The following is a 72,089-nucleotide window of genomic DNA, read 5'->3' as shown; positions in this document are numbered from 1 at the left end:
AGTTATGATTGTTCAGCTGCTCGAACGGTACTGCACACGGATGAGCCATAGTGACCCTGAATCGAAGCTGTCCAGGGCTTTGTAAATTAATACAAGCACCTTGAACCTGTCTCAGTAGCAGATGGGCAGCAAGTGCCCCTTTGGGCATGCTGCTGCCATGGAAGCCCAACAGTGTCATAGACCATCCCAACTGGCTGCAGTTTTGAACTCTCCATGGGGGCTTGGCTATGGATTCTCCTTAGGGGTATGGCAAGGGAGGCTGTCATGATGAACTCCCACACTTCAAAATGTACCACTGTAAGCAGATTATTCCGCTTCCCATTCATTTATGGAAGGAAGAGGCTCGGAATGAGAAATATACAAACTGGTAAAGTATCTTCAGTATGGAAAATATATTGTGCCTCTGTGTGTGTGTATACGCACACACACACACCTTATACACGTTAAAAATACAGAACTGGCAATTTCAGATTTCAGACAAGAAATGAATACAAAAACCACGCCATTTCATCCACCGTTCCTTCAACTGGCTGTACTGATTCCTTACCCCCCTGTAATGTTAATACAGCCTTCTGGATATTCCAATTGTTTGATACAGTGGGAATAGCAATGAAAGCTCAATGTGGGAATCTGAAATGCAGCATTTCAAAATGACTACCACATGCAGAGTAGCAGTTGTAATATTTCTATTTCCTCTGCCATTAGTCAAGAAACAGTAAAACTCCTGCTGGCATTCTTATCAGAGCTGTGGACAAACTAAAGGAAAGATCAAGACCACCTTTGGTAAAAACAAGATGAACAACTCTGTATTTTAAAGGAGATGTGCAATCCTGGCTTGTGTTTGTCTGGCAAAGAATCACAGGGAAAAAGAAAGGCAGGAAGTGTCTGGTGCTGAAGCCTTAATTTTGTTTCTTGGACCATGCAGTGCACAGTATTATTCTTTCTAGCATAAAAATATATCATCTTTATCATTATTTTATTGCATTTCTAGCCCACATTTCCTCTAAGAAGCTCAAGGTAACAAACAAATTTCTTTCTCCGCCCCCTCCATTTTCCTCACAACAACCCTGTGAGGCAGCGTAGGCTGATAGTGACTGGCCCAAGGTCACCCGGTGCACCTCATGATTGAGGATTTGAACCCCCATCACATACCCTCCTACATTCCTCAGATGAAAATAGGGACATTTCTCACTCCCCCCAACTGACCCTCCTCAATCCCCCATTTTTGCCCCCTCCTGGTGCATTTTCACCACCACTGCACCAATGGGACACAACACCCTCCGCTGTCCTGAGAAAACCCCTTCATCCCATTTTTATTTCATTTTATTCTTTGGTAGATTTAATACACACACACACACACACGTAAAAAGGAGCAAGATTAGATGCAAACACACAAAGCCTTGCACTCAAGACTCCTTGCACTCTGCTCCGCTCCCCTTCCTTCTGGCCCCAGGTGGCCCTGCCCTCGGCCTGCCCCTCAGCACCAGCACATCACACAAGGCTGGGCCTCAGTGGCGGCAGTCATGGAGAGGCCATGGAGAGGCAACTGCCGCCACCATTGCTCAGGACAACCGCCAGCTCCTCCTCCTCCTCTTCCCTGAGCTCAGCAGTGGCAACACTGGTGGGGAAAATAGGGACATTCTACAGTCAAATCAGAAGCGGGGTGGCTTTTGTAATTTCAGGACTGTCCTGGAAAATAGGAACACTTGGAGGTCATACCCTTCAACATTTCTCTGGTGAAAAGAGGGATGTCCCATTCCAGAATGATAATGGTACTATTTATACCCCACACATCTTATGTAGTTGCTGTAGCCACTCTGGACAACTCCCAACATATATAAAAACATAATAAAACACTAAACTTTTTTTTAAAAAAATACTTCCTTATACAGGGCTGCCTTCAGATGGCTCAGGGGTTGGATAACTGACTACACCCTCCAACACTCCTCCAATGAAAATAGGGACATACTAAGGAAAAGTGGGACATTGGGGGATCAAGACATGAAGTACCCTGTCCTCTATAGCCACCTGCAACCCCTCAGATGGTGTGGGTGCATCAGAAGGAAACCCCCTCTTGATTATGTTATTGTATGGTGGGGAACATGAGGCTATAAACTGTCATTTGGGTAAAATTAAAGGTAAAAGTAAGGACGTGGGTGGCGCTGTGGTCTAAACCACTGAGCCTTGGGCTTGCCGATCAAAAGGTTGGGGGTTCGAATCCCCGTGAAGGGGTGAGTTCCCATTGTCTGGTCCCAGCTCCTGCCCATCTAGCAGTTCGAAAGCACAGCAAGTGCAAGTAAATAAATAGGTACCGCTCTGGTGGGAAGGTAAACGGCATTTTCGTGTGCTGCTCTGGTTCGCCAGAAGCAGCTTAGTCATGTTGACCACATGACCCGGAAGCTGCATGCGGACAAACGACGGCTCCCTCAGCCTATAGAGCGAGATGAGCACGCAACCCCAGAGTCGTCGGCAACTGGACCTAATGGTCAGGGGTACCTTTACCTTTAAAGGTAAAGGACCCCTGGATGGTTAAGTCCAGTCAATGTGATGTGGGGTGGCTATGTGACTATGTGAGTATGGGGCTCATCTCGCTTTCAGGCCAAGGGAGCCGGTGTTTGTCCACAGTTAGTTTTTCAGGTCATGTGGCCAGCATGATTTAGCCACTAATGGTGCACGGAGTACTGTGACAAGTGCCAGAGCGCACGGAAACACTGTTTACCTTTCCGTCGCAGCGGTACCTATTTATCAACTTGCACTGGCGTGCTCTCGAACTGCTAGGTTGGCAGGAGCTGGGACAGAGCAATGGGAGCTCCCCCCGCCGCAGGGATTTGAACCGCTGACCTTCCAATCAGCAAGCCCAAGAGGTATCTCTATTCCAAACTGTGAAGGGCTTTAAAACCTCAAAAGCATAATTTTGAACTGAATGCAGAAATTTACTCAGAGCCAGTGCAGCTGGAAAAGCACAAGATCAATGTGGTCATAACCTACAAATGTTGGGTGAAGCAGTTTGGCAAAAGAATTTTGCCGCCTCCTCCTCTTCCCTTACGCCACCTAAATCTGTTCCAATGCTTCCCTAAACCTTCCAGAGCAGATTCTATTGGGCAAATGGAAATCCTTGCGCTAACACAATTACAGCTATATTTTGGACTAACTGCGGTTTCCAAACTATTTTCAGAGCCTGCCCCATGTATATTGCATATGGATGGATGGACCTGAGTTTTTAAAAGTACGTCCCAGTTCTAAGCATTTACTGACAGGGGTTACTAGGCCTGTCATCCTTGTCTGATGAATATCTTCCACACAGATACAGACGGTCACGAGGTGTAACAGGTTGAAATGCACTTGGTTATTATTCATTATAAACACAGTGGACTCTCAGGGTAAGGGTGCCCAATTTGTCATGAATTTTATGCCAGCAATATCACATTTTCAAGTCATTAACCAACAGCTCTAATTAACATGTGATGTTAGTCCTGGGATCTCCCACCATCACTCATTCTCTCTGCAACATTGATTACCAATCTGTCTCCTGCAAGAAAGAGAGCAATATCCTGTTGGTTGGTTGCTGCTCTCTTGGCCTATTAAACTGCAGTGCCAGGTGAATAAACAAGGCAGCCTGTTTTCCCCCTTCCTTTGCTTGGCCAGAAGCCTCAGTTTGTTCACACTGAAGGAGGAGGCATATCCTTCTGCCGTGTGTAAAGTTTGCTGTTTTGGAAAGGGCTTGTCCTCCTGGGCAAGTATGGGGAGGGGGGCGTCTTGGGCTTGGCTGCTGAGCTCCATAGAGCTGCCACTCGCATCCAAGTAGAATATGTTTCCAATGCATGAATGCAACCAGCATGCCTTCCATTTCTATACACTCTTAATCTCCCTCCATGCATCACCTCCATTTTTATTGCTTCCTTAATTACCAAGTCATGACCTCATGCTTTGTAACCTTTTCTTTCTGTCCCTTTATGGCCCTAAATGATTTGCACATATCATCTTTAATTGACACCTTGGTGTGACATCACTAAATGGCGACAATTTATAGTGTTTAGTAGTGTGAAGTGCAGAGGAAAATGACTATGGTCATTTGAACTTGGGTTGTTGTATTTAAATTCCTTTAAATTCCCTGCTTACTGTATGTTGGGAGGAATTTGGATATATTTTTGTACCAGTGAATGGTGTGTGTGTGTGTGTGTGTGATGGCACAAAAGCAGCTGGTTGATAATGTAACAAACACATGTGCCACAAACAGGTGACAAATGAAGTTTCAAAGAGAATGTGGCAATAATTGCTCAAATGTTAAATTGTAGTTTTATTATGAATGCTACAAATTTCAGGACTGTTTTCACATAGATATCACTAACCAATCATTTCGACTGCATACTTCTGCATCATTGTTTCTCTATATAAGTAGGCAAGATCTATAGAGGAATTAGAAAAATAATTAATTCATGCACACAGGTCCATCACACATTTTAAAAATCTTGGACCATGGTATCTGCACCTTGCTCTAGAGTTCAACTAAATCCATTGAGACTGATGATTTGTTGCAGAATGAGTGCTCACACCTTCCTTTGTGGGTGCCCTTTGCACCACGCACAGCACCTCGGCCCACGTGGGTCTCACCAGCTGGCTGGGCTGGCCTGCCTCCCTGTGCTAGTCATTGGAGGTTGCCGCCAAACCTCAGTTAGCCAATCAGCACTGCAGGGAGGTGGAGCCAGTTGTTTTGTTGCAGCTCTAATCTGCAACATGTTTTTGACAAAATAATTGTGTGGTAGTGGTAGATTTATTCTGCTATAGTTTGTTCTGTGGTGCTTCCCATATGCTACCACATTATGGTTGTCTGGATAGGCTATAGCACAACAAAAGTGGAGCAAAAATAAACCAGGGCATTTGTGTTACTAAAAAATACCGAATTTCAGCAGGAAGTTTCAGGATGTGGACTGATTAGAAATGAAGCAATGTGACTACCCCAAAACTTTTTGCAACTGTATTGAAAGCATGATCGTGTATGGCTGCCCAAGAGCCTCATGAACACAAAACATCACAAATGAATAATAAAAAGGATGTCTAGAGGGCCCCTGATGGTATTTCTAAAAGAACTGGAACTAATCTGCAGCGCTCACAAAGCATATTTACTCATATATCTTTTATCTTTGCACCACCATTCTTATCTGGTTTCAAGCCATTGTACTGGTTGGAGTTAAAACAAGAGCTTGAAAAGAAGGTGCTCTGGAATGAATAGTAACTAGCAGCATGAATGGGGGAAAGTGAGGGAAAATGTTAATGCTTGCTCAGGATACCAATTCATTTGCAAGGTTTGCTTGAAAGAGAACTATTCACAGTGGATGCTTAATCAAGAATCCACCTTGACAATACAGATCTCACAAAGCTTTTAAACAGCTTTCAGTTTTAACTCAGGTGGATGTTATTGATCCATATGACATCTACAACTACAATAGCACCTAAGACCATAAGTGTCCCTACCAACTCATTTGCTTTGAGTAGCAGGCTGCCAATAATGAGATTGATCTTATATACACCTGCAGCCTCTGAATCCAGTTGTTTATTTAAGTTAGATGCAAGTCACCAGAACAAAAAACACTCAGGAGAATAAGGACAGGTAGCTAGAGCTGCCCTACTAAAACGGCTGGTTTTGTAGCCTTCAAAGTGTTTGCTTACATAAGGATCCATGTGTATAACCATACTAAAATCATATATAACCAGACATCTGATCAGAACGAAAGCTCACTACAATTCTGCCTCAGAAGAGGATTTCAACGGACGGGTCAGCCTCGGGGCATATAACATGATAAACTTTGCAACTGAAGGCCCAGCAGTGGTCTGGCCCATTCAACAAATTAGGGTGTCACCAGAAAAAGAAAATAAAAGAGGACTCGAATCTATATAAAATACATTCCTAATGGGAATGTATACATACACATTTAGAAATAATTACTCTTTTTTTAAAAAAAAACAAACTAACAAACCATAGTGAGGAAGTCTGGGGTCAGGTGACTTGTAGGTCTGCTCAATCTGCTGTCTAGGCAGTCACTGTGTAACTTCAAGGGCCCTGCTCTGTTTTTACTTGGGCAGCATAGAAGGAAATATCCTGTGTAAACTGGGGCCCATGCAACATGGAACATGGCAGCAACAGAAAGCATTTTACCCATTCCCACATGACTCATATAGTGGTGACCAGTGGGAAGAAGTTCCAGCCCAGCAAGCAGAGGATATTAAAAGGAAAACCTCAAGGGAAAACCACTGGTAGCAGGAAATGACCCCCCCCTCTCTTTCTTAAAAGTATTTCTCTTCGGCAGCTTGTTGCTATTAATTTCCTGTATGATCTTCATTGATTGCAAGACAGACACTCACTACAAAGAGTCATTTTTATGACACATGAAAAAGGGAACCCTGAAGGGATGCTGTTTCCAGCCATGTTATTTCCACATGAGGCTCTAAAATGATACTTGCTGATATTCCTCTACTTTGTTCTCACCACACAAAATAGGAAGAGAAATACACCGTGACTTTTACAATGTGAACTGGTTGACTAGGAAGGATTCAAAGTAGTGGCAACTAGCATGGATTGCTTTGAAAGAAGATTTAAAAAATCCATGAAGGAAACGGTTACCAATGGCTATCAGCCATGAGGGTTTTGCTCTTCCACCCCTGTCCGTTGCTCAGGTTGGCCACTGTGAAAAGAGGATGTGGGACCAAGTGCACCATTGGCGCATAGCTGCCAAGTCTCCCGTATTCCCCAGGAAATCCCCGTTTTTCCAGCTGTTCCTAGCTGAAAAAACGGATTTTTTTGTTTTCTCCCGGTTTATTCTGGTGCGGCGGCCATTTTGGAACTGGGCAAAGCAGCATCAAAAGTCACTTCTGAGCATGCTCTGCCCAGTTCCAAAATGGCGGCAGCGCTACTTCCGGTCTGCTACTTCCGCCCGGTCCCTTATTTCTCCGACAGCAACTTGGCAGGTATGTATTGGTGTGAGCTGGCAGGCTTTTTCTTTCCATTCTCTGTAGGGCATGTGTATGCAGAAAAAGTCTTCTTATACGAATTGCAATAAAACTCTTTATCAACTAATTCACAACATGAAGAACCAAAAATCTGTGAAGCACTGTGAAGCACCCAGGAGATGTGCCTCCTTCTTCAAGGTGGGTCTTCACCTTGGAGGAACAATGGACTGCTGCAGTGCTAGCTCAGAAAGTTGGGAAACTCAAACACCGAGAAGGCCAGTAGCTTAGCGGAAAAGCGTATTTGCTTGTAGAAGCTCTCTAGTTTAGTTTATGGCATCTCCTGGTAAGACCAGGGGCAAATCTACACTCATGGTTTTTAGCATTAAGGAAGGGCAAAGGAATGGTTTTGATAACATATGGACACATGACATCCTACTTTTATGTTCATAATGCATTTTACCTTTACCTTATTACTTTGTCTTTTTTATCACTTAATTTTTAATTGTTTTATGCTACTATAACAGTGAAACACTGCTCATATGTCCCTATGTAGCATTTTACCTTTTTATTTACTGCTTTCAAACTCCACCCCCCTCCAATGGTATTTGAGGGGCAGATAATAAAGGACACAGATGGAGGGAGGAAGAATTAAAATGGGACACCAGAGGGCGGAGCAGAGCAGTCAGTGACCAGCAGCAGGAAAAGAAACAGCATTTTGGATAATGGTGTGGTTGGGTATTATTTATATTAGATGGGAAAAAACAAAGTAAAAAAACATTTAAATTAACAAGTACACCTTGTGACATTTTAGAACGACGTATCTAATAACATTCTAATAGGGGGAAATAACGTTAAACAGGTCAGTGTAGATCCAGCCCAGGAAAACCCCTTGCCTGAAATCCTTAGGATAGCCATTGCAAGTCATTGTAAAGAAGAATCAACGATCTGATTCGGTTAAAGGCTCTGAAATAGCCGTGTGGGCAGTTCTATCTATTTACACACAGCAAGTCTGAAGGTTTGATATACATGTTTTATGTTTTATTATCTTATGCTAGTCTACTGTAAATGAGAGAATCGAGGATGTCTACCCTTTCCTCCTGCAGTTGCCCTTTTGCCTACCTAGCATGTTTTATTTAGGTGTGGAGGTGCTTTTACCTTATCTATGACCGTAATAAAGATTGGATCGGATATCTATTTACTAATCATGATTTGCAATCTCACTGCCATTAAGTTCTTAATCCACTCCTGCTACCCCTTCTCTCAATTTGGGCAATTCCTTTTCTCCATTTAGAAGCTCTACTTGTAGGCCTCATACGCTAAATGTGAAATACATTTTCCTTTTGACATTGTAACCTTCATCATGAATGTACTAAGAAATGTATTTCAAGTTTTCTCTTATTTCCCCTTTTTTTCACTCAACCTCATCTTCACTCAAGTACAAAAGCATTTACTTATACAATGCACTAGAAACTTTCCTTTGTCTGGTAAATGATTTTTTAAAAAACAAACAAGAAAACAACTGAACCCCTGCAACTTATAGTGTATCTTTTTCTCTTTTGTATGACTCATGTCAACTGACTCATTTTTTAGCTTCTTCTCCTAGTTTGCTGCGGGGGGGGGGGGAGTTTCCTCTGCAAGTTTGCATGTGGTTTCTTAAAACCGTGGTGGGTTACCAATTTAATAAAGTTAATATATATTTATCATATCATAGCTGTCAAGTTTTCCCTTTTCTCGCGAGGAAGCCTATTCAGCATAAGGGAATTTCCCTTTTAAAAAGGGAGAACTTGACAGCTATGTTATCATATATCTCCAAAATCTCCTGGCTATCAGAGGAAGCACAGGTAAAATAAAGGGGGTTGTTTTATACTAAATCTGATCATTGGTCTATATAGCTCAGCATAGCTCTTTGCTTAAAACAGTGCTTGATGTTTTCAGCCACAAGTCCTTCCCAGTCCTGCCTGGACATGTTGTGTATTTTTCCATGAAAAACATGCACGTTACCAATGAGCTTATGACCTCCCCTTACCTTCAGTTCAAGGCGAAGAAATCTCATTTAGCCCCAAGTTGAGGATAAACCCACCCTGAGCCAATTGCAGGGGCATGTGGAGAGGGGAAAGTCCAGTTGTGCAAACAGAATGGGCTTCCATTGATGGGACTCAGTAGCTGAATTAATGCAACCCATATCATTTGACTAAGAACACATCTACTGTTAGTCGCATGCAAATCACAAGTTTCTTCCACACGACTGTTTTATCTTGAACTTTTCTTCTTCTTTTTTGTTCACTTTTTATTTTGCTGGAATCCACTGCAGAAGCACAGGGACACAGGTGGCGCTGTGGGTTAAACCACAGAGCCTAGGGCTTGCCGATCAGAAGGTTGGCTGTTCGAATCCCCGCGACAGGGTGAGCTCCCGTTGCTCGGTTCCAGCTCCTGCCAACCTAGCCGTTCAAAAGCATGTCAAAGTGCAAGTAGATAAATAGATACCGCTCTGGTGGGAAGGTAAACGGTGTTTCCGTGCACTGCTCTGGTTCACCAGAAGCGGCTTAGTCATGCTGGCCACATGACCCGGAAGCTGTATGCCGGCTCCCTCGGCCAGTAAAGTGAGATGAGCACCACAACCCCACAGTCGTTCACAACTGGACCTAATGGTCAGGGGTCCCTTTACCTTTACTCCGGAAGCACACATAATACTAAGCCAAACCATGTCTTAACTGCAAATGTGTGGGCTCCTGCACCAAAGATGACAGCCAAGGCCCTCCTCCTCTGCCAGGGAGGGTTCCCAAGGGCCAGGGTCTCAGTCCACAGAGTGTAAACCCTTTTACTAAAAAACTTAGTCAAGAGAGCAGGATATAAGGCTCAGTGTAATCTTAACATCCTAGATTCAAAACATTGTTTTAAAAAGCCAGTCAAAGCAGTCAGAGACCTGAGTTCTTTCTGGCATCTGGCCTCCTAAACCACAGCTGCTGGCAGTAAAGAAGCATTGCCAATTGCCTACTCATGAGTAGACTAATGACTCTGCACTCCAAGGCCACATACTTTGTCATTGCTCTTTGGCCTGGAATCAAAGCTCTTTGGGCTCTAGCTCTTGCAAGGACTGGGGCTTGTCTCCACCTCCTCTGAGAGTTCCAGAGGTTCTTCATTAGGTATCAATCCAGAGAGTCCCACAAATCAGCAATGGGTTCAGGGGGCCTCAAGCTCCTTTACCTGTAGGGTGTCTGGTTTGTCCTCTGAGCTGGCAGGCACCAGATCAGGGAGCTTGACATGACAGTACCTAAGCCATGGCTCATAATTTACCTCCTCCAAAACACAACAGTAAACAAAGAACAAAGCATGGTTATAGCTTGTCTGGCATGAGACCAACCATGAATCTAGGTATGGATGTAACAGGAAGCCAAACCAAGGCTTACCTCACAGCAGCCAGGACTAGAAGATGAGCAAAGTGGTCCAGGAAGCTTGTTTGTACTATCCCATCTTAGAAACTTTTAGGTTTTCCCCACACATGCACTTCATTTGTTGTTGCAAAACTCCAAGGGTTGAAAGTCTGAACCTTCTGCTATTTAATTATTCAAATATAATATCTATTGAAATTGAGCATTTTCAGTCTATTAATTCAGCTTACATCTTCTTGAGCAGATGCATAGCTAAAGAGTTCCATCAGAAATTCATTTCAAGGAGACTGTTATATAACATACACAACTTCTGACTAACGCTCATCAGTGGTTTTGAGGAAGCCAAAGCAGTGCAGTACTTTCTATGTAACCTTTAAAGATACCATTTAGAACCAAACTTACAGAGCACTTATCTAAGTGTCTCATTGTATGAGGTTTTTTTTTAGGTCTATCAATTGTAATGTAATTTAATTATGTTTCATAATTTGACCAGACAGTCAGCAGTACTTCAGACAGCTCAGGGATAATCACAATAGCATCCAGCTATCTTTTAAAAAATGCATTCAATTTATGACTTTTAAAAATTATACTAAGCCATTATTTATGCTTTTCACATTTTTCCTTTTCATAAAAAAGACAGCCATTACAATGACTGAGGATTATTCATGCTAACCACATTAGGAGATGGTCACTACTACCCCCCCCCCAAAATACATTGAAAATAATTGCTTTAATCAAGGATTTCTTATTATAAAATTAGTGCAAACTACAGAACTGGCATGTTCACAAAATTTGAATTTTGCACAGGGTTCAGATCAACAGGTAAAATGGATGATTGATTATGATACCTAGGGTGTCCAGATTACTTCACATATCTTAATCTCAGACCTCTTAGAACCATATAAGTTAGACCTTGCAAATGGAATGGCACATCATCAGGGTTGGGTGTCAACCAAGCCGCCTCCATGGGAATTGCCCCCATTGAACCCTGGTGTGCTGCAAGTCAAGAATCCAGGGTCTCAATGGACAGCTGAGGTGAGAGATTCCAGCCAGGCATTTAGGGAGTGCCTTAGTCAATCCTCCTCTCAGGTTTAGGGGTATGGGGGCTAACTTTACAACACTGATGCTGCCCATGCCCAGAGTGCTCTCCAATGCCTAACACAACTAAGCCTCATTTCACTGAGGGAAAGGCAACCACATCCCTTGCAGTGGGGGTTAGGAAGGGGGGAAGTCCTTTCTGGCCTGTCAACCAAGGACCCCAGTAGCTCAGTGCAGTTCTAACCCATGAGTGGGTGGATAGGAAGCTTGCAGGGTAGAATGGCCCCAAACCTTCAAGGGCATTGCCTTAGCCCCTCCTTCTTCACACAAGTCCCCACAGCACAGGATGATTGCCATCCCACAAGAGATCACAAGAGGACAATGGGGAGGTGCAAGTCCACCTTCCCACCACCTTCTGGGTCACGCTCCGCCAGGCAAAATAATCACTTCGTGCACAAATCATGCCTAGAACAAGCTCTCTCTCTCTCTCTCTCTCTCTCTCTCTCTCTCTCTCTCTCTCACACACACACACACACACACACACACACACACACACACACACCAGCATTCAATGAAAATGTGTTGCCTTGAAGTGTGTTCCTTCCCAACCAGGAACACACTTCAAGGCAACAAAGACTCTCCAGAAGGAAAAGTGAGCAGCATGTGTGTGGGGTTCCTCTGGAGAAGAGTGGATAAAGGAAATGAAAGGAAACAAATCATCATAATATTTCAATTTTATGTCTCTGTGAATTTCTCCCCAAACCACTCTACAATGTTGCATTAATTTATCAGCAAGTGCTGTTTTCCAAACTCTATCAAATAGACTTTGCCTAGTCAATTGACACTTTCCCATGAAAAAGCAATCTCTAAGCCAGCTGCTTTTGAACTTCTAGAAATATTTAGGTTCTCAAGCTTGCAGATACAATACAGTGTTTCTGAAAATTTTTACACATCACTTGGGAAGACAGGCAAACTAATGTCAGTGTACTGGAAGAAGCAAAGATCACCAGTGCTGAAGCAATGATTCTTCAACATCAACTTTGTTGGACTGGTCATGTTGTTGGGATGCCTGATTATCGTCTTCCAAAGCAACCACTCTATTCCCAACTCAAGAATGAAAAGTGAAATATTGGTGGACAACAAAGGAGGTTTAAAGACACTCTCAAGGCAGATCTTTAAAAAATGTAACATAAGCACTGATAACTGGGAAACACTGTCCTGTGAGAGCTCCAACTGGAGAACAGCCTTTAACAAAGATGTCATGGACTTTGAAAAAGCACAAACTCAGGGCAAAAAGGAGAAACGAGCTAAGAGGAAGGCACATTTGGCAAACCCTCACCGTGATCAACTCCTGCCCAGAAACCTATGTCCCCACTGTGGAAAGATGTGTGGATCCAGAATTGGCCTCCACAGTCACTTACGGACTCACTGTTAAAGAATATACTCAGATAAATAGAAAACATTTCAAAGTTCTGTCTGTGGTGTTAGATCTGTGCAGGCACGCACACACACACACACACACACACATATGGAACTGTCATATGATTTATATTACAAACATCAAATGATGAAAATGCATGTATGTAGGGATGAGAAACCTATGGTCCTCCAGATATTGCTGGACCAGTTTCACATGTTCAATCAAAGGCAAATGTGCCTGTTCAGTAACAAGGCTGACACATATATAGACAACCTTGCCTCCTAATTTAGACGCACTTAAAACTCTCTGTTAGAATGTGATAGTTCTGCAGGATAGCCTATATCAGGGGTAGGCAACCTAAGGTTCGGGGGCTGGATGCTGCCTAATTGCCTTCTAAATCTGGCCCGCGGACAGTCTGGGAATCAGTGTGTTTTTACATGAGTAGAATGTGTCCTTTTATTTAAAATACATCTCTGGGTTATTTGTGGGGCCTGCCTGGTGTTTTTACATGAGTGGAATGTGTGCTTTTATTTAAAATGCAGCTCTGGGTTATTTGTGGGGCATAGGAATTCATTCATTTTTTTTCCCTTCAAAATATAGTTCGGCCCCCCACAAGGTCTGAGGGACGGTGGACTGGCCCATGGCTGAAAAAGGTTGCTGACCCCTGGCCTATATAGTCATGCTACATATATACCGTGTTTCCCCCTTTTTAAGGCGTAGTCATAAAGTAAGCCGTAGCAGGCTTTTAAAGTATTTGTTAAATAGAAGACACCCCCTGAAAATAAGCCATACCTCCGCGCTGCGCGGAGTGAGACCACGAGCGCCCAGCCAGCCAGTGATACAGAGCATGCTAGCCGCAGCAGCAGGAGGAAGTTGTCTGCCTCTTTTCGGGTGAAGGAGGCAGACGCCCGGAACCGGCTGCCACAGCTGGGCCCGACGAAGGCAAGGCCACTGCTCGCGCCTGGGGGCTGCGGAGGCAGCTGGGCAGGGACAGCCGGAGCCCAGCCGGGCAGCAGCAGCAGCGGGAGGACGAGTACGGTGCTGCTGCTGGCCACGGCAGGAGGAAGCAGGCGCCCGAAAGCGGGCCAGGTGGAGGCGAGCCGCTGCTCGCCTCGCCCCTGGGGGTCGCAGAGGAGGCTGGGCGGGGACAGCCGGAGCCCAGCCAGGCAGCAGCGGAAGGACGAGGACGGCGCTGCTGCTGGCCACGGCAGGAGGAAGCAGGCGCCTGAAAGCGGCGGCTGCTGCAGTCCCAACAGAGCGCGGAGCAGCGCCGCTCGTCCCGAGGCAGTGGGACCCAGCAGCAGCGCCGTCCTCATCCTCCCGCTGCTGTTGCTGCTGCTGCCGGGCCAGGTGGCTCCTGGGGGTCGCAGAGGAGGCTGGGCGGGGACAGCCGGAGCCCAGCCAGGCAGCAGCGGAAGGACGAAGGCGGCGCTGCTGCTGGGTCCTGCTGCCTCGGGAGGAGCGGCACTGCTGCACGCTCTGTCGGGCGCCTGCTTCCTTGCCGCGGCCAGCAGCAGCGCCGCCCTCGTCCTTCCGCTGCTGCCTGGCTGGGCTCCGGCTGTCCCCGCCCAGCCTCCTCTGCGACCCCCAGGAGCCACCTGGCCCGGCAGCAGCAGCAACAGCAGCAGGAGGATGAGGACAGCGCTGCTGCTGGGTCCCACTGCCTCGGGACGAGCGACGCTGCTCCGCGCTCTGTCGGGACTGCAGCAGCCGCCGCTTTCGGGCGGCAGCTTCCTCCTGCCGTGGCCAGCAGCAGCACCGTACTCGTCCTCCCGCTGCTGCTGCTACCGGTACCTGGCTGGGCTCCAGCTGTCCCCGCCCAGCCGCCTCCGCAGCCCCCAGAAGCAAGCAGCGGCCTCGCCTCCGCCTGGCCCAGCTGCAGCAGCCGGTTCCGGGCATCTGCCTCCTCCTCCTGAAAAGAGGCATAGAATCATATGATTCTATGAAAAGAAATGCCCCGCGGCAATGAGGGAGGATCTCTGGGTTGGCTGGGCATGGGAGTTGAGCGTGGCGGCCCCAGGAGGAGCGCGGGCAGCACTGGGCGTGCTCCTGGCTCTGACCACGCTCGCCTGTGAAAAAGTATGACGTGCGCCCAGCTCCAAAGGTCAAAATGTAGATTGCTTAATTTAAAAAATATGACACCCCACCGAAAATAAGCCATAGGCTTATTTTCTTGAGTAAAATAAATATAAGACGGTGTCTTAAAATGTGGGAAACACGGTATGTAGCAGATTGTACAGTGGTACCTCGGTTTATGAACACAATTGGTTCCGGGAGTCTGTTCATAAACTGAAGCGTTCATAAACTGAAGTGAACTTTCCCATTGAAAGTAATGGAAAGTGGATTAATCTGTTCCAGACGGTCCGCGGGGTACTTAAACTGAAGCGTTCATAAACTGAAGCGAACTTTCCCATTGAAAGTAATGGAAAGTGGATTAATCCGTTCCAGATGGGTCCATGGAGTACTTAAACTGAAGCGTTCATAAACTGAAGCATGGGTGTAATTGGTTCCGGAAGTCTGTTCATAAACTGAAGCGTTCATAAACTGAAGCGAACTTTCCCATTGAAAGTAATGGAAAATGAATTAATCCGTTCCAGATGGGTCCGCGGTGTTCATAAACCGAAAATTCATAAACCGAGGTGTTCATAAACCGAGGTTCCACTGTACATTAACTTTTAATATGAATAATCCATATTGAGAAGATATCCTTTTAATACTAAAAGCAGCTACTCTTTATTACATTTGTTTAAAAAATAATAATAAAAGTAGCTACAAGTAGTTTGTGGCATAATGAACAATTTGAAAGTATTTTTATCATGTGCATTATTAACATGCTATATCATAACATTCTGAATGAGTCGTTACATTCCATAAATTGGGGTTATAGAATATACTGAAGGCTTCATTCTGCTGGGTGAGGAGGGGAGCTATTATACCTAGAGAAATCTTTGTTCACAATATTACATAAGTATTTATAACATTTTTTACATAACTTATTGCAATTCAGTGAGTTAATCCACACCATATTTACATTAAGCGGAGAGAGCCAAAATTAATACTGCATCAGAAAAAGATTATGCCTTATCCATGGTACATGATCTCTTATTTAAAAATGTACTAATGAGCAGCATATAATTTGCAGATTTCCCATGCATCTGAAGACCAACATTGTTCACCAATAAAAAATGTTGGCAGATGCAGATCATATTATAATAATTTGGAACAAAATCCTACCTTGGCTGGGACACGGGTGGCGCTGTGGGTTAAACCACTGAGCCTCTTGGGCTTGCTGTTCAGAAGGTCAGCAGTTCAAATCCCCCGGATGGGGTGAGCTCCTGTTGCTCGGTCCCAGCTCCTGCCAACCTAGCAGTTCAAAAGCACGAAGTGCAAGTAGATAAATAGGCACCACTCCAGCGGGAAGGTAAACGGCGTTTCGTGCGCTGCTCTGGTTCATCAGAAGCGGCTTAGTCATGCTGGCCACATGACCCAGAAAAACTGTCTGCAGACAAATGTCAGCTCCTTCAGCCAATAAAGCAAGATGAGCGCCGCAACCCCAGAATCATTTGCGAGTGGACCTAATGGTCAGGGGTCCCTTCACCCTTTACCCTAAGTCTACAATGTAGTTTCTTCTGTTTATTAATTAATTTTAAAAACAGAACATTTTGGACATGGTTCTCTTACATGTCCCCATACTTAGCTGTGTACCATTTTGTTTTGTTTCCTAAACAAAAAGTGGCAGGGACATAAAATATGGTCATTGGGGGTGCGTTTTGTCCCAGCCAACGTGGCATCCCTTCATCAACTTTGGCTGGTGATCCATCTGCGCCCCTATATGGACAGGCATAGCCTAATTTCTGTTATCTATGCTCTGGTAACATCTAGGCTATATCACTGCAATGTATCATATGTGGGGCTACCTCTGAAAACTGTTCAGAAACTTCAGCTGGTGCAAAATTCAGCAGCCAGGGTGCTCACCAGGGCAAGACATTTTGAGCACATAACACCAATCCCAGCCCAACAGCACTGACTGCCAATTAGTTTCCAGGCCCAATTCAAAGTGCTGGTTTTAAGCTAGGACTCAGCTACATTAGTAAAGAAAAAACACTTTATGTAACATAAGTCATATAACACTGTGACATCAGCTGGCACTGTGGAGTCCCGTCTTTTGACAATGGGATTTCCATTTATGAAGTTCACAATGTGTTTAACTGAATTGCTTTTTTGCTGTGTCTAGATCCAGCCTTATAAAGCCATAAAGCCATGGTCCAGGATTACAATGCCTCAAGAACCACCTCTCCCCATAGGAACTTACCCAGACCCTGCAATCTTCATCACTGGAAGCCCTTCTTTGTGCGCCTCCTCCACAAGAGGTTTGGAGGGTGGCAACACAAGAACGGGGCTTTTTCTGTGGTAGATCCCCATTTGTGGAATGTTCTCCCCAGGGAGGCTCACCTGGCACCTTCTATTCATATCTTTACATTCCAAGCCTAATTAAACAATTGTGACATTTTAAACTTGGCGGTGGTAATGGTTTTTTTTGTTACTGTGTTGTGCATCTTTGTGTTTTTATATTGTAAACTACTTTATGATCATTGGGTGAACGGTGGTGTGAAAATGTAATTTATAACAACAATAATAATGCCTAGCCCTGACTTGGAGCCAGGTATGGAATCCTTGAAGGATGAAGCAAACATCCCACAGGTCAAGAATTGTGAGGAGCTGGCAGAGCCCCTGAATCCAGCGCCAAAGGTCTCCCTTGAGGTGCCTCTGAGTTGCCACTTGATGAAGCCCCTGTCAGAGGAGCAGGTGGAATGGCCCCTCAGTCCTCAACATCAGCTGGTGCCAAAACCTTCATATCCAGGCCATATCCAGGGGCATAGCAAGAGGAGGGCGATAGGGGCGGGGCGCCCCGTGCTCTACTCTGGGGGGGGGCAGCGCCCCCTCCCCACCTCCACCGACAACGGCCGCTGCTGCCGTGGCATGACCGCCATCGTGGAGAGGCCCTGATGTTGCTCGGTGTGCGCTTTGCTTGTTCCTGGGGGGGGCACCGCTGATGCCCCTCCCTGGCCCGCCCCTCAGCCAGGAACAAGCAAAGTGCACGCCAAGCCGGTGAGCAAGCAAGCTGCAGAGCGCGGCTTTTTTAAAACCTCACTCTGCGGCTTGCCGGCGCTGCCGCTCTAGCGCTGGGATCCTCTGCTTGTGGGTCCGTGAGCGGAGGATCCCGGGCAGCAGCACCTCCGTAAGGTGCTGGGGATGTTTGCCGGCGGCTCCGCTGTGTAGCACGCATGTGCGGAGCCGCTACGTACTGCACATGCATCGCGTGCTCCCTGTGCATGTGTCGTGCGTGGTGACGCCACACATGTGTGTTGCATGGGTGATGCCCCACCCCCGGGTGTACGCCCCCCAGGGCTATCCCGGGCACTGAAAAGCATTTGACTGCCCCTGGATGGCACAGTATGCAACCACAGACCCAGAGTCATGGGTCTACTTGTAAGAAATTTCTGATCAATCATCCCCTACAGCCAGCACCTGTGGCGAGGGTCTGGTTTAGCATATGAAGCTTTGGATTGCTGGAAACAGCGCTGGTCTTTAGTTCCTTGTGCCTGCTGCAAGTCCTGCAACTGTTCTGAATACAGTCATACCTCGGGTTACGTTTGCTTCAGGTTACGTACTTTCGGGTTGCGTACTCCACAAACCTGGAAGTATTTTTTGCTGCGTGCGCAGTCTGCGCATGCGCAGAAGCGTTCTGCGCAGTTCGCACATGCACAGAAGCACGCTTTCATGCTTGTTTGGGTTACATACTTTTCAGGTTACGAACCGCACCCCGGAACAAATCAGGTACGTAACCCGAGGTACCACTGTATCTTGTTATAGTGACCTTAACAGTTTCTGGCCTTGTTTCTAGACAATCCTATTAAAAGGCACAGAAACACTGCCTTTCAGTCGTCAATGCCTACTATCCCAGCCTAGTGCCTTCCAGATGTTTTCAAATATGGCTGTGTACAAAGCATACCTTTAAAGCACATTCTTTCCCTCAAAGAATTCTATGAATTGTAGTTTGTTAAGGGTTGCTGTGAATGGCAACTCTGTGAGGGAGTAAACTACAGTGCGCATAATTCTTTGGGGGAAAGAATGTGTTTTGCATGTGCTGTATGAATACAGTGTGTGCACAGCCTGTGTCTGCCATCAGTCCTAACCTACATAAATGTGCTGCCTGGGGCTGATGGCAGTTTTAGTCCAAAACATCTGGAGGGCACCAGGATGCTGAAAGTTCTGCTAACCTATTCTGTGAACTTTCTAGGGAACTAGCCTTGGTAGGACTCAGTCCTGTCAACGGCTTTCCCCTCTTCCACTAGGCTACAAATCTTGGCTAGGAACATCTGTGAAGTAAAAGAAGAATGCAAAAGATAAATGAAAACAAAGAAAAGAATGGAAGAAAACCTGCTGAAGTGTGGTCTTATTCTACCCTATATTTCTTATAGTGATGTACACTGCGGCAAAAGTGCACAGAGCCTAACTAGATGTGAAATCTATGGTGGGGACCAGGCCACTGCTAAACCCTAATGAGAGCTGATAATGAACACCGAACTACGATCTGCTCGGTGGAGAAGTGTTTGTAGTGAACGTATTAAAAGAACAGAAAGTACCATGATGACCATTAATATTTCATTTTTAAAATTTCTCCAAAATAATTTAAAGGAGGAAAAGGTTGACTTTTCAGTTGCCATCTAGTTTTTTCCCCTTTAATTTAAAATATTTTTTTTTCTAAGTGGATAACTAGAATTATTTGAAACTTTAGTTTTGTTAATGAATGGAAGATGAAGCTTTCTATAACTAGAGATATTCGCTTTTGGAGAAGGCTCTCCTAAAACAGCTATTGGACAAACGAGTATCCCAGATTCCAAAACAGAGGCTTAAAAGAGAGTCGGGTGAGAAATGTTATATATTCCAACCTACTTCCTTGGGTGTAGCTTTCTGGAATCAAGTGTGTGCTCAGGTCTGTATGTTGCGGTGCTATTTTATGTGGATATGAATTTGTCTTGTCCACATAGAAGAAGTTTTGCAAACGGCTTCCCTTCAGAAGGAGGAAGTAGGCTCACACCACTTCAGTGGCTGTTGGGGACATGACAGAGATAGGGGTGCAGGTGGTGCTGTGGTCTAAACCACTGAGCCTCTGGGGCTTGCTGATCAGAAGCTTGGTGGTTAGAATCAGCCCAACGGGGTGAGCTCCTCTTGCTCTGTCCCAGCTTCTGCCAACCCAGCAGTTTGAAAGCATGCCAGTGCAAGTAGATATATGGGTAAACGGCCTTTCCGTGTACTCTGGTTTCCATCAGTGTGCCAGTAGTGATTTAGTTAATGAAAAGTGAGAGGAGCACAGCACCCCATAGTCGTATTTAACTAGATCCCTGCAATGGGGCCAGGAGGATGCCCAGGGGCATTTACCTTTTTATAAGAAAAGCACTGCCCTCAAGGCATCCTCCTGGCCTCTTTGCGGTGATCTGCCCACCCAGCCACTGGGGCTGAATAGGAATTTGGGGGATGCCTCTGATGGGCCTCTAACTGCCCTTTCTTTGCCTTTTCTTCTCTGTTTGAGCTTGGTGTGTGTGTGTATTTTGGTTTCTAACTGGCATTTGCTTACTTTGGGGTGGGCAAGGCACCCTTGGGTGAGGGGCATATGACCAGTCACCTCACATTGCTTTCCAGCTCGAGGGGTTCTTGTTGTGGTTCTTTGGATCTGAAGGGGCCTCCCTGCTGAATGCCAGACAGCAGGGGCAGAAAGGGGAAATAGTTAGCTCTGAGAACTTTCCCTTCATTTAAACTGGGGGATTGGGATCAAGCCAGTATGGTGTTGCCCAAGACCAGAGGGCATCCCCCTGCCCTTCATGCTGCAGACAAGCCCTCTGTTATTGGTTATGCCTTGCTGCACACCTTGAGGCATTTGTTAATGAAGCTCTCACCTTTATATGCTTGTCTTGTGAAGCTTCACTCTCAGGGTGTGCAGGCAACGTCCACTTGGGCTAAGTTTTGCATTTTATACACACTCAAGAGCCTCCTGTGAAATCTGCATTTCTGGACTGTACCATTTCAGCAGCCTAAAAGTGAGCAGGAGGGAACTGAATGACTGAATCACTCTCCATGCCATGCTAGTTTTTGACACAGTATTTTTTCACATGAATGAACATTTAAGCATGGACTTACCCACCCACACCCTGAAGTGGTAGAAAACATATATTGGAAGTGAATGCTGGCCATGGTGCCTTGGGTTGGTGTCCTTTTGATGAGAGGCAGCACTGGACATTCGCACTGGAGTGCATATTGGGGGGCAAACAGCAAACATACCTGCAACTCATAGATCTGTAATGCCATGCTAGATTTCCAGAGAAAGATCCTGCACCCCCAAGTGTACCATCATCCAGTTTCTGTCATCTACTTTTCTATGCTGCAAAAAACATTTTTAGGGCTTCTGGTCTGCCGCCAGCGCTGTTGCGACAAAGTTTTCCTCAAGCTCTGAGGGACCCTGCCTTGCGAGGGGGGGAAAGAGCCACGAGAGCGACGCGGCCCCCAAAAAGAGCCCCAGATCGAGCGTTCTGGGGACAAAGAGCTCAGCAGTGCTCCCCAAGCGACTCCTCCACTCCCCGGTAAGCGCAGGAAGAGCCCCGGAGAGAGCGGAGTGGAAGTCGTGGGAGCCATTTTGAGTGCCACCATTACCGTCGCAAGGCGAAGCTCCGACCCGGCAGCGGAGGAGCGGCAGATTCTTTCAATCAGAAGATTTGGAACATCAGGCACCATGAGTAAAAAGGACAAAAAACGTATTTTTCTAATTGACAGATTTGGCCACGGTAGGAGACTCAAAAAACAGAAGTTGGTCTCCTCCATTGAGTGGATTACGATGCAGTGACATGACCTCTAGCTGAGAGGTGAAAGGAAGTAATTAATTTATCAACAACTGGACCTTAAAACTCCCCTCTGAGGCAGGATAGAGGGGAGGGGATGTGTGAAATATATTAAATTGCCTGCAAGACTTTAAATAATTTTCAAAGAAAGTCTCCGAGGAAGCTGGATCTGGGTGCCTGAAGGGATCAGTGATGGATTTATAATTTTATCTAATAAAGACTGGATTATAATACCGAAATTTGGATCTGTCAATTCTAAAGTGATTCTGAAGATTGGTTTAAAATAACAAGGAGAAGAAATCCCAGATTGGACTTTAAAATGGTGTTAGAGGCTTGGAAATACGACTCCTGTCATTTGCGGTTTTGTTATCTGCTGAATAGGCAAAAATGAAGGAATCTGAATAGGCAAAAATGAAGATAGACTCAACAACATCACAAGACCTGGACTGGCACAAGATCTTTCTGGAACTTTTGGACATTAAACAGGAACTGGCTACGTGTAACAAGCAGCTGCATGAATCTATTAAAAAACCAAGTGACATAAGTGAAAGGAACAGCTTGGAAACTGAATTGGGAAGAGATGGAGCATTATTGAATCATGCATGGGAACAAGAAGGGCAGTCACAAATTTTGGACATTGCCACAAAAGTAAAGGAACTTAAGTGTAAATGAAGAAGATTGGAAAATTGTCAATTAGACAATTAGAATCAATTAGAATTGATTCAAGAACTTCTCAAGGGAGAACCTGAGGGTATTGTTGCTCTCCTAGTGAGAGAAGGAGGGCAGGGTACGCTCTGGGAAAATGGGAAGGAAGATGGGTGCTGTTGGAAGATAGGCGGAGAAGTGAGGAAACAGCAGAGCTGGTTTAAAAAAAATGGTGGAAATTTTGGGAAAGGGTGGGAGTGGATTAAAGGATTTAGTTGCTGGATTGATTGGGAAGGTCCGACGCTGGCATGAATTATGGAATTTGCTGTGACATTTGGGAAATCTAGATCCAGGAGAAGGGGGGATGAAATATTATAGTTTAAAGGTATTATGAGAAAAGAATGAATATTTTAATGTAAATCATTGTTGATAAAAACTGTAAGCTAAGGGGAGGAATAATAGATTGTATATGAAGATATAAAAAGTTAATTGATTAGAATTAATTGAGGGAGGGTTAAAAATATAATTGTGGGGATGATAGATAAGATTAGATTTGAAATGTTAAGAGACAAATGTAATAAGAGATTTAAAATAATAAGAAAACTGCTTTAAGAATATATAAATAGGGACTCGATGAGAGGGGGGGCGAGGAAGTCTACAATGTGATGAAAAAGATAAGGTTGTTAGATTCTTTTCTTCTTTTTTCTCTTTTTGTTTTTCTTTTTTGTTGTTTTGTTTGTTGTTGTACTTGTATTGTTTTCTCTTTTTATATGTGTTGAAAATGAATAAAAATGATTATTATTATTATTATTATTTTAAAAAAACATTTTTAGTCACTCATATGCACAGCTACCATCAGCTGCTCTTAGCTGGCAGGTCACTTTCTCCAAGCTGTGGAGTCTGCCTCCTTGAAACCCTTGAGAAACAGCTAGAGATATCTCTAGGTAGAGAGGGACAGATCTCTCAATTTCAGTTTCTCTCACTTCTGAATTCAGTTCACCATTACTCTGCATTAGTTTATGATTTTTCTCCAAGTCCTCATTAAAAAATCATCACTATTTATTGACATTTCTTCTCATCTACACATTTTAGTGTGCCATTTTATCAAATACATGGCAATTTCATAAAATTAAAGAATTGTAGAGCTGAAATGGACCATAAGAGTCATCTATTCCAACCCCCTTCAATGCAGGAATCTTTTGCCCAATGTGGGGTTTGAATCTACAGGCGACTGAACTAAAAACAAAACAGCTGTAAACAACCCAGCAACCATAATGCATTTTGTATGTTGTTTTCACGATTAAATGCATTTTTAATGCAGGCTTTCCAAACATGTGCACTTTTAAAAAGATTTTTTGGTTGGAGAACTGCATTGTAAAATTGAGGGAGGTGCAAAAGTCAAAAGATAGCTGTGCTTTGGTTGCATTTCAGGAAACGCAAGTAAGGGAAGGGAACCAAGTTCCTCCATGCCTCCCTTATTAGTTAGAATCTATCCTAACCACTAACACCCATGGAGATACATCGCCCAAGAATCCTGGGCTATTGACCTAACAAAAGTGTGGTTGGACAGAAGCTGTAACACCATGTTTGGCCCAAGAGGCTACTGTGTGCCCACCCCTGTCCTCTTGGCTCAAGCAATTTATGGGGTAAGAGGTGCTGCTTCAACCGTTTCTCGATTATGGGAAACGTTCATTGCAGTTGCCAGCTACAGAAGTGGGTTGGTGTCTGAAGCAGCCCCCCCCCCCTGTGCCTGGACTCCCCCTGGGGCATCAATGGGTAGAATGATGTCTCAGGATAGAACCTGCACATATACCAAGTATACATTGGTATAAGGTTCACACTTATGGTAGGAATCCACTGTGCTACGGCTGAGATTTGATGATGCTCATTTAGAACAGAACTGAAAATAATCCCAATATGTATAATATAATTGCTTGCCATATTATGCACATGCATGATCACGCAATATTCTTAAACTGACTGCTAACTGCACACATGTAAAAATCAGCATTTTACTAAAGGAGAAAGAGGTCGATATAATCTTCTATTGTCATGCTGCTGAACTATGGAACACTTTGTCACTATCTGCCATCTCAAGTGTTTTACAATCTTGCCCTTAGACATTTGCTTTGTGTTTAAAAATAGATTCCGGCTGTTAACTGTTACTTCCTATGAAATGCTTTGCAATGGCCTTTGTGCTGAATGCCCTATAAAAAGAGGAATTGGTGTCAGTGATAAAGGCCAACCACAGAAAATCAGACATATTACTAAAAATTAGGACTCACAACCACAATTAGGGATGTAGGACTCTCCAAAATGACAGTCTGTAGACCAGCTTTGCATTCCTATTCCCCACTCCCCTGTTGCCAATATGTGGGCCTTGGCATGACCTGACTTCACACAGCATTTTATTACAGATTTCCTATCCTCCAATTAAAAACTAGGTGTACCATGAAGGGGCCTGTGGCTGCTGCCACAGGATATAATTATTACCGTAAGAGTAATAATTAGCATAATTCAAAACCACTCAGGAGACTGTAAGTTCCCTTTCCCCTAACAGTTCTGGCAAAGATTTTTTAAAAAACCAATAATGTCTAGAAGCAGTTTGGGGGTGGATGAGGTCAAAAGGAGTTTGAACTGGTAAGTCTGGTTTGCCAGCTGTGGCCCTCTCTGGAGAAAGCAGACCTGGTTTTAGCAGCACATGACACAATTGGCTGCCTTTGCAAGACAGGTCAGAGAGGTACAGAAAGCTGTTGCACCGGTTCTGTTCCAGTTGCACTACTTGCGTATTTGTTCCTTTGGCCAGTTTAAACTGGGTTTTTGTGGGGGCGGGGCTTGAAAGCCTTCAATGCTTTGGGACCAGGTTACCTGAAGACCAGCTGCATCCATATGAACCTGCTCAGGACCTGAGATTAGCTCTGGAGGCCCTGCTCTCAGCATCACCATCAGGTCCATCCAGGTCTCCATCTTCAGAACTCCCTTCCCCAGGAAATACGCGTGGCCTCCTCTTGGTGGCTTTAAGGTATATATTTTTAAAGTTCTTGGATCTGCTTAGCAGTTGAGCTACTACATGTTAATGTTTCATTGATGGTTTTATACTGGCTTAATATTTCAATGACAGCTGTTTTATTTAATTGACCAACTTGTCTTTAAAGCTTGGCATGTTGTAAACCACCTGGTGAGGGTTATATTCTACAGTAAAAGGCAGAGAATGAATATATTGAATAGGAAGAGAAGAGAAGAGAAGTTCAAAGTTCATCTGTTGCTGTGTGTAATTGTATCCGGTTTCTTACCTAACATGGTTCTGTGAGTCAGGCTATTCTATTACGCAAAATATCAATGTGACCTGGTTATTGATGGGGAACAATGGACAGTTGGGGGCAATTAGGCTGATCTTTGTCTATCACCATCATGGATTGTTGCTTGAGTCACACACCCCTGGAGAGAGGAGTGAAACCATTTTGCCCAGTTTGCATGGGAAATTCTTGCTGGGGGAGACAAGGGTATACACAAACGTAACTGGCTAAAATGAAAATTCATAAACTTATACAAGAAGGTTCAATTTTTGTTGTTGTTATGTAAATAAGAACAACATATATCAAAAGCGGAGGCACATCCCCAAACTTAAAGTGTTGATAAGGACTCAGTCCAAAATGAATGAGATAGTCAAAGAGTACCACAGGAGAAGGTGTGCAGCAGGTGTAGAGCATGCACTAATGGGTCCAATTGGCAAACGGGCGTGGCAAGCCAAAGTCCATGAGGTGGCAGCAGTATATTCAATGGTGCCAGGTGCAGCAAAAAAGCAAGTTACAAGAAACTTAAAGTGCTTACTTGTTTCTTTTACAGTACTTGGGATAAGGTGATAATGATTTAGGTTATGGGATCAGGATCAAGTATGAATGTTAATGAGATTACGATTGGTAATTAGAGGACAATATAAGAAGTATTGAAGGGTAAACTGTGTATAGCGCGGTGGAAGTGTCAGAGGATGAAGCAGATACTCTTTTTATGGCTTTTCTGGAAATGCAGACTAATGATCAAGGACCGCCTCTTTTCATATGAACCTACCCAAACCCTGGGATCCTCATTTGAGGTCCTTTTTCATGTGTCTCCTTCACAAGAGGTCCGGAGAGTGGCAACACTAGAACGGGACTTTTTGTGGTGATTTCCTGTTTGTGGAATGCTCTCCCAGGAAGGTTCACCTGGCACCTTCATTAGACACCTTTAGGCACCAGGCAAAAACATTCCTCTTTAACCAGGCCTTTGGTTGACTGATGTTCAGTGCCTTTTAAAATGTGTTGGGGGGGGGGGCTATTGGATTGTTATTGTTTTTGTTTTTATTTTGATTATGTATTTTGTTTTTATATTGTTATTTTATCCTGTGAGCCACCCTGAGACCTGCAGGTATAGGGGGGTATACAAATGTAATAAATAATAATATAATAATAATGTTGGTTGAGTATAATTAGTATTGGAGTTTTGTAGCATCTAGACAGACTCAGCTTCCCCACCTTTGGTTTAATGCATTATCTGATGCCCCTTTCACCTTAAAAGTAGGATGCGCGCGCGCACACACACACACACAACCTGACTCTTGTTTTATATATAAATATATAATATTTTATTAAGTTTTCCAAAAGATAAAGCAATACAAAACAATACAAACAAAAGCAAAAAGGAAAAACAAAGACAAAAGAAAAAACTAATACATATAAAACACAAAATCTTATATCGCATCACAATGTATATTGGGACCTCCTCGGGTTCCCCTCCCATTGGTTCCTAAATACATTTCTATTTAGCAAATTCTATATCAGATTATTCACCTTATAAAAACTCATTTTCTTCCTCTAAAATATCATATTCACAAATTCCACAGTTTGTTTACAACTTAATTTCTGCTCTAATACATTACTTTGGCATATTTTTTTTAAAAAATACAATTTAAACTCATTCCAATCTTCCTCCATCGCTTCCTCTCCCTGGTTGCAGATTCTTCCGGTCATCTCTTGTTAATCACAAAAGCAAAGGCCTTGTGAGTTGACACTAGCTCCCATCAGTCCCAGGCCTCACAGCAGCAAGTGTAGCTACCCTTGGGCCCAAATGCCCAGTCAGTCCCAACTAATACAGCTGACCTTGGGGCATTCATAACCTCTCATCAGGGCTAGAGCTGGCAGCACCATTTTAATTCCCTCCGAAGTTGCTGCATTGTGAGAAAAATAAAACGGCAGCTCCTGGGCATCTAGCACTTGTTAGAGCACAACTGCTACTGTACTGATACCAGGTAAGTCCATAAAGACTAACCCACTAAGGAATATAGGAAGGTGCCTTTTAGCAAATTGGACCATTGGTCCATCTAATTCATTGTTGTCTTCTCCACCTGCGGATAGCAGATCTCCAGGATTTCAGATAGAAGCCGTTCTCTGCCCTACCTAGAAATGCCAGAGACTGAATCTGGGACCTTTGCAGGTGCTCTACTAGTGAGCTACAGCAATATGCTAAACCTGGAGCAGTCTCTGATCATGTCTTCTTATTGCATGGAAAATAACTACCTTGCAAAAAAGGATGTTTGTTATAATTGCCATCCTGTATCTAGGTATTAACTTCTAAAAACTCAAGGTACAGTGTAATATTCTGAACAATTAACAACATTCAACACTTTAGACAATGCTATTTCACCCTCAGAGGTTGCATAAAGCTATTCTGGAAACTGTCCCTCATGAGTCACATAGACAGAACTTGGAGTGGCTCCACTTCAGTAAATTGTATTTCTGATGCCCCCTACAATTGTGCCACCTTTTGTGCTTCAGTGTTTTAAAGACTATCTCTTCCATTGATTTAAAAAAAGAACATGACTGAACCCCACCACACTCCTGTACAAAGAGTGAATATACTTTCAGAAAGCAGAGAGATTGTGTGTTGTTCTGCGAATCTGTGACATAACAATTCCTCTTCCATAAAGATTGCACTTTCCTCCCCACCAGATCCATTCTACTAGCAAATTCAATGAGCTGCAGCCTTGACATTCTAGTTGAAATAGCTGACATTTTAGATAGACAAATAAGACAGAGTTGTTAGCGTTTAATCCATTGATTGCCCAGGCAGGCACATTCTGTGGCCCTACAACAGCACTGAAATAACCGAGACAAAACCCCAGGGTTGGGTGAAATCAGGCCAAAACTTTACTGACTACAGTGGAAGGTAACATTGACATGGCAGGAGGGCAAGGATCCAGTTCCTCATTCCACCAGAACTTGCTGATGGCACTGCACTCAGACGCCCTGGCATAGTGCAAGCCAAGCATCCAGGGTCTCACTGGCCAAACAGGGTGAGAGATTCCAGCCAGAAAGAGGCCATAACTCAAGTTAATCCTCCACCCAACCCCCTTATGCCCCTCCTTTCTATGCTGATCCTCCCAACGCCATTTCCACCAGAGATTACAAAGTAGCAGCATTGCCTAACATAAATAAGCTGTATGTCACCGAAGGAAAGCAAAGGACCCCAAACTAGGAGCCAAGCAAGGTTTTTAGGGAAAAAATCCTTTCTGGCCCTTTCAACAAATGACCAAGTATCCCAGTGAGGCTCTAACACTGAGCGTGGGCAGTTCACAAGTGTTGAATGGCCCTAAGCCACCAGTTCATAAACTCTGCTAGTCTTTGCAGAAGTATACCATGGCTGGTGACATTGAAAGCCACCAAGGGCTCAACAAGGAATCAACACGGTCACATACTCCTCTCTGTCTCCCCAAACCAATCGTGGATTCAATTTGAAACGTATCCAGATTATTAGCTTAACTAAAAGCAAATGCCTTTGAGCAGACACTACCCATGCCTAAAATCTTGCCTAAAATATGGTAAATGTGAGTCTTACCTATAATTAAAGGTAAAGGGACCCCTGACCATTAGGTCCAGTCGTGACCGACTCTGGGGTTGTGGCGCTCATCTCACATTATTGGCTGAGGGAGCCGGCATACAGCTGCCGGCTCCCTCAGCATGACAAAGCCACTTCTGGCGAACCAGAGCAGGGCACGGAAACGCCGTTTACCTTCCTGCTGGAGCGGTCCCTATTTATCTACTTGCACTTTGACGTGCTTTCGAACTGCTAGGTTGGCAGGAGCTGGGACCGAGCAATGGGAGCTCACCCTGTCGCAGGGATTCGAACCGCCGACCTTCTGATCGGCAAGCCCTAGCCTCAGTGGTTTAACCCACAGCGCCACCTGCATCCCATAATTACTTGGATCTAAAAGAATCAGAGAAGGCTTCTTGGGGAAGGATCTCCTCATCTCCTCCTTAAGAGACATGGGAGACAGCCTCTCTCTCAGTGAAGTGCTAACACCTCCCCTTGGTCAGTCTCTCCTGTCAGGAAAGGATCAGAATACAGGCGTATCTAGCATCCAGCTGTTGGAACAAATAAATTCAAACAAGTGGGATGTGTCACAGCACCTCCTCCATAGATGTTAGGAAGGAAAGAAGGAAGGAAGGAAGGAAGGAAGGAAGGAAGGAAGGAAGGAAGGAAGGAAGGAAAACTATATGCCTCAAATGCATCCAGTTTGCCTCTAAATTGTTAGAAGGTCATGTGCATTCACCCTATATTGCACAATCATTGAGACCTTAACACCCAAGCCTAGGAGATCATAGAATTTTAGAAATATGCCTTTTCAGTGGCATAGGTCATAAAATTGAGCTGTTAATTTTGTTCCTATTAATGCCACATCATTGCCAGTTTTTCTCTGGTATACACTATTATCTAAACACAAAGGGAAGAAACAAGGCTCTGTGTAACAGTGCTACTGACAACCCTGAACACTCACTATACTAGATAATAAATGTCATAACAGCGACGTTTATTATTTCAAAACGGTGCATTGACTTTGCCAAAGAAAGAAAGGAACAAAGTTTTTTTTTCCCTCACTAATACAGTATTTTTCCTTACACTTCTTTTCTTTTCTACATGACATAGATCCCCTCTTTCTACAGGATCATTATTGCCAAGAGAACTGTGATGGGGAATATGCTGCACTTCCTCAGTAGATACAAGGGGGCAAAGCAGTTGCTGCAGTTGGAAAGGAAAGCTGCCTTCAAATTCCACCTTTTGCTGGTCTCACAAAAATGATCAGAGCAACACAGCCAGTGGGCTAGCCTGAAGGGGTTTTGCAGGTGAGGTGTGAGGAGAGGGAGCGATTCAGAGGAAGATCATTCTGGGCAGATATGGAAGTGACAAGTAAAAGGGGACACTCAAATGTGGAGTCTGAGGAAAGACACAAATAGGAGGCCAAGATTAGAAGAACAGAGTGGGCTGCTGGGAGAGCAGGGTCAGAGAAGTACAGGAAAGGCCGTCGTTTCAGAGAGAGATTTGAAGGAGGAGGACAAATTTGAATTGGCTTCTGAAACGAAGAGAAATGCAGCTGAGGAATAAAGACTGAGGGCAAGAGTCATGCTTCCTAAAGTATTAGAGTACTGCTCTGGACACAGAATCTTGGACCTCCTGAAGTTTAGTAGGCAGGGAATTAGGATTTCTGCAGAGGCTGGGTGAGAGGTAACTCCAAGTGAACTACTGGGAAGTGAATCCACTTTTAAGTCTCCGAGCCTATATTTCCAGTAGACCTTTTCCTTCAGGACTGGAAGAAATGGCTCTTTATAACACTAAATTATACAAATGGTGTATGATGGAGTATGGCAGGATTGAAGTTACAATGAAAACTCCAAGTCCTGTAAAACATTCAAGAATCACATGGAACCACCAAAGATATTTACATTCTCTGGTAAGAAGAATATATGATCATCTGAAGTGCTAAATTTACACCTAGAATTCATATTTGTAGAGGGCACCATGAGAAGCAAAGTTTTCTTCCCTCAGCAAAAGGGTTTGCATTGCTATAATGACATCCCCACACTGTGTCATGGGACGCGGGTGGCGCTGTGGGTTAAACCACAGAGCCTAGGGCTTGCCAGTCAGAAGGTCGGTGGTTTGAATCCCTGCGACGGGGGTGAGCTCCCGTTGCTCGGTCCCAGCTCCTGCCCACCTAGCAGTTCAAAAGCACATCAAAGTGCAAGTAGATAAATAGAGACCATTTTAGACACACCTAAATGAAATCACAAATGAAAGTTGATATGGTTCTACATAGCACATGGCTTAGGTGTGTCATGCAAAATGATAATCAAGAAGTGTACATAGGTGCTAGCAATAATATTTTACCCCATTCAGGATGACAGCAAAAAACTCAAGAGAATGGTGATGCAACTAGCAGCTGATCTTCTGTAGTACATGTGTACCCATGAAAGTTTTAGACAAAAGAAGATATTCCCACATGCATCAAACTGGGCATGTAAAATTAGCTGATTGTGAAACAATTAGCCTAGAAATATTCCCTGTAGACCAGAATGCTCCACATACCAGGATTCTTCACCTTCTCTCAAGGCATCCAATTCCAGTTTCCTGACACTGTTTTGTACCCTTCTGGAGTGAGCCACATGAATCTCAACTGCAAGGATTTTTCTACAGTATATAGTGCTAAAGTAAAAAGATTCTTAGGGGACTCTAGAATTCATAGAGAAAAGGTCACAAAGAGTAACCACAGGGAAATTGTCTTATTCATGCCTTTAGCATGCAATGCAATAAAACTAAAAGGAGATAAGCACTGCATAATCCAGTGTTGTTGTTATCAGTTTGTATAGCACCAAGACCTACTTAATTCCTGGAGTTGCATTTTTCTTCTTCTCCAGCTTCTCCAGTCATAAAACAGAATTTATTTGCAAGCTTGAAATGCCTGATTTGCTTTGTGAATAAACACAGTAAGAGACTTCCCTGAAAGACTAGGAAATGCAGTCAAAACATTCAGATAACTAGATGTGTGGATATATCAAAACACAATTCAAATGAGATTATGATGATCTAGAAGTGGAAAACTGAATGGAAGTCCTATGTGGTTTTAGGAAGCTAAGGCCTAAACACACTCACAAAGCTGCATAAATGAATATTGATCAAACAGGGGGTGATGACAGTTTACAAATTAATTCAGGGATGAGGAACTTGGGTGGTTTGCCAGATGTTGATGGACTACAACTCCCAACCATTGGTCATGCTAGCTGAGGTTGATTGGAATTGGAGTTCAACAACATTAGACAATGAAATTGTGTCCTCCATCATAGATGATGGAAATCGTGTCCTCCATCCTCCATCCAATCGCAATTTCTTAGAGCCATCCTCAGGATCCCCCCTTCTGTAGCGGGTGCGGTCATGCGATTAGAGGCTGTCTGCCAAGCTTTTCGGTACGTGGCCCTGAAAGCGAAGCTTTGGCTATGGCTTAAGCTATGCTTTAAACCCGTGGGTTTGGCCCCCTTGATATTGACCTCTAAGGGAGGTCTTAGATGAAGTACAGACTTGCGGACTATCACACCTTTACTTGGAGTCTATAACATACAGTCAAGCTAGAGCCGTGATTGCTCAGAGATTGGGCGATATTGCTAGACAAGAGGACATCGCCTGCATGAAACCAGGGATGTCCCTGGGGGAGCAGATCTATCAGGTTACACCAGCCCCTTATCTCGCGGTAATCCACTATGTGGAATACCGCAGACTCCTCACTGCGGCCAGACTGAACATCCTCGAATCTGCGGTATTATGGGGAAGGTACAGCGGAGTACCATATGATCAGAGAACTTGCCATTGTGCCTTGGGTGAGGTAGAGTCCACCGAACATATCCTCCTGAGTTGCCCTTTCTATGTAGATTTAAGACAATGTCTCATAGCCCCATGCCTATCTCAGCTTAGCTGTCTATCCAGAGAAAGTCAGGTTGTACATTTGTTGAATAATCCCACTGGGAAAACAGCTTTCTTGGTGGCCAAATTTCTCTTCCTAGCTCTCAAGCATCATAAGAGTAAAATCGACTGCATTGATGTGGGTTTATCTGTGTAGCCTTTATTAGTCCTGCCCATGTTTTAGTTTAGTTTTTAGATGTCTTAGATGTTTTAACTTTGTACTGAGAAATGTATCTTTTCTGACTGACGGTCAAATAAAGAATGATGATGAAAAGAAAAAGAAAAAGAAAAACATATCACTTCTTACATTGAATTAACATTGTGGACTTCCTCGATTCCCCCCACACTGGGTCCAATTTTAAATCTAAATTAAGCAATTTTCCTTTATCATCTTAAATCATTTTATCACATTTTCCCCAATATCTCACAACCTATTCTAATCTAAAACAGAACATCAACTATCCTCAACCTATAAATTCATTAAATAATCCAAATCTAAATTTATTTTTTCACCCATCTCTCTTTCTTCCCTTAGCCTCAAAGTTTCTACGCCAAATTTTTAAAAATACATTCAAATATTATTTCTTCTATCATAATAACCTTTAACCACTTATATCTAATTCTACCCCCCCCCCTTCCCCTGGACTCCGGGGTCTCCCAGATGCATCAGCCAGCTCCATAAGCCAGTCCAGTTTGGACCACCTTATTCAGTCAGAAAATAACCCATTTTTACTCCTCATCCCACTCCCACTCTTTCGCCACCTATCCACCACTCTCCCATCTTTACCTGTTGCCCCCCCCCCCCAGTTTTCTAACTGCAGCATAATACCACCCAGCCATGTTTCCACCTTTCAGCCCTATCTCAATTTTTATTCCCTTTAAATTCTGGCCCCGGTATGGATCCTGCCCTCCCTCTCTCACTAGGAGGACATTATTCCATACTGTTTTTTCTTTGGAGACTCCTTGAATCACACATAAGTCTTGTTCCCCCCCCTCCCACTGGGGAAACAATGTTCCATGCGTCTTCCTCATCTTTTTTAAATTCAACTATATTGTCCAGGACTGATGGTTGTTCCTCTTGCTTCTCCTCACTCTCTGCTGGGACTGGTCCTTCCTCACTCGCAACGCAGCTCTGACTTATTATGCCCATCTGTCTATTATTCTGACACAGTTCATCTCTAAAATCCAAAGGCAATTCCAAAAGTTCCTTCAGAAAGTCATCCTGTTCATCTCCAATTTCATGGGAACGGCAGAGATTACAGGCAGGAAATTGCGCAGCTCATATTTCCAAACTTCAAAAACAAACTTTATGGTTACAGATTCTCATTTTTTATTCTTGATCATTCTTAAAATTCTTATGTCCATTCATGGAAAAAGCATTGTCCAACTTCTTGTTCACAGCCTTATATTTTGACAGTTATCAGCTTTAAAGAGGTAAATAAATTCCTTCTTATTGTGATGTCATAATGGCAGCTCGCTAATCCCTCCAGGGACCCTGCTCCAGCTTCTAGGGGAATTTTCCCCAGTCCAAAGGGAAGATTTTTTACAGGGATTTTACTAAATTGAACCCTTCTCCCCTTTACCCTGCCTTAGGGGGAAGGTTTTAGGTCTCATTTTTTGGGTAATCAAATCAGTCTTTCTGGCTTCAGGCAAGTTAACTGCCTCAGAGTCCTCTCAATGGGGGAGAGCGACTTCATCTTTTTAACCTCCTCCCGTGGCCAATTTTTCCCGATTAAAGAAGTTTTAGAAGATCTTTCCTTTACTCATGGTGTCCAATGTCTTCAAATCCTTCCCCCCCTTTTTTTGGGGGGGGGAATCCATCGCTCCTCCGCTGCCGGCTCGAAGCTTCGCTCTGTGAGGGTAGCGGTATACTCGAAAATGGTGCCCGTGACTCTGACTCCGCTCTCTCGCGGGGCTCCTAAAAAGAGCAGAGGAGTCACTTTGGGGCACAGCCGAGCTTTCACGCCCCCAGAAAGCTCAATCTGGGGTTCTTTGGGGGGCTGCATTGCTCTTGCAGCTCCCCCCCCCCCATCACAGTGCCAGGAACCTCGGAGCTCAAGGATTCCTCGCCAATCAGCGCTGGCGGTAGACCGGAAGTCCAGGTGGGAGTTTCTTAAAGGTGAAATATAGAAGGCACAAATGCAGACAATTCCAACAAGAAAGAAAAGTGGAAGGCATCTAAAGAAGCCAGTGTGGCTGCATATGGAGCTTGCAGATGAGCTGAGATGTAAGAAGGGCATGTATAAGAAATGAAAGAAATGAGGAATCATGAAGGAACACTTGCAGGGAGAAGGTCAGGTGGGCCAAAGCTCAGAATGAACTCAGCCTTGCAAGAGGGGGCAAAAATTTCAAGTAGTAGGTCCTCTTCATGGAGAAGACGGAGAAATGCTATGGGGTGACAGAGAAGGCAGAACTGCTCCACACCTACTTTCTTCACCCAAAAGGAAAGCAGCATGGAATCTGGTGAGGAACTGTGAATAACAGTACACCTGGAGTGCTTTCCAAAAGTTATTGTTGGAAAGTGTTACCTAAGCAAGTGTTACTACACATTTTTAGCAGTCTCTTGGGGAAAGGGTTAGCTCACTTCTATTTCAAACCACCCTTAATATAACTGAATGGATATGTTGCACAAAAAATATCTTTTCTAAAAATTTATTCTTTTTTCTCCTCCCACAAAACACAGTGGTGTTTTCTTGTTTTTCTCTTCCCTGCCCCCGGCCCCCAGCTTGTGTGTGTGTGTGTGTGTGTGTGAACTTCATTGTACCGAATTGGTCATTAACAATGATGCAAACGCCAATGTTTCCATGGAAACGCCTTGTCCACTACTGAACATAGTAGAGCCATTTTTTAACCATTTGTCCATTTGATTAATTATGTCTTTGTGCTGAAGACGGCTTGGCTTGATTGTCTCATCATGCATTAGAGAAGCTCCTGCTATAACAAATGGGGCTATTGTTTTGGGCCTATTCATCTTGGTACATCCCTGAGAGCTGATAGACATTGCGGCAAAATGACTGTCCCTTAATGAGCTGCAGCTTGTCAGAATTGTTTAGGGCTTCATGCTAGGCACAGATCACTGCCGTGACAGCTTCAGTTATTAAGGCAATGAGTGGGATGTCTATAAAAGAGTCTATACAATGCAATGACCCTGGTTTTGATATCACATAGTTTGTAATTACCAGCTATACATCCTATATGATAGATTCATAATAGATTTCAAAGCCTTGTCAAAACTTTAAGAGAGAGAAGAGAGGGAGTGTTTTTTTGGATGAGCCTGCTCATAGTTCACAGTTAAAAAGGAAGAAAGCAAAACTGTTTCACACAATCATTTGAGCGGTTTTCCAAGCAGGATTAATCTGAGTGGAGTTTTGGATTATTGATAAACGAGGGAGTTGTACAAATGTAAGGACAATGAGGCTTTCTGGGCCTTTACTACAAAGTGCTTATAATTGGATTTCTGTTGGTGCCTATAACAGAAAAAGCTACTGATAATAGGAAAAGATTTACAGGAGGTTAATTGGAAAGGGGGGCGTTGTTTTGCTGCAAAAATAAAATAAAAACCCTTATTTTATTTTATTTAAAAACTCTCAGCTGAATATATTTGACTCAAGGTCTTAGTCTGACAGTTGCTACTGACATTTTCTTAATTTCAGTAGACAAATCTGCCCCTCTTGTGTTTACATTAGTGCCTATCCTGCTCTGAAATGCAAACACCTTCAATCGAGTGCGGTCAGTGTCAGACACATATGTCCTTATTGCTGGCAACAGGTTGTCCATTCATTGCATATGATGGTGACAACAACCACCCTTGAAATTTTAAGGATATTTTCTTCCTTCCATGACTATTTTTCAAATGTTAACATCAGTGGCTATCTTCCCTTGCATGGGCATTCATATGTGGTATCAATAAGTGAATAAATAAAAAATGAGGCATCCCTCTACCCAGAGCTAATCATTAAAGTTGAGGAAAGGTTTCTCCAGCTTTTAAAGCAGTCATTCACATTTTCATCTCCAGATTTTCCACTGCACATCACAGAGGAAGCATAAGTTGGCATGTCCTTTAAATATTTCCCCATTCAGAATCTGCGATTAAGTGGTGCCTCTAATAAACACAGATGGAAGTCAGCACCCTGTAGCCACCAACAGCCACATTTAATCAGTTAATAACTGTGGATTAAACTTTAATTCAGATTAATTTGTATTAGTATAGAATTCGTAACTCAGTTGCTTTCATATTAATTTACATGTTGTCTAGACATTACTTCATATTGACTCTTTGTTTCTCCCAAACACTAATTGCAATCTTGGAAGCTAATGGATGCAAACTTTCTGCTGAAACAACAACAACAATAAGAAAAAAAAGATTTCTGACTGCGCTGTACCAAAGGAAATTCAATATTACAATTCAGAGTTGCAGCCTCGGCATTGTCTGGGAAGAGAACCTCTTCATTTGCACTGCAACCTCCATAAACAAAGCGTGTTGTTTCTATATGAAGAATGCGGCTGTTGAAAAGGAAGGCTGCTATCATCCATCAACAATTGTTAGCCTCAAATTCTTCAGGGAAAAGGGTGGAGGGGGGAACAGAGAAGGGTTAAAAAAAGAAGCAGACCATAAATTGCTGTAGCGCAAATTGGAATGAACCACTGTCAAGGTTATCCTGTCATTTTCAATTGCAGTCGGTGGAGAGTGGAGACATCATTTGGGGGCCTTGCTTGCAAGTTTCAGATCCATAGGGAAGGACCTTGTTTTCTCTCCCCCATCTCAGGCTAGAATACTTGGCCAACGTCCCTTCAGATTATATACTCTAGAAAAAGTGGCAATAGTGGTTCATTAGCCTTTCTTACGCTATTTTCCAAAGGAATGAACTATGCTTTGTTTCTCTCTCTTTAATATTCCATTTTCTGCTGTGATTAGAAAATTCCAGGTCTACCTAGTTCTATACAAATTTTGCTTTGTCATTCATTGTTTAGCTTTCTATATTATTGGGACATTCCCCAAGGAGATGTGTATTATTACTATTACTATTACTATTACTATTACTAGTGTTGCAGTTTTATGCTCACAATGTGCTTTACAGGATCTTATCATATTTCTATGCAAAACAGCAACCTGAGGAGACAGTATTAAATAAAGATCAGCCTTAGACACAGAGGTGGCAACTGTCCCAATGCCATGATTCTTACATTAGGGTCGCCACATGGAAGTCACTGGACATGTTTCCATGTAGCAGTAGCTCCACATGGTGGCCACAAAGTGTGTGAGCTGCGTACCATGTTGATTCCCCTACTTGTATGGAGTCTCCCCATCGCAGTGTCAGCTGCCATCAGAAGTGTGCGACAGTGGTTCACATGGTAGCAGATTCTGTATGGCGAGTGACTCGTGCATAGTTACCCTATGGAATCAAAGTCACCTTGAACTGTCTTCCACTGGTTGCTGTAATAAAGGAATAGGGCAAATTAGCCTTGCTGAGATTTGGTAAAGCTTACTTTAACTTGCACAGGAGCTGCAAGCTTGCAAAAAGCTATCGTTTCCTCCAGCAATTCAATCTTTGCAAGTCTGCTGCTCCTCTGCAAGTTAAAGTAAATTTTTAAAGTTGATAAACATTGAAGTAAACTGCAGATAAATATTGAATGGCAAGTTTCTTTGAAGTAAGTTATCAGAGAGCTAAGACTGCTAGAAAAGGGGAAACTTTGCTCTTTATTTAATGTGCAACACCAACACAGGTCAAGCAACATAAGGTAAGTATAATGTGCAACACAGGTCAAATATGATATAAAGAGCACCTTATAAGTAACACAGGTCAAGTAACATAGGTATAAGGTGACATTCAGGTCTCCAGGTAGGGATGGACAAACCTATCCATTTCAGTTTCAGTTGACCTACAGCTTGCCTAGGTTCTTCAAGATGTGGATCCTACAGGTTGCTAAATTCCTAACAGCCGTCCTCTCGTACAAGAGACGGAATGGAATGTTAGCTGATTAGTGATAGTTATAAGAATTTTCTATAATGACATCAGATATTGATTTTAGCATAGGGCTAAAATCCTATGCTACCCCTCCTCCCCCCACCCCCTACCCAGGGCTCCACTCGGGATAGTATTTAAAGTAGAGTAGAGGCCTAGTTTGTAGGCTGTAGAGCTAAGGCCTAGTCTGTAAAGTGTAGCTGAGGCCTAGTCTGTAGGCTATAAAGTAGAGTCGAGGCCTAGTCTGTGAAGAAGAGTCGAGGCCCAATCTATAGGCTGTAAAGTAGAGCCGAGGCCTACTCTGTAGAGCCGAGGCCTAGTTTGTAGGCTTTAAAGTAGAGGCAAGGCCTAGTCTGTCGGCCTTGGCTTGGGCTAGTATTTCAATGCGAGCTGAAGCCTCCGCCCTGTATCTTCATTCCTTGGCCCTGGCATGACTCTGTGCGTTGTCTGGTAATGGCCGGTTTCAGTTGCTCAGTTGATGACGTCATTATTTGGCGCTGCCCTTCAGAGATTCTGCTGGTGATGTCTAATTTGGGTGCCACTTTTTTGTGTTTAATCATTATTTTAGGTGTGAAAGGTGTGATGTTTTGGGGAGGAAATTACGCCAGATCCCTCCCTGATGGGCAAGGTACGCTTTGCCCTAATTTGATGCAATTCGGTTCAGCGGTTACGGTGCAACGGTTATGGTACCTCCGCGCACGCAGTGTCTACATTTTTATATACAGTGGTACCTCGGTTTATGAACACAATTGGTTCCGGAAGTCTGTTCATAAACTGAAGCGTTCATAAACTGAAGCAAACTTTCCCATTGAAAGTAATGGAAAGTGGATTAATTTGTTCCAGACGGTCCGCGGAGTACTTAAACTGAAGCGTTCATAAACTGAAGCGAACTTTCCCATTGAAAGTAATGGAAAGTGGATTAATCCATTCCAGACGGGTCCGCGGAGTACTCAACCTGAAGCGTACTTAAACCGAAGCATGGGTGTAATTGGTTCCGGAAGTTTGTTCATAAACTGAAGCATTCATAAACTGCAGTAAACTTTCCCATTGAAAGTAATGGAAAGTGAATTAATCCGTTCCAGATGGGTCCGCGGCGTTCGTAAACCGAAAATTTGTAAACTGAGGTGTTCATAAACCGAGGTTCCACTGTATATAGATGTGGAGAAGTGATGTTTTCAAAGCATAGCAATGTTTTAATTCACATGAAGTTGTTTCACAAAGTGTGAATTGTAGAATAACCAGTTTCATATAACCAAAATGCTTAAGTCTAATTAATGCATGAAAGGGTTAATACCGTAAAGTAAGCTGTCCTGCCAGGCTTAGCTTAGGTCACTTCCCCTCACCTTGGGAGGAAGGAAGTCTAGCCTATTATTTCCAGTGCTTTTTTTCCAGCCAGAACATGCAAGAGTGCAGTTCTGGCACCTCTCAGATGGGCGCCATTGCAGGCCAGTGCTCTGAACTGATTACAAAGCTATGCTTACGCTCGTATACAAATAATTTAGGAACTTCCACCACTTTGGAATGAACCTAAGTCTTACTACCTGTGGTTTCTGACTGCTGTATGGAAAAGCACATGCACCTGACCTTTGAAGAGTTTGTAAGTAAACCATTGTTAACTTGTTGTTGTTGTTTAGTCGTTTAGTCGTGTCCGACTCTTCGTGACCCCATGGACCAGAGCATGCCAGGCACTCCTGTCTTGTTAACTTACTAAGTATTAGAAGTGGGAAACTTAGAAGGTCATATTCTAAATGTCTAACAGTCTATATTTCCACACTTTGCTTTGCTTCATGTTTTGTGATTTTAAATCTCTACTGGTGTTCTCTCACCGAAGAGTGATTGCCCCAAACCTAGATCTTAATCATCCAAGGAATTCTCATTTTATTTACCTGTTTTTCCTTGTCAACTAATATAAATTAAATAGGTTCACATTAAAATACAAACCAACCCCCAGTTTCCCCCCAGCCCTTAACACAGGCAAAGGAAGAAAGGAGAAAGAAAGGGTGCTCCAGTTCCTTAAATAAGCAAATTAATTATTTCTGGCCTGGTTGCTTTTAAGGCTGGGTCCCTGACTCTGTGGAATAAGGAAACAAATCCATTAAATAAATACAATACCACCACACTCAGAAAGAAAACTCAGGTTTAAAGTTTTTATTTTCCACAATATAACAAATTGGAGGGAAGAGGGGGTAAATTAGCCTTAAATAGCAGGCTAATTTTTGGCCACACGTCCCCCTCCTAAAAGAACAGGCCAACCTGAATCTCTTTCCTCTGAGAGTGGGGGCGGGCGGGGGGGGGGGGGTAAGCTAACTGTTATGCACCAAGAATGGAAACACCATCCCTCAAGGGGGACTGGCTTTTGCACTATCAGCTTATTTGATAGTTCAATTGTTTATACTGTTCTGAAATTTTGCACTGATACTTCTGTAACTGGTTTTCTTAATTAATTTTTTGTTTTTAAAAGGATTCGTTGGGGGAAAAGAAGAAACCCTTCCCCCCCCCTCCAGCTTTAGTTAATAATATTTAACTTATCTGTTATTTCCAAAAACTGCAACCGTTTCAGGTCTGCTCCTCTTACCGTATATGTTCAACAACAACAGTTTTTTTTAATCCAATTTCTTACCTCCAAATGCAGTGACTATCCTAACCTGGTGAAATCCTGAGAGACCTGCACCTGATCATAGATTAGTGCCTTGGCTGGTTTCTGTGTCAGCTGACAATGAATGAAAAGATCCGAACTGAATGAAGCGGGTCTTTTTACTTTGGAAGTGGGGGATGCTGGAGGAAGGGGAATGACATGCTAGTTTAGATTTGGATTAATTTCACCATCGAGTGCAACATCAGGGGGAAAGACTAGAAATGCCCTCAGCAGAAAATGGTGGGCAAGGAGGAGGAGGGGATAGCGTCCTCTCATCTTTCTTTTGTAAGATGTCTAAGTACTTTATCTCTTTCCCTTAGCTGTCAATGTCAACTTTGATCACTAATATAGTGCCTTGACAGAAAGATAATCCAACAACATCCCTTAAAACTTTGTGCTTATGCAGCCTACACCCCTTTAATGCATAAGCCATATATCAGCCCTGTTGTATTATATATTTTTACAAACATATTTCACATTGTTCAAAACAGAACAATTAAACAAGCTGCTTCTTTTAATGGCAAGTAATGGTATATTTCAACTGTTTCTGTGTTTAAAATAGTACTGTCATAAAAGCTAAAGCACTGAATGAACTCAGGCTTGCTAGAGAGGTTAAAAGCAACAAAAATGGCTTTTATGGCAATGTCCGTAGCAAAAGGAAGAACAAGGAAACAGTGGGGTCACTTAGAGGAGAAGATGGTGAAATGCGAACAGGGGACAGAGAAAGGGCAGAACTCCTCAATGCCTTCTTTGCCTCAGTCTTCTCCAAAAAGAAAACAATGCCCGACCTGAAGCAAGGCTCATCCCATCCAGTGGCGTAGCATGGTCAGGTGGTACCCGGTGCGGAAAAATTATTGTCACCTTCCTCCCCCCCCCCCAGACACATTGAAATTATTAAAAGAAGGAAAATAAGATTTTTACAGTTGCAAGTGTTCTTTTCTGGTTTATTTACTTAACATTGTGAGCATAAGCACTTAAAAGCTTTTTATCACGATGGGGATTTCTTATGAATGAAACTTTTTACTTAATTTTGCTGTTTTGTAGCTTTGGCTTAACGTTCAAATACAAACAAATAGCATGCTGCATAACGTTTAAGTTACTTTAAAAGGTAAAGGGACCCCTGACCATTAGATCCAGTCGTGACCGACACTGGGGTTGTGGCGCTCATCTCGCATTATTGGCCAAGGGAGCCGGCGTACAGCTTCCAGGTCATGTGGCCAGCATGACAAAGCCGCTTCTGGCGAACCAGAGCAGCGCACGGAAACGCCGTTTACCTTCCCACCAGAGCGGTACCTATTTATCTACTTGCACTTTGACATGCTTTCATACTGCTAGGTTGGCAGGAGCAGGGACCGAACGAGAGCTCACCCCAGGGTCGCAGGGATTTGAACCGCGACCTTCTGATCAGCAAGCCCTAGGCTCTGTGGTTTAACCCACAGCGGCACCCGCGTCCCTTACCAAACTCAATATCATAGAGAAGAGGATGATCACAATGAATCAATTAACTAAAAAAATGTAACAAAAATAAATTCAGCACGACACTTATAAGCTTCAGTAATAATGCACAACTAACTCAACAGAATGATGTGGGGTGACTGACTGGCACAGCAGCGGATAGGATTGGTTGCTGGTTGAGTGATGATGAGTCACCGGTTGTTTACGTCTTGCTCGAGTACAAACTGCAGAGACAGACTTCAGCAAATCGGTGGAAAGAAACACCCCCTCCCCTTCCTTTTTTTTGGCGCTAATAAATAAACTTTGTTGAAATTCAAATTAAAATAAACACACACATAAACACACACACACACTTGAAATAATAATAATAACATACAAAATCATATATAATAAAAAAGAATCAAATAATAACCATACTGACAATAAATATAACTTGAAAATTAAATTCATACATTCAACTTAAATCCAACTTAAATTGTCACACCCCCTCCCCTTCCTTATCCATATGCTCTCCAGTACAAAGCGTTGAGTTCAGCTGCATTTTGTTGCATTTGTTGACTGAACTGAAAAGTTTCAATACATATTATGTTGACTTTTTAAGGTTAATTAATGGTCAGACAAAGTTATTAAATTCATTTTAAATATATATTTTTCAAAAAAAGTGTCATGAGCCCTTTTTAGAAAAGTAAAAAACCCCACATATTTTTTTCCATTTTTTTCACCCCCCTGGGGCAGACTGCACCCATTCTTCCTACACCACTCATCCCATCTTCAGCATTTTCTTTGTCATGCTGTATCATGCATTGTTCAATGTACCAGAAATATGGGCAATATGACAGCTCTTGTTGTATGCCCCCCCCCCCCAAAGCACAGGGTTTGGTTTCCTTGGAATAAGGAGCAGCAGAAACCGGTGTCGCTTAACGAATGCCCTGCTTAACGAAAGGATTTTTCGAGCAGAGGTTGCCTCGCCAGACGAATTCGTTTTATGAAAAATTCGTCTAGAGAATCGCGGTTTCCCATAGGAATGCATTGAAATTCAATTAATGCGTTCCTATGGGCAAAAAAAAATTCCAAAAAAATTCAATGCATTCCTATGGGATTCGCTAGACGAATTTTTCGTTATAAGAAAAGACCCGTGGAACGAATTAAATTCGTCTAGCGAGGCACCACTGTATATACAACCTGATTCTACAATGGAGAGGGTCATAGCATTAACACCCCAAAAGGTCTTGCTTCTCTCACAGCCACAGCCTGAAGCCTGCTTCTAGCCCGGCTCTCTCACCCACTGAACTCTGCCTTCGTCTTTCTCACTACCAGCCAGGTGAGGGAGGGGGTTTACCCATGTGTCTTCTAGCACAGAACAACCTCCTTTGTTGCACTACTTAGGGCCCCTTATGGCCCTTGCCTGGCTAATTCAACAATGGCATCCTCCATTAGACTGTAATGCTTGCTGGATCAAAGAATTAGAAGGGACTCAGCCATACAGCCTAACCCTCTTCCCCACCCCACTCCCAAAAAACTCACAATGCTATCAGTATATCCATCCACTATGAGAAGCATTTATCCTGCAAATGCTATTCAAAAGCACCTGACATGTCCTTTTTGCCCAATCATTTGAATATGTTCTGCAAAACAAAACTTAAAATCCATCATGGAGACATTTGCCAATAACTTCATGCTCACAAATCCAGTTCTGGATTAGAATGAGAAAAATAAAAAGAGGTCCCTCAGTATTGTTTATAAACATATTCTAAAACTCGATATGCTTTTACTCTATAGACCTTAGAAGTCACTACAAAGAAGATTTATGAATACACCTTTTCTATATTTATCCCATTGCCCAATCACTAGCAATAATGTAAATACATGCCGCTGGGTGTTGTTGTTTTTCTTCACTTCACTATTAAAAAGGCAGCAAAAATCCAGAAATCTAGTCTAAAGATGCACTCCCAGACATAGCTACTCTGTCTGCCATATTGGCTGACAGCAGATTTTATCTCATTTTAAAAATGACTGAAAACATAGATTCTTAACAGAAGTGCTTGGCTTAACCTGAGCTCCTGTATAGCTACATGAACTCGCAGCTATAATAATTAAGCAATTAGGCATGACAGAGAGTTGTGAGTTTCCCGAGATAATCACCCCCCTGGGGTATTACGAGTCATGATCCAGAGATAAGTGTTTTTAATCCCCAAAGGGTATGATTAAGTTATGATAACCACACACCCCCAGAGAAGGCTTATAAGTCATATAGAAATCTTTTTTTTACCTCAGTTCAGTGGTGTGTGTGTGTGTGTGTGTGTGTGTGTGTGTGTGTGTGTGTAAGTGGCTGTGGGCAGAAGTACACAACTGGATGTGGTTGCCACAAATTAATTAAGAGATTTAAAATACACAACAGCCTCATAAAATGAATAATCAATTCCATCAAATTTAAATGGGGGAGGGGGAGGAGTTATTAAATTGTTGGCTCATGTTCCTGTAGTTAACCCCCCCCAAAAAAAACCCCACAGTTTAGAAATAATAGAGCCCCATGAAAGTAGCAAGCTCTGCTGTATTTCAAGATATGCCAGAATACAGTATAATGAAACAAGGATGTGACTATGTTTTTATTAACACACTGGATATTTTCTCTCTTTAACTTCATTAAGGTAAAGGTAAAGGGACCCCTGACTGTTAGGTCCAGTCGTGGACAACTCTGGGGTTGTGGCGCTCATCTCACATTACTGGCCGAGGGAGCCGGCGTACAGCTTCCAGGTCATGTGGCCAGCATGACACAGCCGCTTCTGGCAAACCAGAGCAGTGCACGGAAACGCCATTTACCTTCCTGCCGGAGCAGTACCTATTTAACTACTTGCACTTTGACATGCTTTCGAATTGCTAGGTTGGCAGGAGCAGGGACCGAGCAACAGGAGCTCACCCCCTTGCGGGGATTTGAACCGCCGACCTTCTGATCAGAAAGCCCTAGGCTCTGTGATTTAGACCACAGCGCCACCCACATCCCCTTTAACTTCAGTATGATGGTGTTGTTGTTGTTTTATTATGCTGTGCATTATTATACTGTGCTTTATGGTTTTATTATTATGCTACATAAATTGTGTTCTTAGTGTTGTACAGCACCCTTGGATCTTTGGATAATGGTGGTATATAAATTGAATAAATAATTCCACCTACAGATACCATGCTCCAAATTTCTCCTTCCCCATCAGTTTGTTTTCCTCATTGCATTTCATATGCTTTGGATTTTCTCATTGCATTTCTGTATACCACCAGTTGCAGAACTTTGGCTTCTTTGCACTGGTATTTTTGAATTACATCAACTTGTTTGCCTGTGTTAACTTACTAACTTGGGGTCAGAAGCTTTGATGTGTGAGAGAGGACTGTCCTGGAGCTGAGATGCAGGCAGGATGCCCATAGGGAGCACGCAGTGTAGGATACAAAACCCTGGAGGAACATGACACCAAAAGCAGGACTGTCGGGAGCAATGCTGCGTAGCTGGGGCTACAAAATCGACTCCATGCCCCCATCTCAGACACTGATTCTCAACCAGGGGAGCAAAAATAGCGGTTGTCGGCCTCAGAGCACACCAAGGTGGCAGTGAACAGAACAATTTCTGTCACTCCCAAGAGAAGGAAAAGATGTTTGTTGGTGGCAGGTGACTCCCTAAGGAGAGGGACAGAGGCAGCAGCGTGCGGAAGAATGACTCATGGCTTCAGTTGTCTCTACACAAATACACAACATATGGGAAACAAACAAGAAGAACTTAATACAGGATGGCAAATGGTGGGATGAGACTCCTGACAGAAATGTAGAAATTGAGGAGTACAACCTGCTCTAAAGAAATAGATCAAACAGGGAGGAGGAGGAGCACGAAATGTAAAGAATGTATACACTTGTGAAGAGATTCGTGACTTGGAGCATGAAAGACAGCTTATATGGTAAAAATTGTTGGAGAATGAAGCAACAGTGACTTTACTGTGGATGTCTGCTGCGGACCTCCAAGCCAGACTCAGGACTTGTTCAATGCCTTCCTAGAGCAGATTATCAAACATTCAAAATAAGAGCTGTATGGGGTGTTAGGGGAGGTGTAGTATCTCTGGTGGGGAACACGTTGTGTTCCTTCTGGAGATTTTTGTTCACCTTTGGCTGCCACCCCCCCCCCTGCACTCAGCTCTCACCTGTGGCTCCTAGAAGCTGTCTGCATGTAGCAGCGGCTACACCCCCAGAACAGCTTCAACTGGCCAGCTAAACCAGGTACATGATGGGTGTCAAATCCAAGTGAGTTAGGGACTTACCCTGAATTTGAAGACAAGCTCCAGCGGATTGAGCATGTATGATTGAGCATGCTGAGATTCCTGCATTGCAGGGGGTTGGACTAGATGGCCCCCGGGGTCCCTTCCAACTCTACAATTCCATGAACTATGATTCTATGTTGGTCTGTCTAGTTTAGTAGTTCCTTAGAAAATCATTGCATTTGCTCTTCAAATCTTATCTTATCATCTTATCTTGGTACTTCTCTGCAGATGGTGACAATATGAATTCCAAAATTAATTAAGAAAACCACAAGTTCCTCTCCTTAAAGCATTCTTTTATCCTAGTTTATGTCAAGATTAGAATCTCCCAAGTTTTTTTTAAAAAAGTAAGAAGCATCGTGACTGTTGCTCCTTTTGTGCTTTTTGTCCAAAAGTCTTAGCTGCCACAAGTGCCATATCTGGCAAGATTGTGGTGTCTGGGGTGTGTGTGTGTGTGTGTGTGTGTGTGTGTGTGTGTGTGTGTGTGTAGGGGTGGAGATGTAGACCTCTCCACCCAGACGATATATATATATATATATATATATATATATATATATATATATAGTTTAATAATATATTTAAAATGTTACAAAAACAAAATTACATCAGATCTTACTGATCAAAATAATCACTCACAATTATACAAAAAAGAAAAAGAGAAACAAAGGTCAAAAGAAAATTATACATAGATATATATAGTTCCCCCCTCCCCCCTCCCATCCTCCCTCCCTTTCCTTTCCTCCACTTCCACCTACCTTCTACCTAGACGTTCACCCAGACATTCTATTGAGCTAACCTTATCTATACTAGGTCAGTCTTAAGCACAAGTATCAAATGCAAAAAAAAAATTAAAAAGGGTTTCTAAGAACTTTTTGGTAATCCCACTACTACATGACATTACAAAGCATAGGGTTGTATCTAGTGAAATTGTCCCATTAGAGCAAGGACTTCTGCTTGTGCAGTGGCACTTACCTTCCCTTTGCTCCCTTGCACACTTCCCTCCAACCTGTTCTGGGTGATTCCCCCAACCCTCCATAGCAGATTGGATCAGGGATGTTGGGAGAGAAGTAGAGGAAGTCCTTGCACTAATGAGATGAGTTCATAGGGTATATTTTGCACACATAGCTACATACCAAAGTACTGTGCTGCCTGTTGTGAATTTGTTCACCTACCTTCTGGGAAATGCATGGGCTCCAGGTGTTCATCCCACAGAGATGTATGCTTTTTTTTTCATTTGGAACAAACTGACGGGGAGATGTTTCCTCAGATGTGGGCCTACCTGGGAAAGCCACTCACTCGCAGAGGTCCTGTTTCTTTCAAAGACCACAGGACAGTGTTGGTGAGATTGGAAACAGTGGTTCAAATCCTCATCTCTAAAAGCCACTGGCATGAGCTCACGGCAGCCCCTAGCTGTCTAGTCTCAGATGCTCAAGTTGTTTTTATAGATTGGCAGGTCAAGCCATATAGTCAGTGTACCAGAAACGGTCAGTTTAAATCCTCTGCTGTTTTATTGCATCTGTGTTTGCACCAAAGAACAGGTGGTTGGTACTGACAGCTTTTAAGGGTGGAGGGTCCTGTTATCCCCCCCCCCCCAAAAGGTGATCAAATTGGACAATGCAGCCCATCTGTTCAGAGAGCAGGGGTGCGACGAAAGACCCTGGCTTCTGTCTTATTTATTCTACCTCTCACTTATTAAAAGAACTAACAGGGATGGTCTGGGGTAAACCAAGCCTCCCCCCTATTGCTCCCCTTAGCCTTTCTGTATTCCCTCATGTACTCAAGGGTTTTATTCTATTTCCTCTTCTTTTATACAAAAGAGAGTCCTCTTCCAGCACAACCGTGGCCAGGTCCCTATTAAAGTACAGGGCTGTATCTGAGACTACCCCTTGTGTCCACAGTATAGGGAGTTCTGCCTCTAGAAATCCCTTTCTGTAAAAGCTTGCCCCTTCCCTGAGGTAACTTTAGGACACCCTGGGTCTGTCTGCCTGGCTCGCCCTCTTGGGTGCACCCCAAAGACACAATCTAACAGTCCCACTCTTGAAGGAAATGTTGTCTTTTTAATGAGGGTGTCCTCATGAATGAGTTTCATGTACCTTGGCTGGAAAATAACACAGACGATTTTCTGATTGGCACTTTAACACTGGAATTTTTACTTCTCAAGGACGTAATGGTTGCTTTAAGGTATTCTTGTTGTACAAGCTTAGTTTCAATGGTAATAGCCTTGTTACTCATGTACTAGATAACCCAACGACTACCTAACCTAAACCTCCTCTCCTAGACCTTCTTTACAACCACCCTCACACTCCCGCTCCCCAGCGTCCTCTCAACTGACAAAACACTGTCCCTTCTCTTTAAACATTCACCCATTCCCCTCCCCTCTGGGAATGTCCAGTCAGTCGACACAGAGTCTGAGTTAACCCTTGATGGGTCAGGTTGATAAGGCTATAACAAACAGCTTAAAAACGTCAGAAAGGGTGTGGCAAGGGGGCATTGGGGGCGGTCTGCCCCGGGTGCCACCCTAAGGGGTGACACTCGGTGTGCCCCTCCCCTCTGCCCGCAAATGTGCAGTCCGTACGGGATCAGAGTGAGGCTCTGTCTCTGGTTTCTGGCTCTGGCTCCAGAGACAGAGCCTCACCGTGAAGTGGTTGTGCCCACGCCGGGGAAAGGGGCGGGACGGTCCCTTGGCTTCTGCTCAGCTTGTCCTGGGGCAGAAGAGAAGCGGGAAGCTCCCAGCCCCCTTCCCCCCTCTTCTTCCCAGAACGGCAGCAGCCCCTATGATTCTATGATTGTTTTCCCCTCCCCTTTAAAATATAGTCAGGCCCCCCACAAGGTCTGAGGGACAGTGGATCGGCCCCCTGCTGAAAAGTTTGCTGGCCCCTGTTCTTGCCTTTCGTTTAATACCTATTTTGTGTTGTCATTTTGTATTTTTATGTTGTGAACCACCCTGTAATCTACAGATGAAGGGCAGTATACAAATTTAATATACAATAATAACGAGCGAAATAATTCCTGCAAACGGTTTGAATATTCTAAGCCACTGTGAGATGCTGGACTAAATGGTTCTTTGGTCTGATTCAGAAAGGCAATAATAATAATAATAATAATAATAATACCGTAATAATAATAATAATAATATTTATTTATACCCTGCCCATCTGGCTGGGTTTCCCCAGCCACTCTGGGCAGCTCCCAACAGAATATTAAAAACACGATAATACATCAAACACTAAAAAAATCCCTAAACAGGGCTGCCTTCAGATGTCTTCTAAAAGTCAGGTAGTTGTTTATTTCCTTGACATCTGACAGGAGGGCATTCCACAGGGTGGGTCCCACCACCGAGAAGGCCCTCTGCCTGGTTCCCTGTAACTTTGCTTCTCGCAGTGAGGGAACCGCTAGAAGGCCCTCGGCATCAGTGTCTGGGCTGAACGATGGGGGTGGAGACGCTCCTCCAGGTATACTGGGCCGAGGCCATTTAGGGCTTTAAAGGTCAACACCAACACTTTGAATTGTGCTTGGAAACCTACTGGGAGCCAATGTAGGTATTTCAGGACCGATGTTACGTAGTCTTGGCTGCTCCCAGTCACCAGTCTAGCTGCCACATTCTGGATTAGCTGTAGTTTTTGAGTCACCTTCAAAGATAGCCCCACATGGAATGCATTGCAGTAGTCCAAGCGGGAGATAACTAGAGCATGCACCACTCTGGTGAGACAGTCTGCGGGCAGGTAGGGTCTCAGCTGGCATACCAGGCTGTTCTTATGTACTGTACTTTTATTTTTGTATTATATTTCTCCTCATAAAATCATAGAATTGTAGAAGGGGGCTCCAAGGGCCATCTAGCCCACCCTCCTGCAATGCAGGAATCCTGCCCAGAGTTGTCCCTGTGTGGTCTCAAACTACCAACCTTCGCACTGACCCATTGCACTATGAGGCTTCTTAGCATAATTCTTTCCAAATAAATCTGATAACAACTGCATATTAATTTAAGAACACAATAAGAGCCTGTTTGAGGAAGCCAATGGCTCACCTGGTCCAGCACCCCATTTTCACACCAGCCACTCAGATGAATGACTGGATGACTAAATGAATCTTTATTTGTGTCAGCCATCAGCCATAGCAATAAAACAACAATGCGATATACCAAGAATAGAAATAAAAAGTCAAATATATAAAATACATTTTAGGGTTTTGAAAGCCACCCAGATGCATGTGGAGGACCTGAGCAGAAAAGCACTTTCCCCTCTTGTGGCTTCCAACAACTTATTGTATTCAGAAGCATTACTGGCCCTGTTTCCTAAAGTTTTTTATTTGAAACACGAAAACAGGAAATATGTTTTTTTGGGGGGGGGGCAGGTAGTGAAGTAAATCACAGCCACAGAGAGATCAAATAAAGGTGCTGGTTGAGTGTTAAGGTATCTGTTTGCATGAAGAAGGTCTTGGGTCTAACTCCAAATATCTCCAGGTAGGCTGGGAATGTCTCCTGTGCAAAACCCAGGATACTGCTATACTGAACTAGAGGGATCAATGGTCTAATTCAGTATTAGGCAATTTCCTGTGTTCCTATAATAAATTGCTGCCACAATTTAAATGCAACCCATACTTTTAGGTATGTTCAGTCATTACTGCGTTTATCCTGATCATAGCTGCCAAGTTATCCCTTTTTTTAAGGGAAATTCCCTTATGCTGAATAGGCTTCCTCGCGAGAAAAGGGAAAACTTGGCAGCTATGATCCTGATTGAGCAACAAAACAAATTCACTTTGATCTGAAAGTTTGCCAAAACTGGCCTTTTAGACTTAATGAAAAGCACAGATCTGTGTGTATTCAGTGTGTGTTCTCTCCTTGAAGTTGAAAGCATCATAATGGCTCAAGGTCTGATCACAACTTTTCTCTCCCTTTGCCCCCCACCCCCCCACCCACAGCAATGGAATAAGTTCTGCCACTGAAAAATAGGTCCTCCCTGAACACACCTTTGGTAGTGAAGGATATTGAATCGAAACAATTTTTGCAATATTTAAAAGAAAACTCAAAGCCTTGACAACAGCTCTTCTATTTAACCTCTCTTTGGAACCAAGAAAAGAAAGTGATCTACTCGAAGCATGAGAGCAAAACCTCCTTGACTCTGCAAGTAATAAACAAAGGAGTCAAATGTTATTCGTGGTAAGTCATGAAATAAATCTACAAGTAGCAGAATAAGAGACGTTGCTTTCAATTTGTTGAGAAACAATTCAGAATATTAAATGCCTTGGTGAAAAGGCTGCCATGAATATAATTTTCTGACAAATCATTTAAAAGATCAGCTCATAGTTCAAATTTGCTTACTGCTACCCTCAAAAGCTGTCGAACCCTGTAATAAGTTTTGTTTACTGACACTTTGCTAAATGTAGCCTTATACTACACAAATCACATATGGAAGGGTAATAAAAATGGCCAGCCTGAGTGGTCCTTTCTTGATGAAATTGAAATTTATGTGTCAGAGATCACACACATTTTTCTTTACTTTAAATCATTATTGGGCAGAGAGGCAGGGAGATGAATTATAATTATGCTTTATTGTAATCAGTCTCAAATTTAAAGAGCTTTGAATAGAACCTTAAGCAGGAATAAAATAAAATTGCCACGTTTTCCAAACTTACTCGTTTAGGACTAAGGAATATAGTCAAGATCAGTGCTATTTTTCTAGAAAAAGAGGTGCCGGAACTCACCATGAACACCTCCCTCTTTCTCGTAGAATGGCAATGAAACCCACCAGAGAGGTGCCAAAACTGAGTTCCAGTGAGGTTCTCCTGAAAAAGCCCTGGTCAAGATAATGTGTATAGAAGAGCCTTTGATCTAACAGATTCTGACATCCTCTCCTCCTTACCCCATACTACCTCCTTCTCTATCCTCCATCCAGAAAAGTGAGCCACATTCTCAGATTTCAGAAACACATTCCAACCAGACCACCACCAACAACAACACTCAAAGAGTGTGCAAGACATGATTAGCCTGGGGAGAGGCAGTGGCTGGAGGGAGAGAGTTCCAAGAGAGGCCTGGAGGGCCACATTGCACCCCCTCAGCCTGACGTTTCCAACCCCTGGTGCAGACAATACTGAGCAACAAAATCTACACAGTTCAAACTGACTGGGAAAACTATGTTGTTCTGATAGCCTCTTGTGCTGTCACCCAGTGGAAAGTAAGATTCAGCCATAGTCGACTGAGTTAAGGATGAGAGATAATCCTTCATTCTGTATTTCTGGCTTTTGCCAGTTTAATCTAGACCCGTAATTGTATTTTAATATAGTTTTTAGAATATATAAAAAAGCTGACGCAAATGATAACCTAAGTCCCTGGGCATGTTCATTGTTGTAAGTAAAGCAGTTGTGCCAGATGTTCAAAGATTACTGATGTGAAGGGAGAGAGAAAAGACAGTGCAAGGAAGAGGGAAGGTAGTTGATTGTATGTCGGGTGCCTGGCCGTCAGTATTACAACCTCCTTCCTTAACAGATGACCTTAACAGATTAGACAACTGGGCCAAAGCAAACAAGATGAATTTTAACAGGGAGGAATGTAAAGTACTACACTTGGGTAAAAAAAATGAAAGGCACAAATACAGGATGGGAGACACATGGCTTGAGAGCAGTACATGTGGAAAGGATCTAGGAGTCTTGGTAGACCACAAACTTGACATGAGTCAACAGTGTGATGTAGCAGCTAAAAAGCCAATGCAATTCTGGGCCAGGGGCGTAGCCAGGATGAAAATCAGGGGGGGCAAGGGGCGGGGAGCAAGGGGCGGGGCCAAGGGGCGGGGGCGGGGCCACATCGGAGCAGCCCGAAATCGGGCTGCTCCGACTCCCTCCTCCCTCTCCGTGATAGGAAGGGACGAGGGGGAGCCAGGATCAGCCCGAAATCGGGCTGCTCCGACTCCCTCCTCCCCCTCCACGATCGGAAGGGACGAGGGGGAGCCAGGATCAGCCCGAAATCGGGCTGCTCCGACTCCCTCCTCCCCCTCCGCGATAGGAAGGGACGAGGGGGAGCCAGGATCAGCCCGAAATCGGGCTGCTCCGACTCCCTCCTCCCCCTCCACGATCGGAAGGGACGAGGGGGAGCCAGGATCAGCCCGAAATCGGGCTGCTCCGACTCCCTCCTCCCCCTCCGCGATAGGAAGGGATGAGGGGGAGCCGTGGATCAGCCCGAAATCGGGCTGCTCCGACTCCCTCCTCCCCCTCCACGATCGGAAGGGACGAGGGGGAGCCAGGATCAGCCCGAAATCGGGCTGCTCCGATCCCCTCCTCCCCCTCTGCAATCGCTGGGGCAGGTGGAGGGAAAGCCCCAGAGCCGCGCAAAGCGGTTGCCTGGCTTTCCCTCCGCCCGCACCACAGCCAGCCGGCTAGAAGGGACGTCTCCCTTCTCCCTTGCTGGCTGTGGGGCGGAGGGAGGGAAAGCCAGCCAAACGCTTTGCGCGGCTCTGGTGCTTTCCTGCCGCCCGCCCCACAGCCAGCCAGGGAGAAGGGAGACGGCACCGGGCAGGCAGTGGGGCAGGCTGGCCAGTGGCCCTGCTTCTAGGGGGGGGGCAATTGCCCCCTCCTGCCCCCCTGCCTACGCCCATGTTCTGGGCTGTATCAATAGGCGTATAGCATCTAGATCAAGGGAAGTAATAGTACCACTGTATTCCGCTCTGGTCAGACCTTACCTGGAATACTGTGTCCAGTTCTGGGCACCACAGTTCAAGAAGGATACAGTACTGACAAGCTGGAATGTGTCCAGAAGAGGGCAACCAAAACGGTCAAAGGCTTGGAAACAATGCCTTATGAGGAACGGCTTAGGGAGCTGGGTATGTTTAGCCTGGAGAAGAGAAGGTTAAGGGGTGATATGATAGCTATTCAGTCTTTAAACGATTTTATTTCTTTATGTTAAGGATAAGTTCCAGTTGAAATAAACTCCAGGACAAGGCCCTGTTTCATAATTCTTCATCAGCTAGGTTTTCACGGTCAATGTGTACCAATTCTGTGTTAGCCTTAGCCAGCGTACAGCTTCCGGGTCATGTGGCCAGCATGGCAAAGCCGCTTCGGGCGAACCAGAACGGAAATGCCGTTTACTTTCCCCCTTGGAGTGGTACCTACTTGCACTTTGACGTGCTTTCGAACTGCTAGGTTGGCAGGAAGGGGTAGCACATCGTAAAAACTGATCTGCGAGAACCTGGTGGGCTAAGAGGGTCACACTGCAGCAGGGGATGAGGTGAGTGAGCTTTTGAAACTGGCAGTTCTAAGAATCAAACAGTAACTTTGCTTTGCCAACAAGTAAGCCAAGTGGACACACTTTGCAATGCTCGCTGAAGGTCATTACTTAATCCTGCTAATTGACACACAGACTGCTCATACCCTGAAATGTGACCATTAATGGTTTTGCTGATTATCCAAGACTCATGTAGGAAATGCACTGAAACATGATTTTTAAAATCACAATGTAGAGAAAATCTATATTAAGGCAAGATCTAATTTACCCATTATAAGATAGCAGGTAAGCAGAGCACGGTGTGTAAAAGACTACGCAGAGGGAAGTTTATTTCAGAAAATAACATTTCACACTTGCAAACTACTGTAAAGGGCTTTTAGACACCAACAGGTGAGCCATTTAAACAGATTAGTTGAACCATTTAACCATTGTTTAGAGACACTGCAATACATCCCACTGAATCTTTTTCCTGCCAATAGTCCCCATTAAGTCAGCTTGATATTTATCAGGGGACCAATTAAGTAGACACTACTGTATTATTATGGGGAAATGCTGTAAGGCTTTTCCAGTCTAAGTACTCCACAAAGAAATCTGTAGTAGGTATACATTTTATACTGAGAGGAAAGTTGTGTATCAAACTCCATTAAATAAAATTCTTTAAGCATGTTGGGGGAAAGTTGGCAAAACAGACTTTTAAAATCCAGATTCTTGTTATGGTAAAGTAAAGTTCATTATGTACTTGGTATATTAAATCTCAGACTAATTTTGAAATATTTTATTTCATGGTGAAATACAATGTTAAACAACATGGCTTTAGAATGAAAACAGCCACAGTAGAAAATGGACGACAAAGGTCAGCCTTTTCACATTTGAGTTGTGTGTCTTTCAAGTCCTCATGAATTTGGCGAGAATGATTGATACTTGTAAGGACACATATTAATACGGTATGTACAAAGGAAGGAAGGAAGGTAAAGTTCATTGTTCAAGCAGGCATCCAAGAATGTCAGTTCCTGAGTTGCCGAAACTCGTCCCATACACTCCAAGGGCATTTCAAACAACAGTTCTCCAAAATAAAGGGTTTGCAGCCTTAGTAAATGCATTTTGTTCTCCTTGCCTAGAAGGCTCCTTATCTGCCATCTCCTTTCCTCTCTTGCTGGACTATAATAACGTTTAGCATCCTTACAGAAGTCGTAATGGCAGCTGAGAAGGCCCTTCACTTAAACGTCTCTCCATTTCTACTCCCAATCTTGTATCAGAGTTGCAGCAGCCTCAAGTTGTTCTTCAGTTGTTACTCCTTAACAACGGTATCGTCTACATTATCACTTCTCAAAGGTTACGGCAAGAGGTCATATGTTGTTATCTGGCCAGTTGCTATGGTTACCCATTAAAAGTCACTGACACAATGGGTGAATTACAGGTACTGGGTTGGAAGCAGAAAAAAAACAAAAACAGGAACATCACCTACCACACTGAACTGGAACAGATTTTCAGGGGGAAGGGGAACTAAAATTGGCCCATCTCCTGTTCTTCCTGAAGGATTTGTCTGCTGGTGGAAGAGCCTTCTGCGGATGAAAGGAGCCCTCCCATTCATGGGAGGCAAAGTCTAGTTCCAATGCTATGATGTGATCCTATAATACTCATAGGATATTAAGACACTTCCAGGTGTTCTTTCCTTGTAGTTTGGGATTTTTACAGAATTAGAGGCTCGTATCTATTCTAAAAGAGGCTATTTCCTGGAACAGAAGTAGCATCATTGTCTGATGGTTAGACCTGAAGAGAGTCAGTGTGGTGTAGTGGTTAGAGTGCTGAACTAGGAGACCAGGGTTTAAATCACTCAGCCACTAGAGGACCTTAGGCCAGTCATTCACTCTCAGCCTAACCGTCCTCACAAGGTTGTTGTGATGATAGAAAGTGCAGAAGCATGTAGGCCCCCTTGAGTTCCCTGGAGTAAGGTGGGATATAAATGTAACAAACAAACAAACAAATAATTCTGTTGCACACCAAAGTAGTGTGAAATTCCAGGGGTCCCAGGTGCTTGCTCAGGGTCTGTGTTTCCTTCTGGAAATGAGGCTCAGCAAAGAATGTGATGTCTTAATGATATATGGTTTATTTACACATATATACAACCTGAGCCTGCAATGTCCACGACATTCACAGCATCATTCAGCCTTGACACGGAGGTCCAGCTCTGAGGACCTCCTGGCAGTTCCCTCACTGTGAGAAGTGAGGTTACAGGGAACCAGGCAGAGGGCCTTCTCGGCAGTGGTGCCCTCCCTGTGGAATGCCCTCCAGTCAGATGTCAAGGAGATAAATAACTATCTGGTGTTCAGAAGACATCTGAAGGCAGCCCTGTATCAGGAAGTTTCTAATGTTTGATGTTTGTTGTGTTTTTATTATGTTGAAAGCTGCCCAGAGTGGTCAGGGCAATGATGTCAGATGGGCGGGGTATACATAATTATAATTATAATTATACTCTAGGAGGTTCTTGCTCCTCCCATAGGCATAACAGCCTGGGATTCAAACTGACAATAGCCCTTGTGCATTTGCTTTCTCTCCAGGTCGCTACTTTACTACTATGTTCTGTGATTCTATAATCCCTGCAAATGCCACTCCTAAACAAAACTCTGCTTTGTCTCTGCTAACTCTCTTTTTGTTGCAGAAGGGGTTTACCTCCATCTGCCATCCAGCACAGATGATTTGCTTTGTTAATTGCCCTTTCCTTTCTTCTTCTTCTCCTTGATGGCTCTTCTCCATAGTAATTTCCTGAACTCTGGAAACTGGTTTGGCCTATATTTGAATCCTTTACTAAACCCAGCATCTGGCAGTCATTTTTAACATTCTAAGTATTAATTACCCATTGGACTCTAATGACCCATTAGATGCAGGAATTTAGGGAAGCTGGCACCCACAACTCATAACTATACATTACCGACTTTTAGGTAGTAAACTGTTTGTGATAAGGAGTACCCTTGTGCCTTGTGGCGGATTCTAACCTAACAGATTTCCCTGCTTAGATTCAGGTAGACCCATGAAATGTGGAGATTATCAGTTTGGTCTAGGCTCCTGAAAACAGCCAGGCTACAAGGGAACTATGCGAAACAGGGTTCTGAGCAGCTTCTACATGGAAGTTCTTTCCTGAAAGGATGATATAGAAGCCTCATTCATACATTGTGCTAAACTATGGACCAACTATAATCCATTTAAACTATGGTTTGCTGAAACAAGACATGGTTTAATGAACTGCAGTTAACCACAACTTACTGTGCTGTACGTTCAGCTAAAGCATGATTGACTGAAAATCTGAAAACTGAAAAAGTGAATGTTTCCAACCTCCTTGTAATGCTAAACAATTTAACATTACATGTGAATGAGGCCAGACAAAGCTAATTGCAAAGCGACAAGATGTCATGCTGCACTATTTAGTATAAATACATGATATAAGGAACTGCCTTATATAAATACATCTAACTCAGAACTACAGAGCCCCTTTCATCCTGACATCCTTTAACTGAGAGATGTGGAGCCTGTGGCCTTCAGAGGCTGCTGTATTGCAGCTCCCCAAATGTCTGCTGTTGGTCATGCTGAATGGGGCGAATGGGTGTAGGAGCCCAACAACATATGGAGAGCCTCATGTTAGCCATACCCTGATCGAACTGTTGATGCATGGAATGGGACCTGAGACCTTCACCATACAGCACATGCACATAACTCTTTCATTGGGGGTTCATGACTGAAGGGCCCCTCATAGCAGGACTCTGATTAATGGTCTCATGCAGTATTCAATCAACAGCTTGAGCATATTTATAAGTAGTGCAGTTTCTGCTCCAACAAAGGATTTCTACTGAATGTTTCAAGGCAAAAATCCAAGGGTCTTATGCAATGTTTTGTAGGTCCTAGCACTGTGTAGGAAAATCCAGCTATCTTGAAGCAATTCTCACTTGACATATCAGTAATTATCACATCCAGCAAATTGAATAGGTTTTTTCTGTAATACACTGTTCTTACACTTGCATTTACCCATTTACTATCAGTCATAGAGCCAAAGTTCATTGTGTTTGCCTACCCACTTGTATGCAGACAGACATAAACATGAATTAAGATACTTTCTGGGAGAGAAGTAAACATGCAAGCTTTATATAACAAAGCCTCCCTAACATTGCTACTTCAGACTAGAAATTTTGTGAATGCTTCTTGAACCAAATCTGAATACAATGTACAAGGTGACAGAAGATGTTTCCTACTTTCATTCTGTTCTGTGTAAAATCTATCTGATAAGTAGACAATGTTCTTTATTCCTGTTAGATCTTCTTATGTTTGCCAGGTGCTAAGAACATGGCAGAGTCCAAACAGGCAAGGTCAAGGTGGCCCAGAGGAAGCAGATCAGCTCCTGCAGGGCTGGAAATCAGCAGGGACAGATGATGCAACTACTCACAGCAATGGCTTGCTCAGACTGATGGACAATAGCTGAAGTCAGGGCTTTAAAGGCACAGGTGAGGACCCCACTGGTCTGTGGAGTTATTCCATTCTCACAGTCACCGACCAGATTGCTATGGAAAGCCTGCAAGCTGGACAGGAGAGCAATAGCACTGCCCCCCTCGTGATCCCCAGCATACAGGAGCATACTGATTCTGTGTCGCTGCTATGGCTTGCTGCCGACAATGTAACAGTAATGAAGGCCCTATGTGCACAATGCATTTAAAGCCATGTTGTACTACTAAAACAGTCATGGTTTCCCCCAAAGAATCCTGGGAAGTATAGTTTAAGGGTGTTGAGAGTTGCTATGAGACCCCAATATCCCTCACAGAGTTATACTTCCCTGGAAAGAGGAGCTGATTGATAAACCACTCTGGGAATTGTCCCTCTCCAGGTGTGAATAATTTTTAAGTACTGGAGAGAGAAAATATTAAAATAAAGAAGTCCAAATCTATTTCACTCGAATGCACTTCCTTATTGCTATTTCATTGTTCCAGTTACCCGCACTACATATTTCTCCTTTGTCTTGATTTTTTTTAAAAAAAATTAAAGATATCATTTCATTTTTCCCCCACTTTTGATTTGTATACTGACTTTCTATATTACTATACACGAGGAGGTTTACAACAACAAAATCTTTCTTTCTTTGGTGATCACTCGTAGCAGAGTAAGATTGTCTATCATAAACACGGTTTTAACAATGAGTCCGTTAGTGACTGTGGAGACCAATTCTGGATCCACACCTCCTTCCACAGTGGGAACATTGGTTTCCAGGCAGGAGTTGATCACGGTGTGGATTTGCCAAGCGTGCCTTCCTCTTAGCACGTTTCTCCCTGGGGAAGGTAGTGTCACAGTTCCTTGAAGTGAGGGCGGCCAGATGCCCTGTTCTCCATCAGCATGAGGGGAAGGCAGTGCCTTGCATGCAAGCAAGTGGTTAGGAAACCATTCACAATGAATTTTTTTTTTCAAGACACACACCTCCATTCGCCCACTGACCATTGTAGGCACTGTGAACAGTTTCCAATATCACCCAATGGCAGATCATGACTCAAACAATGGTCACAAAAAAGCCTAGAAGCTCAGCTCATAATTTGGAAAATGCATCTACAGCCCCAAGTAGCTCTTTCATTAATAATAATAATAATAATAATAATAATAATAATAATAATAATATATTATTTATACCCCGCCCATCTGGCTGGGTTTCCCCAGCCACTCTGGGCGGCTTCCAACCGAATATTAAAAACAATACAGCATCAAACATTAAAAACTTCCCTAAACAAGGCCGCCTTCAGTTGTCTTTTAAAAGTAAAATAGTTGCTTATTGCCTTGACATCTACTGGGAGGGCGTTCCACAGGGCAGGTGCCACTACCGAGAAGGCCCTCTGTCTGGTTCCCTGTAACCTCACTTCTCTCAATGAGGGAACCACCAGAAGGCCCTCGGTGCTGGATCTCAGTGTCTGGGCTGAATGATGGGGGTGGAGGCGCTCCTTCAGGTATACAGGACCGAGGCCGTTTAGGGCTTTAAAGGTCAGCGCCAACACTTTGAAATGTGCTTGGAAACGTACTGGGAGCCAGTGTAGATCTCTCAGGAGCAGTGTTATGTGGTCCCAGCGGCCACTCCCAGTCACTAGTCTAGCTGTCGCATTCTGGATTAATTGCAGTTTCTGGGTCACCTTCAAAGGTAGCACCACGTAGAGCGCATTGCAGTAGTCCAAGCGGGAGATAACCAGAGCATGCACCACTCTGGCAAGACAGTCTGCGGGCAGGTAGGGTCTCAGCCTGCATACCAGATGGAGCCGTCCTGGACACAGAATTAACCTGTGCCTCCATGGACAGCTGTGAGTCCAAAATGACTCCCAGGCTGCGCACCTGGTCCCTCAGGGGCACAGTTACCCCATTCAGGACCAGGGAGTCCCCCACACCCACCCGCCCCCTTTCCCCCCAAAACAGTACTTCTGTCTTGCCTGGATTCAACCTCAATCTGTTAGCCGCCATCCAGGCACTCACACAGTACCTTCACCACCTTCACTGGTTCTGATTTAAAAGAGAGGTAGAGCTGGGTGTCATCTGCATACTGATGAACACCCAGCCCAAACCCCCTGATGATCTCTCCCAGCGGCTTCATATAGATATTAAAAAGCATGGGGGAGAGAACAGAACCCTGAGGCACCCCACAAGTCAGTGCCTAGGGGTCTGAACACTCATCCCCCAACACCACTTTCTGGACACGGCCCCGGAGAAAGGAGAGGAACCACTGTATAACAGTGCCCCCAGCTCCCAGCCCCTCTAGACAGTCCAGAAGGATGTTATGATCAATGGTGTCAAAGGCCGCTGAGAGATCCAGCAGAACTAGGAAACAGGTCTCACCTTTGTCCCTAGCTCGCTGGAGATCATCGACCAGCCGACCAAGGCAGTTTCAGTCCCATGGTGAGGCCTGAATCCCGACTGGAAGGGATCCAAATGGTCTGCTTCTTCCAGGCGTGCTTGGAGTTGTTCAGCAACCACCCGCTCAATCACCTTGCCCAAGAATGGTAAATTTGAGACTGGGCAGTAGTTGGCCATATTGGCCGGGTCTAAAGATGTTTTTTTAAGAAGCGGTATAATGACCGCCTAAGGCTCCCTCATAGAGGGAAGCATTCACCACCCCATGGAGCCCATCGCCCTTCCCTTCCCAGCTCGCTTTTATTAGCCAGGATGGATCAAGGAGACAGGTGGTTGGTTTCACTCGTCCAAGCAGCCTGTCCACATCCTCAGAGGTAACAGATTGGAATATAACATGACTAGGCAGGGCTCTAGCACTCTCCCGCCCTGGCCCTGCTCCCACGGTGGAGTCTACCCACTTCACGGTGGAGTCTACCTCCAAGGATGTGGACAGGCTGCAGAACACAGAATAGTGGCCAGGCTGCTAAGACAGTTTTCGCTGCTGCCATTTTCAGTGACAGCGGCAATAACCAGAACTGTAGGAAAAAATAAAAAACCTAATGCTATGGATAACAGTGAGTCCAACCCCCCAAAACAGTTGGAGAACTTCTCCTCCTCCTGGAGAGATTAAGTGAAATAGCCTCCCCTCAATTCATCTACCCACAAATAAAGTGCAAAATTTCAAGGGGGCTTTCATGCCTATATCTACCATGAAAAACTGCTGCCAGTCAGAGTAGATAATATTGGGCTAGTTCAGGGATAGCCAGCATGGTAAACCAACAACTGGAGGGCACAATTACCTCCTCCTCTTCCTAGGGGTGATGGGAGTTGTAGTTCAGCAACATCCAGGTTTCCCTGGGATACATGGACAATCTGACCTGGTATAAGCAGCTTCATGCATATGGAATAAAAATGTATTTAAGTAACAGAAAAGAAAGTACAGTTATGCACAAGTACTTTTATTATCCCCAGCAGTACATTTGGAGAGAGGATTTCACCTGTGTGTATGTTCCTGCGTGTATCTATTCATGTAACCATGAAAATAAAAGTTCAAAAGTACAACATTGTTTTGAAGGAAATCTCCATCTCCACAGATACCTTACTATTCATTTTTACTTAACGAGTCAACAGATATGCAACAGATGTAGCATCAAATAGCTCAGTAAAATCTCTCCCTCTCTCTTTCTTTTCCCAGGAACTGCCAGAGGACAAATCTCAGCTTATATTTCCTTCCCCACCAAAATAAAAATGCCAACAAATGTTTGCAACCATGACACATTTTCAATTCTGTACAGTTTTTTGCCAATGAATAGAGCCTTTTAAAGCTGCTGAAGACTACAGTAAAATAGATAAAAACGTCTCACAGAAAACCCAAATCATGTGAAAGCCTCAATTAGGAATTTAGGAGATATCATATGATCCTAACTATGAAACAGAATTTGGTGAAATGAATACATGGCATTCATTGGCTACGTGGGATTTAGTAATTAATGGTGGTGAGGAAATTATTTGACCCTGATCCAGACGTCCACAGGTGCTCCAGTCTGCATACAGAAGTCCCTCAAAAGACAGTTTTCCCCATGTCCTAGAGTGGCCCCAAACTCTCACTGCATGGCTTTGACCAGGCATCCCCAAACTGCGGCCCACCAGATGTTTTGGCCTACAACTCCCATGATCCCTAGCTAACAGGACCAGTGGTTGGGGAAGATGGGAATTGTAGTCCAAAACATCTGGAGGGCCAAAGTTTGGCGGTGCCTGGCTTTGACTCACTTTAAGCTGCCAGCCAGCTCTCCTGCTATAAGCTTGCCCTCTACCTGAACAATGTTTTAGTACACAGAGGCCTTGCCTTCACCAACATCACAAACTACAGCTCCAGTGCAATGGAGGCTGACTGGTGATGAGTGTACTTCTGTCAGTTGTCACATTTTAAGGATCTTTCAGCACAATCCATTCCTTGCTGCTTCGCAGCCATTCAAGAAACCTCTCTAGCTAAGCTCTGCAGCAGCATAACCAGGCGCTGTACTACTAAAGTTGCTCTATAAAACATCTACTATAAAGCTCACTGGAGTCCATGTTACAGAAGCTCTCTATGCGTCCACCTTCCAGACACACTGAACACATTTTTATTTATCTCTTTATTTTATCTGAGAGATTGTCACCCCACTCTTTAGATGGCCAAGCTCCCATAGTGCCTATTAAATGGGATCACTTCCTGTTTCCTGGCTCACAGTAGCTCTCAGAAGGCATCCATACCGAGAGATCAGATAAACGGCAGCAAAAGATATATACTCACCAGCTGAACTGTAAATATTGACATTGACTTCTAGTGTCTCCTACTCCGAATTTGAGTAAGATGTCTGAGTGGTTTGAGGGCGGGGTGTCCCAGCTGTGTATCGCTTGGTAACGAATTGATGGGTCTATGGACCGTAATAAAGATTGTTGTTGTTGTTGTTGTTAATAATCTTTATTAAATTTACATATCCAATAACTAATATCAAAATTACATTTCACATACATCACATTTTCTTCAGCTTTATTTCTACATAAAGCAAAAATTCCCAAAATTCAAAAAAGAATAAAAAAGAAATCTCCAAAAAAGGGAAAAGAGAAGAAAAAAGAAAAAAGAGCAATGAACATAGGACTAATATTGATACAAATATTAAAATATGACTTCCACCCTACCTTCATTCACCTTTTTAAAGTCTTGCTTTAGACTTGCACAGTTTAACTTTCTTCATGCTTGAAATCATAGATCCACTGTTATCGTTATCTTCACAATCATGCAAATTTCTATTTTCATGCTAATGTCATTCCAACTCATATGCTCCATAAATTTGTCTAATTGTCTTGTTTTGTTATACATGGAATTTGTTATTCTTCCTAAATTACCAATAAAGAACTTTAAACTTTAATTATGAGTTATGTTCATTCTGCTGGTTTGTTTTGATGTTAATCTAGCTATCCCCATGTATTCCACCATCTTCTTACGCCAGTCATCTATTGTTGGAATTGGGTCTTGTTTCCAAATCTGAGCTAAGGTTATTCTTGTACCTGTTGTTGCATAGAGAAATAACTTTACATCATTTTTCTCTACGTCCTCACCCACCATTCATAACAGGAAGGCCTCTGGCTTTTTCTTCACTGTATATCTTAGAATCTTTTTTATTTTGTTGTATCTATTCTTTCTAATCCCGGAATAATTTTCAGAAGCTATTCTTTCTTGTGGGATAATGAATGCCATATTTACTCAGCACCAGCCAGATAATACATTTTGTATAGTCCAGAGCCCTGTCTGCTCTATACGTTTAAAGCAGCATCACAGCTAGGGGTGGAAGGATCTGTCAATTTCACTTCTCTCATTTTCTCATTCTTCCAATTGTAATTTCAGTTCTTCACATTTTGCAGCAATTTGCAATTTTAAGAAAATCAGCAGCATTTTAGTATGAATTTTTCCCAACAAACACATTTTTACATTGGCAAATGTACAAATTTTTGCTAGCAATTTCCCCTAGCATAATGTCTTTTTATATGTTAAATGCTGTATGCACTAATATCCCAATTATTCCCTAAAATATGTATTTTGTAAAAATTGGTTGGTTGGAGATATGCATCACAAAATTTGGAGAAGTGTGACTTTTGAAAGATAGCTCCATTTCAATTTGCAGATTGCTTTGGAAAGTGCAAATTTGATGGATTCTGTTTTAAATTTCTCCCCTACCCCTAGTCATGACTTTCCCAAAATAATTATGGGAACTGTGGTTTGTTAAGCATGCTGAGAATTGTTAGGAGACCCCTATTTCCCTCAGAGAGCTATAATTCCCAGAATTTCCTAGGAAGAGAGGCTGGTGGTTAAACCACAAATTAAGGGAGTTGGTGGACAGATGTTTAATTATAAAAAAAACTGCAAAGGTGTGCACAGGGAGGGTTCCCATACTCAGCAGCACAAATGGCAACAAGACCCAGAGTTTTATACAATTTTATATAGTTTTATACAATTGTATATAAAATTCACATTGTGGACAAGGAATATACAGACAAGGAATAACCATATTCACATACAGACAAGGAATAACCATACCAATTACTGCATAATACGTATGAGTCCATTCTGACTAAATGTAGCCTTTTCAAGTTTATATAATAAAGTCCTACTTCCTTGGGGGAATTTATTTTCATGTTGAATTCCACATAGAGTTGCTACTCAATTGTAATCCCCCCCCCCACTTGTATGGAGATAACATAATTCCTACAATTGTAAAGCAGACCTTTGAAAGTTTTCGACATATCCCGTTCATTAACTATTACAAAAACAAAGTAAAGGCCTTGCAAGACCTCCAACGTGACTTTCATTTTCTACCAGAAGACGTGCAGGAGGGCCGGGGTGCCTGGGGCCCCAGGGCCCCTATAGTTAGCACCAGTGCCTCCAGAACTACACGCAGGAAAGCATTGGCTACAATCCATTACCGAAAACAACGCTTAATGACCAGCAATGATTTTCTTAGGTGCCACCTTCCTATTCAGTACTACAAATAAAGATAGATAATTTACTGTAAGGGTTCAAAACACATTTTCTAGCCTTTTCCTAAATAAATGATGTAAGATTGTTTCCCCTCTGGATGTGTGATTTCTTGAGCTGGAAATTAATAGCACTAAGCACCAACTTTTGTCTGGTAAGACAAAGCTTGTTACATGTCTTTTGCTACTTTGTCTAAATACACTACATGAATCAAATGAAAATTCACCTTAAGGAGTTCTGGTGGAGATTATCACCTTGTGAACAAAAAAAAATCATTAAGTAAGTCTAATTAGACATCAGACTTTGTACTTCTCAAACTTCAAAGAGAAACCTTTATACACGTGTATATCAATGAGCCTTTTAAAAATTTACCCAGTAAATGAGAAAGATGCTTTGATTTGTAGAAGATGTTTACTAGAACATTAGGCTAAGGTGCAGATCTAAAGATCCTGGTAACAAATTTAGCTAAATGGCAGATCTGAACTTGTTTCTTAGCAAGTGGCTGGTTCTGTTACATCAGCAGTATACCAGCAATCATAACCTGTTGAATATTGCAGAGTTTACGCAGACTGTCCAGAAGCATTCGGTTGCAAGCTGGCAGGATGAAGCAGGAATGAAACGCTGCTCACTAGTAACTTGGTTAGTACAAAGATTTATTATTTACAGCAGACTCACAGACATGGATCTTAACTCTCTCGAACAAACTCCACCAAGACACCTCTCCTCACACACTACTACTAAGAGGAAAGTCATGAGTCATGATGCCTATATGGGTGACCTCGTCCAATAGCAGAGCTGTTTCCAGGGTCCCATATCTCCAGGCAGAATAACTCCCTCTGCTCAGTCTTTCTGGCCTTCGGCCAACTCATTAATTGCTTCTGTGGGAAGCTGCTTCAAAGAGTAAAATCCCAACACCCCTTCCCAGCTGACACAGTGCAATTAACTTCTGAGCACATACAAAGTATTTTAGCCAACTTTGTTCTGCAAACCCAAGCATTCACACATTTGCTTGCTTTTTACAAATGACAACAGTTTAGTCACTTTATCAGCGACATTCTGGGCACTTTGTACATATTCACACGCAATGACATTTCTTTGTACATCACACTTAACATTTTGGTATTTTACTTCCAAGTGTTTTGATTTTGACTTAAAGTGGTCATATTTACTCAGCGTTAAACAAGCTGTGGGAAGCTGCTTCAAAGAGTAAAATCCAGACATACCCTTGAGTACCCCCTGGAAGAAGGGAGGGCACTGCCTTGAACACAGAAAGAACAAAAAAGCCAATAATAATAATAATTTCCTTTTCCAGAAAATGTGCTCAGAAGTATTGCAAAAGAAAGCAGGAGAGCACAAATGAATACAAGATCAAATCAATTTAATACAATACCCGACCCCAGTACTGATTCTGTCCCCATAAGCTACTCAAGCAGAATACCATCACAGCATTAAACACCATCAGTATGCCATCAAAAAGTCACTCATCTCCATAGCATCCAATATTTCATGCCATCATCTGCCAACAACGCCCCCTGCCATTTACATAGGAGAAACAAGACTGCGTCCATGTATAAACGGACACAAATCAGACATTGAAGTTGTTAACATTCAGAAACTAATGGGAGAACATTTCAATCTATCCAAATATTCTTTGGTATCTGAAGAAGTGTGCATGCACACGAAAGCTCATAACAAAATAAAAAACTTAGTTGGTCTTTAAGGTGCTGTTGGAAGGAATTTTTTTATTTTGTTACGACTACGTCAGACCAACACGGCTACCGACCGTACCTGTAACTACAAATATTCTTTGGCAGATTCTGCTTCCAATCTCTCCCTTGACTCTTTGCAATCAGACATACAAACTGGATATGAGATGAAGATAGCTTAGAGAATGTTAGCTGTGCCCCATGGAAAGTGGCTTGTGGGCTTCCACAGGGTATGATGTTGCCACCAATGTTATTTAACATCAGAATGAAGCTTTTGCATGATTGTTTTTAAATAAAAAACTACATGAAAATTTGTTTTTAAATACATGTTTTAAGAGAAACAGGCATTTTAAAATATAGTTTGATACAATTTGGGGAACTGAGGATTGCATTGGAATCTTCATGGTTGCTAAGCAAAACCTCCACCCACCTGCCGTTTGACTAGTTGCCTTTAGCATTAACAAAATTAACTCTTAAGTTATAAAATGAATGATTGTTGCTGTTGTGCTTCCAAGTTTGAAGCCAAGCAGTCCAAACTGAATGAATATGAATATTCTTCTTCTTTGGTGATCACTCGTAGCTGAGTAAGATTGTCTTCCATAAACATGGTTTTAACAATGGGTCCGTAAGTGACTGTGGAGGCCAATTCTGGATCCACATGTCCTTCCACAGTGGGGACATTGGTTTCCAGGCGGTAGTTGATCACAGTGTGGATTTGCCAAGCATGCCTTCCTCTTAGCACATTTCTCCCTTGCATCCTGAGATCTAGTTTCTTCAAAGCCCATGACACCTTTGGTAGAGGCTGTTCTCCAACTGGAGCGCTCGCAGGCCAGTGTTTCCCAGTTGTCTTTATACTACATTTTTTAAGATTTGCCTTGAGACAGTCTTTAAACCTCTTTTGTTGACCACCAGCGTTACACTTTCCACTTTTAAGTTCAGAATAAAGTAGTTGCTTTGGAAGATGATCATCAGGCATCCGCACAACATGACCAGTCCAACGAAGCTGATGTTGAATAATCATTGCTTCAACACAAGTGATATTTGCTTCTTCCAGTACACTGATACTGTACTAGTTCGCCTGTCTTCCCAAGTGATGTGTAAAAATTTTCTGCATTGAGGACACTCACTGTCTGTGTTATCTGACAAAGTCCATATATTCCATGTTCCAAAGTTCAATTGTCTTTTATGACCGCTAGGTGGTGACCCCACTGGGCGTTGTAATCCAGTCAGGGGAAAAGGGAGGCAGACTATGTTTAGGGCACCTTTTCTAGACCCTCCCCCTTCTCGGGGTGAGCAGAGTGGTTCCTAAAAGGAGCTGCTCAGTCATGGATACAGCTGCCGAGCTGCTCAACTGCCTCATTCCTTGAGTCAGAATGACTGAATCTGTATCCACCGCCCATGACTAGGGGCTTCCAGATTTCACGATCCTGCCCCCGTTACCATTTGCCGATCGCCATGGGACTTTTGGGGTTTGGGTTGGGTTTTTGGAAGACGCCTGTGCGTGAATTTGTTTTATGTGTGTAGATTAGTGTACGCTGACCAACGCACAGTCTTCGCAGTAGGACTCTGTTCCAATGGCATGAAATAATCACGACAAACCAGTAGATTCCTATCTGCTTCCGCCTTCACAGCCGTTGTAACATACCGCTTGTTATCATCTGCCTGTTCTGCCATCGAGGACTTCTTGGATCATTCTTTGTCTAGGTCCTTCCCTTTGACCTTACCCCCTTGGGTGACCCTGCTGGGAGTACAAGATTCCCGACGGCTTCGCTCACAAGGATCATAGGAACATGCAAGTCCACTCACCACAACAAGGTGATGATCCAGCGAGTAGGGAATATGAATATACTGCCATTGCAAAAAAAAATAGACAGTCTAAAATGACCATAGACTCCATTGGCTGGCCAAATAATGAATAGAATTCATAATAAATTTCAGAATACTTTGATAATCACTACCAATAATAAATCGGAGATATTTATTATAATGAATGTTAGGCCCATCTCAAACCTAGATTGATTTTGTGTTGTTACTTTTCCTAGAATTTCTATCACCAGGAAAGGTATGCGTGAATTTGTACTGCAGGCACATCAGATACATATTGCCATTCATTACACAATGGCTGTCTTCCATTTAGCTCTCCCAGCTGTTGTACTCTATTATGTTCCAACACAGGCAAGTTTTGAAAGGCTCACTTGCAACTGCCTCCCAAGGGCACTAGGAAATTACCTGCCTCTGACAGGTAACTTGATCAATTAATTATGCACAACATTTTGGACTAGTGTTCAGTTATCTATGTTAATTACTCAACAAAGGCTGCTCATGCCAGGTTTGTCAGCAAGATGAAGACTTTAATGCAAATGGAGTGATCATAAAAGAGGCCAGCCAGAAAGTGCTTCTCAGTGAATGGATCTAATTATCCACATCATCAGGATGGCCTGGGCTGGCAAGAGAATGTGCTTCTCCTCCAAGCAGCTTTCCTACCTTGTCTCAGATTGTTACAGAGATGAACTCTTGGGATTGGGGAGGGGGGGAGGAAAGCAATGAGGAATTGCAGCTCCCTTACTCACTGAGATCTAAAACAGAAGGACCAATGTGATATATAATGGTTCCTAGACCAATGTGATATATAATGGTTCCGTAATTGAATGACTGAATGTCCCCACATATAAAATACCTGCCTCTTACACAAATAAGTAAGTCTGAATAAAGCTAACCTGTAACTTTCTCTATCCCATACTTTGTACCTTCAGCAGCCTGCTCTCCAAGTGTTCCGTTTTAATCAGGACATCACAGAAACAATGTTAGCCACCCGTGCCTTCGGGCTTGAAGGTGTTTAATGCGAAAGTTGCCATACTCGCATATGCTGCACCACTTTGGGCTGCCTTGGCAAATTTTGCCCCTCTTGAGACCCTCCAAAATCAATTTTTACACCATCTTTTAAAACTTCCCTCACGTGTGAGCAATGCAGCTATATGTCTGGAACTGAAGATCCCCTCGGTAGAGACACTTCTGTGAGAACGGGATTTCAATTACTGGCTAACACTTTGGCACAGATTACCAAATTATTATCTAGCCCAATGTTTATGGCGTGATGAATTCACCAGTCCCTGGGCCAGCAAGATCCATGCCAAGCTTTGGATTTTGGAATCTCCCCTCTAGAATCTTTAAATTTTGATCTTATCACAGCTAAAAAAATTATCAATCAGAGATTGGATGATACAGAGTTGCAACGTAATCTTATGTTGGGTGGGGGGTTCGTGAGGGGTTTGCCTTGGCACATGGGCGTTACTTCTGCACAGCATGTTCCAGCTTATTTATCATCCCTCT

The 72,089-nt window shown here is 43.4% G+C and overlaps 1 long non-coding RNA gene across 2 annotated transcripts; it reads left to right on the top strand.

Moving 5' to 3' along the window:
* The first annotated feature begins 25,155 nt into the window (after nt 1–25,155).
* LOC148684350 (uncharacterized) lies at nt 25,156–65,445 on the top strand. 2 transcript variants are annotated; one of them, XR_015946033.1, is made up of 3 exons: nt 25,156–25,353; nt 59,962–60,130; nt 63,733–65,445. It is a non-coding gene; the product is annotated as an uncharacterized LOC148684350 (long non-coding RNA). The 2 variants fall into 2 exon arrangements; XR_015946032.1 differs by having other exon boundaries at nt 25,198–25,353; nt 59,943–60,130.
* Nucleotides 65,446–72,089: the final 6,644 nt, after the last annotated feature.

Source organism: Zootoca vivipara, chromosome 10, assembly GCF_965207765.1.
Source record: "Zootoca vivipara chromosome 10, rZooViv2.hap1.1, whole genome shotgun sequence".
NCBI classification, from domain to species: domain Eukaryota; kingdom Metazoa; phylum Chordata; class Lepidosauria; order Squamata; family Lacertidae; genus Zootoca; species Zootoca vivipara.
The sequence above is the reverse complement of the archived record's forward strand: the minus strand, read 5'-3'. Positions and strand labels throughout refer to the sequence as shown.